General features: G+C 35.2%; 3 protein-coding genes across 3 annotated transcripts; all 3 read right to left on the bottom strand.

Annotated features, from left to right (window-relative positions):
* Positions 1–2,633: 2,633 nt before the first annotated feature.
* On the bottom strand, positions 2,634–4,118 carry LOC128557275 (cytochrome P450 2U1-like). Its single transcript, XM_053544488.1, has one exon. It carries the CDS (start codon positions 4,116–4,118, stop codon positions 2,634–2,636), a length of 1,485 nt encoding a protein of 494 aa, XP_053400463.1.
* A 6,421-nt stretch (positions 4,119–10,539) lies between these two features.
* LOC123553141 (myosin-2-like) lies at positions 10,540–19,775 on the bottom strand. Its single transcript, XM_053542956.1, has 6 exons — positions 19,364–19,775; positions 15,130–15,194; positions 13,696–13,833; positions 13,393–13,476; positions 12,931–13,005; positions 10,540–12,129 (listed from the first exon to the last, which is right to left on the bottom strand). The coding sequence occupies exons 1-6, from the start codon at positions 19,549–19,551 to the stop codon at positions 11,816–11,818; spliced, it is 864 nt and encodes a 287-aa protein (XP_053398931.1). The 5' UTR covers positions 19,552–19,775; the 3' UTR covers positions 10,540–11,815.
* Positions 19,776–32,588: 12,813 nt separating this feature from the next.
* LOC128557452 (E3 ubiquitin-protein ligase TRIM36-like) lies at positions 32,589–35,589 on the bottom strand. Its single transcript, XM_053544831.1, has one exon. The coding sequence runs from the start codon at positions 35,517–35,519 to the stop codon at positions 34,011–34,013; it is 1,509 nt and encodes a 502-aa protein (XP_053400806.1). The 5' UTR covers positions 35,520–35,589; the 3' UTR covers positions 32,589–34,010.
* Positions 35,590–57,124: the final 21,535 nt, after the last annotated feature.

The following is a 57,124-nucleotide window of genomic DNA, read 5'->3' on the forward strand; positions in this document are numbered from 1 at the left end:
TGGTGGGTGGGAAACACTAGTATGATGTTTTAATTTTACTGTAAAGATGATTTGGTGTTTATAATCCTTAACAAGTACATTTGTTTTTCTAAGTTTTCTAAACTGTCAAAATATAACTCTAAAAGTTAATCGGGTTAGCTCAATCGCCTGTTCAAGTTTCGGACAACTGGATCCAGTTGTTTGCAAATGTAAGGATCGTGCTGACATGTCTTTTCATAACAAGTGAACCTAAAAAGTTACAACTGTTGGAAACGTTTCAGTGAATGTGTGAATTACGTATTTACCCAGTTTGTTCTACACTACAAATAGGCATGGGTTTCTTGTAATTTAATTTGATTTTTACATGTATAGTTAGTTATTCCAGTCTTGTATTTCAGTCATGTGAACCCTTTTATTGATAGCCAATAACATGGGGTCATTTTTAAGATATTAATATTTGGACGTTGTCAACTGAATTTATCTCCAAGCACAGGCACCTGAAATTCTATCAATAATCAAGCCAACAAAAGTATGAATAAAAAATGTCCCTCTCTATATATATAAACTGTGTTTTTTATATAAGGGGGTCTTTTTTATTCAGACTTGTGTTCGCTTGATTATTGATAGAACATTTTTTTTTATATAGAGAGTGGGTCTTTTTTATTCAGACTTGTAGAGTCGCAAAAATGTCACAAATTAGCCAAGATTATAGTTTAAAGATTCATGGTAATAAGCGACTTGTCGCAAAAAGAAAGAAACAGAAACAACAACTGAAAATGCAGATATATAGTGACATTCATAGACATTGACTGACATACCTAGATATACTCAACAACATTCCTAACTCCATATTTGGTTTGCGTTTGTTATCTGTGTAAAACATTAGATATGTCAAACTGATAATAATTACACCAAAATCAAGTCATGAAATTTCATAATTTTATTCATTATAATACCTGAATGTCGCATACACAAATTGCATTGTTATGGTAAACTGAAGTCATTCTATACGTCTGCTGCATTTTTAAAAGTGATCTCTTTTTTAATCATTTTGGTATAAAATCGTACAAAATGATCATGCAAAGGTCAAAACTGTAACTGTAACTCATCTAAAGGTACTTTTGAAAGGAAGAATGAAATGAACATGTGTAATCATTTGACAAATATCTGGTATAACAGTATTTCACTTCTTAAGCTATCTTGTAATAACGGAGATACAAAGATATTCGCAATGGTGACTGAAAATGTATATACAAGATACAGCAATCCTTTTCACATATACGGAAATGCTTGCTTTTCTTTAAAGTTTTGATAGAACAATAGCGTTATTGTTCGTTTTATGGTATGATGTTTGTGTTAAGATGTAATGAACTTGTGATAAAAAATGAACATAATGTATTTTTGTGATTTTACAAGGAAATGGTCGTTGATTCAGTAAAATTATATGATGACTTAAAATCGTTTTATTGAAATTTTTCTTCGACATTTAAAATTTAATTGTCTAAAAGATGTCGCATTAGATAACGCCTAAACATTTGTCAAAAACTCAAGTATTGCGTTAGAAGATTTGTATAGCGTGCGTAATATCGTCAACACCTTTTTGCAATTAAATATCATCGCAAAGAAATCGCATCAAATCAAAGGTGAACAAGTTTCATCAAGCACTCTTCTGACACAGAGGTGAGAGCTAAATAAGATTGTAACAGGAGCCTGTTTACTTTTTTATTTTTGCAAATGATTTTTAAAATAACCTAACAAAACACACATGCATATATATACTGGATAACCATTTTTTCTTAAGAATCTGATAAAAAAATGTTCCTGTGTTTCATCAACTTTCTCTCATCAGAATTTCCAGCATGTAATTAGTCGTGCTTCAGTACTACATTTACACAGATCGGGAACATAATTAACATCAATAAACTGTGACTCTCATTCATGCACTAGCATTGCATAAACTGGGAGAACAAAACAGGGCAAAATGTTCAATTTCTATTGTATCTTGACCAACGTTAGGGGTTTGCAACCAACAAAGATCAAGATCGGTACACATACATACTGTTCGTTTGTCATTTTCAGCACTTGTATCCAACTGATATACGACTAATATGGATCCAGATCAGACTGCACGGACGGAAGCGCAGGCTGCTTTGGATCAATAATTGTCGCAAAGCAGCCTCTACAGCGACACTCACGTAGAAAACAGACACAATATGTTTCAAGTATCATTGAGAACATGCACTCGCCGGAACTTATGTCCATATCAAATGGATACGCAAACTTGTGCGGCTTTGAATGCCTAAAACATATAAGTAATCTAATAGGCAAAGTGTTAAAAAGCGGTTGATATAAAACGTTTATGTAACATTAAAAGAAACACAAATTAATCAGATTAAACATCTAATGTCAAATCTGGTCATCAATCTCATGCTTGGGTATCAAAACAAGCAAGTTATTTAGCAAAAGCATGTGTCGTAGGTATTGCCTGTAAATTTGATTAAGCTTTTAGGTAAATATTACAGGTAATATTCTGTTAATCAAAAATACAGTGAGTTCTCGTTTTAATGTTGATCTGTTTATATATTCAGCTAAGGGTTCTGTTAAAGTATCGTAATAAGCTAAGTATTTTCTAACCTTTTTTATTATTTGGCTCTTTACATTTTCGATCTCATACGAATATTTACTCTGAAATCTAGTGGGCGGCGAGTCAACCCAAACACTCCCTTTAACGACGGTAATTCACCATCATCTGGAGCTCGAAACTCTAGTTTCTGCACAAGTGTAGTTACATAAAGGAACAATTCCATGTGTGCAAGAGTTTCACCAAGGCATGACCTAGGCCCTAGTGAAAACGGGATTAGTTTCTCATTCCCAGTAATGGACGTCTCTGTCTCATTAAGGAATCGTTCAGGTTTGAATACATTGGGTTCTGGAAATATATCGGGATCAAAGTGTACGGAGGAAATGTTTGGTAAAATTGTAGCATGTCCCGGTATTTTATATCCTTTGAACATGGTATCATGTAAGACTGCGTGTGGTACCGAAAGGGGTACAACGCTTCCAAATCGGAGAGCTTCTAAGATTGTCGCCTCGACGTATGGTAGATTCACTTTGTCTGACACGGAAGGCGTCTTGTCCTTGTTAATAACTTCATCTACTTTTCTTTGTAGCTTTGACTGGATATTAGGATATTTAACTAAAGCTAGTATGACCCATTTCAATGTTGTTGCTGTTGTTTCACTCCCAGCAGCCATTAAATCGTTCAAAACAACCCATAGATTTTCTTTTTGAAAAATATCATTATTTTCCTTGGCTGCGATCCAAAAGTCAATGAAACAATCCTTATCATCTGGTTTATATTTTGCATAGTTCACGCGACATATTTCGTCATAATATTTGGCGAATTCTTCTATAGCCTTGTCCTTGAATTCTTCGCGGAGAAGGTCACCTGGTAAATAGCGGAGAAACGGGAAGCAAGCGTTCAATACTTGTGTTATGGCGTGATCCTTAAATGCTTCATCAATTTTTTCAAGATACCATTTGAATTTTGCATTATCGTATCCTATGCGTTGTCCATGTAAAATGTTATATAAAACATTTGCGAAACTTAGAGTAACAATATGCGATATATCTACGTCTTTGTTGTTAAAACTGATTAATTTTTCAGTAAAATAGGTCAGTTCTTCAGTTATTCGTCCCTCCAAAGTTTGTCCAGTTTTTCTAAAACAAAGATGATGAAAGGTATGCAAGATAAATTTTCTATGTTCCTTCCAAGATGCACCATTTCCGAATATAATTGCATGAGGTTGTTTACCTCGCTGCTGAAGTTTTGGACGTTTAGAGAAAACCGTTCCGTGCTTGACCAAAGCTTCATGAATTACTTCGTATCCGTTGAGAAAAATTGTCAGTTCCGATCCTATATATACACCATAGATATCACCATATTTTGACCGTAAATCAGCAAGTATATTTAGTGTATCTCTGCCAATCATAGATCCCAGATTTCCAACCACTGGCCATCGAATTGGTCCTGGTGGTACATCTTGCTCACGTCTAGTAAAAATATAGTAAATTATCAACACAACAAAAGCAACTAAAACTGTTCTCCAGTTTTCAAATCCACAATTTAAAAGATCCATCTTGTGCATCATTGGCTCTTTGCGAATTACTATATAAGCAGAGCGTGTACTTTACACAACAAAATTAGATATCAAAGTCGACAAATATAATTATCAGGCTGATAAAACAGTTATGTAACAATCTGTGTGGACCTCGCTCTTAGGTTTTGTATTTCAATCCGTTCATATCGAACTTTCTGTACTAAACGCGACTGTTGATAAGCCGGTAATCTTGTAGCTTTGATCGTTATCTTCCGTAAATTTACGTCCATCTCCGAAGTTTAGCAGGGGCCCATAAACCATGTTTTCAATAAAATCGATATTTAAATTGCCTTATAAGAAAAACTGTTTTTCTGTAATAGTCTCAATTTCATTTGTATAGTACCAGTAACACATCTGCATGAAAAATACCAAGTTTCAGCTTCATTAAATCAGTTTTCCAGGTTTTATGGCATTTTCAGTAACGCGGGTCCCTGCGCCAATTTTCCTTCAAAACTGATGTCGCGACATAATTTTTAACCAGTTCTTCTAGCCAGAGCTGGTTTTTGCCCTATTTCATAAATTTTCACCATAATTTGCAAGCAAATTACACATTAACACTTTGAAATATATCAAATGTCCCCTCTGAAAGGTATATATGGGCATAATTTAAAGTGCAAATTTGCATTTTTTTAAAAAAAATACCCCCAAAACAGTGAAAATGTGATTTTTTGGGTTTTTATCAATTTTTGCAGCAAAATTTCAATGAAATGCTCATTTTTAACCAAAATCTGACCAAACTAGTTCATTTATATCAATATCTGGACAAATCTTAATTTTTGCCCTCATTTTCTTATAGGTCACAATAGCCTAAATAGTTTTCCTTATATATTCTATATAAAACTGACCTTTTTCAAAGAGCTACCAAACATAGCTAGACCCATTTCAGAGAACAAATTCTTACCTCATTTTAAAGAGTTATGATAAAACTGATATAAAATGAAGAGAAAAGTAGGGGTCATATATCTTCTAAGAGAGATTTCTCTGGTCACATTTACTTACTGTAAACTGACATCAAAATCACACTGCTGTGACCTGGAAGTACTACTCATACTAAAATTGAGCTTGACTTCACCAAATACAACCTGCTCTCCCATTTTTCCTACCAAAATGTCAACAATACATCCACAATGAAATTTAAACAAAAACTAGCCTCAATTTAGAACTCTGTTGCCATGCCAAGTGAAAAATTAGTGTTCAAATACCTGGCAGCCATTACGCAGATGGCTCCCACGCTGGTTCCTTTAGTTTAGTTAGGCCTATGCTACATCTAATTAATGGCTCAATGGACAATCTTGTGTTTACTATTAAAAAACGTCGGTAAATATCATATTATAGCAAACATATCTATAATTAAGTAATATTTGTTCAATTTTAATTTGCGATTTAATTATTTTAATTCCAAAGCACATTATTTTATTTGTTTATATATTTTCATGTGTTTTCTGTAGGAAAAAAAACATTGTGTCTTACTGAAGCCACATTAATTCTTTAGCTAAAATCAAAATAACTAGATGTTAACATTTCTTCTTCATAATGATATTTAAAACACGTTATCTACCTCCCTCTTTTTTATATGTGTAAAACCCGCATTCTCTTCCATCAAAACTTAACTTGAATAATTCTTCGTTTTCTGTTTTAATTGATAAAAATAACAACATTTAAACTGTCCGCGATTTATCACGTTCTAGTTTTTTGATACAATAAAATAAGTATCTTCATTTATTTACTGGTTAAAACACACTTTCTTTTTCATGTTTAATTATTTTTTTTAAAAAAAACTATGAAAAGCAATATTTATATGCCGATAGATTTATTTTTCCTTCCATCTTTATTTCTATAACGTAATCAGCCACGCTGTAATTATGAGATAATCAAAATTGGCACTGACCTCAAGATCGTAGGACAACAAAAAAAGAGAAACTTTTTAGATATCAGAGATTTACTTTTTTTCCTAAGCGAATGATTATGTTATGGAAACACATAAGGTAGGCATAGGAAATAGAGATCAATATAATTGCACCTTTACTAATCCTACCAGGTGTTCTGTATTACAAAAGTGGATCTATTGTGACATTTTGATACAAGCAAAACTGTATTATCTGCACTATTATTTACCTACTTGTACTTCGTTTTATTATTGGCTTGTTAAAAGTTAATTTTTTACCATATGTAAGTTGACAGAATCATAGGAACCATGTCTTGAGGGGTAAATCAAACACAAATGAATAAATCCTTAATGATTTTGTTGGGCAAAAAAGTATGATATTGTGTCTGAAACAGTTTTCATTTTCCACTTAATTGTGTAATTGCAAGGGAAGTAAACTAATAGATCTCTACTTATAAGTACTAGCCCAAGGCAAGAGTTGTCATTCTTTGTGGATCACAACTTTAAATTAAAAATTAAAACTTCTGTTATTGATATTAACAAAAGTATCATAAACTTCACATTTGGAAAATCATTTTTGGTTATTTCAAGGACTTGGAAATTAATTTCTAGACTTTATTTAATGTAATACTATCATTGAAAATTATAGGGCCTATCTCTACATAAGGATACGTTGTTTTTACTATTTTTCTATTCAAAAGTAACGCGATACCGGAGGTAAACTGCCTTAATTATAAAGGTTTATATTTAACGATGTTTAGATACGTATGTAGGACCACATTCGTAACAGATCGCATTTGTAACAGGTGTTACAAATGCGATCGCATATGTAACAGGTGTTACGAATGAGATCGCATATGTAACAGAAATCTAGCACATTTGTAACAATTTTTGAGACAAATGTGATCGATGCCGATTTTTGATGTGACATCTGATCACATTTGTCACATGTCATTTTCAATCGGAAAAATGAATAAAAAGTGCATTTTTACATCTGAAACACATTTGTAACATGTTTTAGGTCACTTGTACGAAGTGACAAAGTAAGCTGTTGTGATCATCTTTTGTACGTCGTCCGTCGTCCGACCGTTCACATTTTTCTTGTGAATACGATAGAGACAACATTTATTATTTGATTTTGACAAAACTTGCACAAACTTATATACACCTATGATATCTCGGTTCCTTTCAAAAACCAACCATATCACCTTATTCGTCTTAGAGTTATAGTCCCAGAGATGGCAATAATTACTGATTTTAGCCTTGTGAACGCGATAGAGACCATATTTTTTGTTTATTTTGACTAAACTTGCACACAACTTATATATCTATAAGATCTCGGTTCCTTTCAAAAACAACCGCATTGCATCATTTGACTTGGAAATACGGCCCCCGAATTGGCAAAACAATACTGTTTTTATCCTTGTCAACACAATGGAGACTACATTTGTTATTTAATTTTTATTAAACCTATGAACGATCTCACTTCCTTTAATAACGGCCATATCGCGCCATTCGTCTCGGAGTTATGGCTGAAATGGCATAATTTGCTTATTTTAGTCTTATGAAGACAATAGAGAGAGACCATATTTATTATTTCATTTTGACCAAACTTGTATAGAAGTTATATATCTATAACATCTCGGTTCCTTGCGAAAACCAGCTATATAGCACCATTTGTCCTGGAGTTATGGCCCTTAAAATGACCAAATTTGCTGACTTTAGCATTGTAAACATGACAGAGATCACATTTTTATTTGATTTTGACCAAACTTGCATTGAAATAATATCTCATTAAAATCTTGCTTTTATTTCTCGAAGAGTAGCCACATACACTATTTGTCTTAGAGTTAGGGCCCCTGAAATGGCAAATATCGCAGATTTAATAACATGTATAATGTAGTATTACTCATGTGAGCGATAGTGGGTCATGACGACCCTCTTGTTGATTAGAGGGATATTTCCGGTCAGGTTAATATCTTGGTACTGGTTTGTTATCTGGCAATTAAACTTGGCAAGAATACAGTTATCATGACTGTCATGTAATCAGTTTGATTTGTTTATTACATTTTCAGAGAAATTCTTTCCGTATTTTACCTGTATTTTCTTACATAATGATAACTATGAAACAAGAGCTCATCAAACACGAAATGCCCCCCTTGATGCATTCAGTAACTGCACAAGGAACAGAAATTATATGCTCACTGTAAACAAAAGTTCTACCATTCTGGTTCAAATTTGAAGGCTGTAGCTTGAGAAATGTGAAAGTAGGTCTCTAGGTCAAAATCAAGGTCAAATTTTATTTCGGAACACAAAACTATGCAAGTGGTCCAAATTTGAAGCCTGTACCTTCATAAATTTGAAAGTAGATCACTAGGTCAATCTCAAGATCAAAGTTCATTTCAGTACACAAAACTATGCTTGTGGTTCAAATTTGAAGGCTGTAGCTTGAGAAATGTGAAAGTAGGTCACTAGGTCAAAATCAAGGTCAAATTTTATTTTTGAACAAAAAACTATGCATGTGGTCCAAATTTGAAGCTTGAACCTTCAAAAATGTGAAAGTAGGTCACTAGGTCAATAACAAGGTCAAAGTTTTTTTCGGTACACAAACCTATGCATGTGGTCCAAATTTGAATGCTGTAGCTACAGAAATGTGAAAGTAGGTCACTAGGTCAAGATCAAGGTCAACTCACGTCAACGTTCATCTTGTCATTCAAAACTATACATGTGGTCCAAATTTGAATGATGTAAGTTATGGACAGTTTTTCCCTATATAAGTCTATATGAACCATATGACCCCTGGTGCGGGGCCATATTTGACCCTAGAGGGATAATTTGAACAAACTTGGTAGAGAACCACTAAATGATGCTACATTACAAAATATCAAAGCCATAGTCTTTGTGGTTTGGACAAGAAGATTTTCAAAGTTTTTCCCTATATAAGTCTATGTAAACCATGTGACCCCCAGGGCGGGGCCATATTTGACCCTTTTGGGAATAATTTGAACAATCTTAGTAGAGGACGACTAGATGATGTCACATACAAAATATCAAAGCCCTAGGCCCTGTGGTTTTGGACAAGAGGTTTTTCAAAGTTTTTTCCTATATAAGTCTATATAAACCATGTGACCCCTGGGGTGGGGCCATATTTGACCCCAGGGAAATAATCTGAACAATCTTAGTAGAGGACCACTATATTTTGCTACATACCAAATATCAAAGCCCTAGGCCCTATGGTTTTGGACAAGAAGACCAGAAACCGTTTAACTGTTCCTGGCCAATGTGACCTTGACCTTTGACCTAATGACCTCAAAATCAATAGGGGTCATCTGCTGGTCATGGCCAACCTAACTCTCAATTTTCCTGACACTAGACCCAAGCGTTCTTGAGTTATTGCCTGGAAACCATTTTACTGTTCCTGGTCACTGTGACCTTGACCATTGACATACTGACCTCAAAATCAATAGGGGTCATCTGCTGGTCATGACCAACCTCCCTATCAACTTTCGGGACCCTAGGCCTAAGCGTTCTTGAGTTATCATCTGGAAACCGTTTTACTGTTCAGGGTCACTGTGACCTTGACCTTTAACATACTGACCTCAAAATCAATAGGGGTCATCTGCTGGTCATTACCAACCTCCCTATCAACTTTCATGATCCTAGGTCCAAGTGTTCTTGAGTTATCATCCGGAAACCATTTTACTATTCAGGGTCATTGTGACCTTGACCTTTGACATACAGACCTCATAATCAATAGGGGTCATCTGCTGGTGATGACCAACTTCCCTATCAACTTTCATGATCCTAGGCCCAAGCATTCTTGAGTCATCCGGAAACGGATTGGTCTACATTCCGACCGACCGACCGACCGACATCTGCAAAACAATATACCCCTCTTCTACGAAGGGGGGCATAATAAATTAATCATTTCATCATGGGTATGTAATAAAAAGGTTATTAACTTTGTATGTTGATTTATCCTGTCACTTGCAGTATTTTTGACCCGATACCTTGATATGCCTTCATTTGATCATGTGACCAGTGATATACAGTCAGTTGATCACGTGACCTTATGATCGATATTATTGTCATAAGAAATTTTGCAAAGAAACCATCATCATTGTGTTGGAAATGTCCAAACTAAGAAAATGAGTGGTCAAATAATGAGTTTTTATTCAAAAACGATGAAGCTACTGCGATTTTGCCGGTAATCATGTCATTATATAAGCGACGTCTTTACGAATATGACGTCATTAAAGCAGTTGTTGCACACTTAATTTTTGTAAAATAAATTGCCAAATATCGGAAAATGAAGTAATGAAAAGATAAATAGAATAATAGGTTAGTGCCTAAGATGGAGAAAGTTTATCTGGCTCGGCTCCGGAAGTTTTCAGGTTCGCCTTCAGATCGCCAGATAACCTCCTCCACCTCGCCAGATAAATTTCTCATCTATGGCACTAACCTATTATTCTCTATTTATGCACTTGTTCTTTCACAGATAATATTGTGCTCCTAAAGTTGCACAATATTATCGCTGCTGAACTCAGGCATATATCCAAGTACAAAGTTAATGACATGCAGACAATTAAGAGAGCAGTATGACGTCACAATGACAGATCAGGGTGTGTGGTGTTGAAAAGAGGGGGGGCATGATACCAGGTTTTGGAGGAGGGTACAACCTGCATGTTGATTAATATTCATTGAAAGCTTAAGATTTAAACAAAGACGGCATGAAGGCCTCTAGAGTGTTAACTAGCTACTCCTTTGATTTGACGCCATGACCTAGTTTTTGACCAGACTTGAACTTGACCTACAGATCATCAAGTTTAACATTCTGACTAAGTTTTATGAAGATACAGTCTTAAATGTGGCCTCTAAGAGTGTTAACAAGCTTTTCCTTTGATCTGACCTAGTGACCTAGTTTTTAACCTATAGATCATCAAGATTAACATTCTGACCAAGTTTCATTAAGATATGGTCATAAATGTAACCTCTAAAATTTTAACTAGCTTTTCCTTTGATTTGACCCGGTGCCCTAGTGTTTGACTCGACATGACCCAGTTTCAAACTTATCCTAAAGATCATTAAGTTTAACATACTGACTAAGTTTCATGAACATACAGCCATAAATATTGCCTCTAGAATGTTAACAAGCTTTTCCTGTGATTTGACCTGGTGACCTAGTTTTTGACCCCACCTGACCCAGATTAAACTTTAACTATAGATCATCAATATTAACATTCTAACAAAGTTTCATGAAGATACAGTCATAAATGTGGCCTCTACAGTGTTAACAAGCTTTTCCTTTGATTTGACCTGGTGAACTAGTTTTTGACACCAGATGACCCAATATCAAAATCATCCAAGATTTTATTCAGGGTAACATTCTGACCAAGTTTCATTAAGATTGGGCCAAAAATGTGACCTCTAGAGTGTTAACAAGCTTTTCCTTTGATTTGTGAAATAAAGGGAGGTAATTTGACATAAATTCAGTCCTTAGTTTTCTACCCTGATTGTCTCATTCCAACTTATGAAAAAATGAAATTTCAAATGAGTCCTTACTAAAAGTCTTACTGATAATAATCAATTTGTTTTCGAAAGGAACTGAGATTTTATGCCCATACAAGTTGAGTGCAAGTCTGATTATAATCAAATACAAAATGTGGTCTGTATCATGTTCACAAGGAAATTGTGGACGGACAGACGTTTTTTTCAAAATGTGGACATGTACCAATAACTTAACCAAGGTGTGACTCTGACATCGAGGCGAGTAGGATAGCTCTACTTATTCTTACTGCTCACCTAAAAGGCTGACAGCAAATGGTTCTTCTGCAGCCCTTGCAAGTGATAATTCTAGAACTGATCTTTTTAATTTTAAATTCCCAATTTCCAAATCCATTTTTTCTATCTCCTTTTCAAATTTTTTATTTTCATTTTGTATTTTTAATGTTTCTTTTTCTGTTTTCAGTGTTTCTTTTTCTATCTTCACAGTCTCCTTTTGAATCCTTTCAATGTCCAACTTTATCCGCTTGTTATCAAGTAAGAGATTCTCTCTCTCTAAATCTGGAATTTTCTTCTCTTTCCTCTTCAGTTTGCTTATACTGTCTGAAAACATACCAACTGATATAGATTTATATACATAGAGATATTTATTATACGATTTGAATCAAGATATATACTTTCAGGAACCAGTAGGAACTGTCAAGGTATTGAATTTTGATTCCGTTTTTTAAATAAAATTAAAAAATAATATATCTCATCTAGTGATTTGTCGTTGAATAATCATTGCTTGGAGTTCAAATGTGAAGGAATTATATCACGAGGGCGTAGCCCGAGTGATATAATAATACGCATCTGAACGACAAGCAATGATTTATTAAAGAGCAAATCACTAAATGAGATATATTATTTCGATTCTAACACGTTATAAAGGATTTTAAAGTACATCCTTGATGACATGCATTAAATATTTGCCCGTTTTAAATCGGTTTCTTTTCCAGCGAGCCGCTACGCTGCTTGACGCCATGACGTAATAACTGTGACGTCAGAACAGTGATTTGTTGTATGATAATTCACTGCTTTCTTTCTTCTTTGTTTAATAGGAAAATGAATCGGATCGTGTTAGAATATATATTACTACATAAATCTACATATATGTAGTTCGTAATATGTCATTTACAGCATGAGAGTCATCTTACACCCTGGGTTTGCGCATGACACACATGTGGTTAACATTCATGCCAAATATAAACAAGTTTGCTCCATGCATGTCAAAGTTATGGTTCGCACAAACAAATCCAGACAGACGCACACACACGCACACATGCACACAAATACATCGAACAGCCTTTTGGAAAACTATGTCTTCGCATCCGCAAGCGGGCCCGACAAAAGGTATACATTTACCTTTGACGTCTATCTTGTGTACTTCATGGTCCACATTACAAACTTCTTCACTCACATTTTTCTTCTCTGGACTGACTAAAATAAGACATTTCAGAACATCTTATATTTGGGAATTGCGGTATGCACAATGTTTTTAATGTTAGTTATCATAGTTAACTTTGTTGGGTTTTTTTACATTGCCAACAATGAGAAAACAATAATTTGTTTATATCTCAACTAATGCAAATTATTCTCCATTTATTGCACACTATCTAAAAGGTCAACTTGGGTGCCTATGACCTTGAACTTGTTTTGAAAAAGGCAGTGGACAACAACAATGGCTCTCTGTCAAATAATGCCTCTCCAGACTTTCTTACAAGGTATTGTTTTAAATTCAATCAAGATATTTGGGATTTACAATTGCAAAAACATCTGTATGAAGTAATTTGCATTGATTACAAGGAGGTATTAAAAATACATTACATGTCCTAGGTTCAAGTGTCTCAGACGCATCACCAAACAAACTACGGGAAGCCAGGGTTACAACAGCATCTGGCTCAATATCACCTGAAATATTAATGCAATTATATAACAAAAGTTAACTCCAATAATACAATGCAAATATTTATAAGTTTGAATAGCAAACCATAATAGTAACTGAGCATTTACACAGTCATATTTGCTTTTATGCATAAAATAATTAAGTATTAACTTTAGATACACAGTCAATTCTATTGTAACTTATCAATTACTGTAACAATTCTATCTTCATGCAATGCTTTGTACCTTCTGTATCAAGACTAACAGTCAGACCATGGACAGGTGCTTTTTTCGATGAAGATTCTATCCAGAGTTTTTCAGTATCAGTGAATTTGGAAAAACGACCACCCCCTGTTTTTTTGGTCTGGTCAAGCTTTTCATTAGCTGGAAAAAAATCAAATAAATCATTGATTAAATATCTTTGACTTATTTTTCAATTATTAATGAGTGTGCCATATACATGAAAACAGTACTGATTTTACTTGATTTATTTTATTTTTGATTTTGATCGAGTATAATAAAGCCATTACATAAAAAGGATACTTACACTAGTGTAATAAAGCTATGACTTTTAAAATTGATGAGACATTAGTCAAAATGGACTTGATTATATTATTTAAAGAAAGTAGAATGTATGACGTTTCGACAAGAAACAGAAACATGTGATCATTATAAAACTACATTTCTGATATTCAACTTGTATTCTTTAAACTTGTTGAAAAAGAACTGATTAAACTCAGCAAACCCTGGCAGTGTATTATTTATCTACTTCTTTCATAAATTCAGCATGAAAAGTAACTCATTTAATTTAAATCACCACAAGCTCTTTTTAGTAACAACCAGAATCATTACTGTGCAAATTTTGATTTAGAGATCATTAATTTTATATCCAGAAATATTTGCAAGTTCTGTGGCGGAAATTTTTATTATTCCGCAAAAGAACAAGAGCATATCTCTTGAAAGTGAACTGCACGGCTGGTCGCAAACCCACTATGCTGGTTTTCTCATGGCACGGCTCAGTCATAATGATCTTTTTTTTATATATGCATCTACACTCAAAACCATTATGTAAATGATTCATATTTATCATTAAGCCTGAGCTGAACTGGAAGTATTATCATTACAGAAGGTTATCATTGTGACAAAATTTCATGAAGATCAGTTGAAAAATACAGCTTTTATTGCATACACATGGTTTTTCTTTGATTTGACCTAGTGACCATGTTTTTGATCCCAGGTGACCCATTTTCAAACTTTGCCTAGATTTCATCAGTTATCATTCTGACAAAATTTTATGAAGATCAGTTTAAAAATACAGCCTCTACTGCATATACAAGCTAAATGTTGACAGACAGACAGACAGACGACGGACATTGAGCGATCACAAAACCTCACCTGAGCATTGCTCAGGGTGAGCTAAAAGTATTGACGTTTCAGGTTCCATTTAAAGTACTGGAGTTTTTAAATGAGTATAAAATAATATATAATAATTATATTATTTTGACTCACTTAATAATTGTAAAAAAAAATTATCTTCACTATTATCTTAGTTTTATGAATTTAAAGTACATGTACTGTAGTTGAACTTGACTGATATAATACAAACTACATCATGGGTGAAACTTGAAATGTATACTTTATATAATGTCTTTACATAATGTGTTATTTTAAAGTTCTCACCCCTTTGTCTGATGTTGTTAACTTGTTTCTTCACTTGTGAAACATTAACAGGGACATCAGATATGCTGAAAATATAAATACAATCATCAAAATAAGGTGAATTTAAAAATTATAAGAATGCTCAAATACAAATAAATTTAAAACACAGCTGTCTCAACTAATTAAAGTTTAACCTATTGATAACAGCTAAACTGAACGCTGTTAAAAAGTATGATGACCAATATGCTTACTGACAATATTGTGAATTTGATGTAGCTGAATCTTTTTTTTTCTAACCAAGAATTTTCTTGGGTTGGACAAGCTCTAGTTGTGACCATGAATGACCCATATTCTATACTGACCTAGATTTCAACAAGGCAATCATTCTCACCAAATCTAACGAAGATCAGTTATAAAAAGCACAGCCTATATCGCTTACACAAGCTAAATGTTGACAGACAACAGACAGAAGGCAGACATTGCTCAGGTGTGCATTGCTCAGGTCGGCTTAAAAAACACACATTAAATACTTAAGCTTGTATTAAATAATGTAAAAATTTTGAAGAAAAACAAGAGGGCCATGATGGCCCTATATCGCTCACCTGTTATCATTGCACTTGAGGACAAGAAGGTCCTCAGAAAAAATATCTAAGTCCAAAAGAAAGAAACAACAATGGGAAAAAATTTAACCAAAAAGAAAAAAATCTTACAAGGTATAGATATGTTAAATACACCTTAAAATTAGAGGTACCATCCATGTTGTACCACAGAAAACTGGTCTCTTGTTTTCCCTGTGGCCAATAATAAAACAGTTACTAAATATAAGCTATTTATAGTAACGTAAAAAGGAAGTAATTAAAAAAATATTGTAAGTGGACAAAAAAGGATCTGCCAAATAAATCTGTTGACATAAATGAAATTTCAGATCAGTATCTTCAGTAGTTATGGAGATTTATTTTATGTTTTTCGGTGGTTTATCGAAATATAACGGTGAATTATATCCTGATAAACTCACTGGCCACTCAGTGAAAATTATCAAATCTGATACCCGGATTAACGTCAAAAAGTTTACCGAGCGTACTGAAAGCCGGAAACAATATGACGATGACGTCGTTAAAATGACGTCATCTTTGCGATGCTTCCTGATAAAATTTCCCGCAAATTTCGAAATTTTATTGAAATAAACACAACAAAAGTAGAGTTTTAGACATAAAATAAACAGAAAAATTGTTGGTATCAATGTAATATCACGGTAATTTCACTCGTGAACACCAAAAATTGTTATAAATGAAGCTGCTATTGTGCAGACAAGGTCAAAATAGCTAAATTTGGCCCTTTCAGGGGCCATAACTGTGGAACCCATTAAGGAATCTTGCCTGTTCAAGAAAGGAACCGAGATCTTATGGTGACACAAGTTTTGTGCAAGTTTGATTAAATTCAAATCATAAATGAAGCTGCTATTGTGCAGACAAGGTCAAAATAGCTAATTCTGGCCCTTTCAGGGGCCATCACTCTGGAACCCATAATGGAATCTCGCCAGTTCAAGAACGGAACCGAGATCTTATGGTGATACAAGTTGTATGCCAGTTTGGTAAAAATCAAATCATAAATAAAGCTGCTATTGTGCAGACAAGGTCAAAATAACTAATTTTGGCCCTTTCAGGGGCCATAACTCTGGGACTCATAGTGGGATCTAGCCAGTTCAAGAAAAGGAACCGTGATCTTATGGTGATACAAGTTGTATGCAACTTTGGTTAAAATAAAATCATAAATGAAACCACTATCGTGCAGACAAGAAATTGTTGACGGACGGACGCAGGGTGATCACAAAAGCTCACCTTGTCACTATGTGACAGGTGAGCTAAATATGTAAAAGCTAAAGGAATACAACATGATGCTGTCAGAGAAACAAGCTTTAATATTCCTTGTTATATAGGGACATAATTAATACACAATGATATTAATCATATAATTTCAAATAGGTTCTGTTATTTTTTTTTTCGACATACTTGTCCTGGTACAATATGAGATATTGAGTTTATCGATTAAATAATTCTGTTATTGAAATTTTAATTATTTACTGGATAATACAAAGAATGTTGTATTTCAAACCTGCTATTAAAGTTTGGATTAAACGGTTTTATACTCGAACTTTTCTGAAGCATCATGATTTCCACCGGTAAAATAAGTGAGCTAGATTATGTGCATATCTGCACATTGATTGACAGTGACTATTAAGAGATCTTATAATGTATCAATAATTTACTGGAAACTTACCATTTTTTTAAATCTGATCTGTTGAAAATCTGAGTTGATAATTTGAGCTATGATTCAAAAAACATTACGTGGATTATCGTGATGGTTCATGTTATAATTCTATTATGTCACAATTGACTATCCAATTACATTGTCATAAATATTGTTTTTATTATGATAGAAATGAACTTCTTTTAATGTCATCTTCTTATAGCAGTCAAATAACAAGTCACAAAAATGTACAATTATCTGTTGATCAAAATATCAGGACTGACCAAGCAAATAGTGTACACCCCCGTGCCTTATTTCATTTCATTTTGCATTTCACAATATCACTTGTGGTTTATATTTGAGATGCGTCCCATTCCTGCTTGCAAGTGGCTGGAGTCCATTATCTGCTTGTAAGTGAATGGCGAAACTGCACTTATAATTAAATAAATCCAAACCATCCGATAAGGATCTTCCTTAGAGTTAGTCTGAATATCATTCCTTTGCAAATATTTCATGGAATCTTGTGAATCACATATTACACACTTTTGTCTACATTTTGTCATGGTTCCATCAGAAAATATCCACCAGCCAAGCCCCTGAAGAATCAGCAAAAAAATTCCCTCCTATAATATTTAACACCCAGCCGACCTCTCCAATCCCATCAAGCCCCTGCAAATACACTCCTCCCCTCTGTAAAATATCCATCTCTCCTTCTCAGACTACACAAAGAAAACACATCCCCTTTGTCTCTCTATATACCCCTTGTATCATAGCTCGGTGCTTTTTCTTAACAAATTTGGTGCAGGTAATTCGTATACACTGAGTACAGGGTGCGGTAACTAAAAGTGTGCAGGTATTTAATACCCGCACGCTTGTTACCGCACTGTTGGATAGGGAGGTATGCCAGCATGTCTGGAACAGTAGACAACGAAGTGTACTTTATTGATTTTCTGCTCTAGCATTGGTTTATTTTACCTGGGCTTTACACATTTGTAAAGCAAGGATTTTAAGTACTCATTGAACTGCTGTATATGGCAATGTGGAACGCCTACAACTACCATATATGGATGGGTATGATACAAAACAGAAAGAACATTAAAACTCTCGGGTAAACGATTTATACTCGGGGGGCTACGCCCCCTCGTACAAATCGTTTACCCTCGAGTTTCAATGCTCTTTCTATTACATGTTCCCTTTTATCTGTACATTGCTGCCCTGGCTGATATGGGACAGTGTGATATCTTAAGACTGTCGCTAGTTTCAATCTTTGCAACAGTAGGGACGATTGATTAGACATTTATCATATTTCTGCCAGATAAACTTCTATATATCGAAAAAAATATTTGCACACAGTTAGTTGGGCCATACTGCTGGCTTCCTCAGAGGGATAGAAAAATAAATATCAGATCATAAAATAGATCATCCTGACCTGATAAGCAAAAGGAGTAAGGGTATCCTACTGCACCCAACCCCTCCCACCACAACACAAACACCAAATGAAACTCCTGCCACCTGGGGTGGGGGATGATATTTTTCTGAATAGCCCATTTTTCTGCGACTTTGACTGCACTTTACAACTGTCAGTTGTGTATATCATATGTTTGGTTGTGTAACTTCTACGTACACAAACATTGAAACACAAACTGGGGTAATAAACAATAATGACGCCCCTATTTATAACGGGGCCGTTTATAACCAACAGGTAAGTAGATCTAGAAAAGAATCTTCAGTATCGCGGTTTATAAACATCAATATCACGATAAATGAAAACTAAAATCCAGTTTCATTTGGTTCATATTCCACGATTCCTTGATGTCTATTATCATCCATGTGATTGTCCCTGTTACGTATTTACATCTATGTTTTTAGTATCTATTTCGAAGGAATTTTATATTTTGTGCAGGAAAAACAACCGTCGTATCGGCTTTCGTACAAATGTTGTAATTCAGGCGTATACAAAAGGGGAATTAACTATGTATAAAGCTTGTGTGTAAGATCGGGAACTTACGCATTAATCGAGTCGGCGATAGCTTGCCAACACCTATCTTTCTCGTCCGCAGACACGCCTCCCGCACCGCACCCCTTGAACTTTCCATTTAAAACCTCCTGGTTCTCAATATATTTCTCCATGGCCAGAAGTTTGCATTTTTCTGGCCATGGAGCTCTACGGGCGGCTTTGGTGTCTGTTTCCTCCATTGCAGACGAATGACATCTGTACGGGAAAATTCACGCGAATAATGACGCAACTGTGCGCGACTCCTTGGAAGCTGAGAATTTGGCCGCTTATGTATTAAAAAAACTACGGCTCAGCTGAGAAAAATCTCAAGACTTGAGAAAAAGTTTAGTGAAAGCCAACTTGAGAAATTTCTCAGCTGAGACAATTCTCAGACACTTCTGAGACAATCTTGAGCTGAGAATTTTCTCACTTTGAGAACGTTAGTGAAAGCGGGGCCTGGTCTGTTCATAGTACCATGGTACTAAATGTACATATCACATAAATTTCCCATATCGGTTTTGGTTTGTAAGATTTCATTTTAAATTAATTTACTAAATGCATATGAATATGTATGATTAAAGGGTAAGATGCACACCACATGCAATCCCTGTTCAACTTTTATAATCGGTAAATCGCTGGTTGTATCGCTTCAACAACAAATAAAATGCACTAAAATCAAGATCAAGGCATTCTCAGCTAACCTAGAAGTCTTGTAAAAGCTTGTTTCCGTAGAACACCGGGTATATATACATTTATGTATACTTTAAAATAGTGACTAGCTTGACTATTCTTAGACTGCTCATGGCTATTGTTCTGATCCTGATGTCGTCGGCGTCCGCGGGTTCGCTGCAAGATAGGTTTTTCGTTTTCGTTTTGTTTATCTTTGTCAATTCGCATTGCTTTAAAAATAAAAAAAAAACTTAAACTGACGACAATTGATACATCAAATGAAATATGTCCCATTTAAAACCCTGACGTGAACTCTATTGGATTATATTTAATAAGAGAGTTTTCTTGCCAGGCCTGGTGTCTGCATTCGGGCCGGAATTTCCAGAGATATTGTGTTTCTCATCCACCCAGTTAAGCTTTACGTGTATCGGTGCGTTGTGCCAGACCCGTAAACGAACGTACGAGTGTAAACTCGTATATGAGCCAGGGTATAATTTCAATTGAAATTAATGGGAAGAACTAACCATCGGCTAGAGTGTCAAGGGACGAACGTTCGAGACCGGGTGAAAGCTACTCGTATCAGTTGCGATTTTCGCCTATCGGTGCTGTTTCAAGCTGGGAAGTTGTCTGTTACTAACAAAGATACTGTTGTACTGATTTTAATATTATAGACATTTTTATTATCATTATCATCATCATCATCTTCATAATCATCATCATCATCTTGAACTGGTCCGTTGTAGGATCAATGGTAAGATTATAACTGCCCTAAACTGTATTACCTAAATACTGTTGAAACAGGCGCTCTGAATCCAACAAACAAACATAATATTCATCAAAACCATTCTACAGGGTGCCAAACTTTGAGACGTTTGCAGTAATAAGTGTAATATGATCACTACAGATTGTCACTAAATGGTGGTTATTTGTACCAAAGTATTTGGAAATCTGACTAAAGCGAGTTATGATCTGGACACAAACGTATATATTACAACAAAATAACAAAACAAATCTTAGTTCAAAGCTGTGACCTTGATCTTGGATATAGCAACATGGATCATGATCGCAACAAACCTTCTATCCATGTTGATCATTTGTACCAAATAATTTGAAATCTAATTACGCATGGGCAAGTTATACCAAGGACAAGAACCTATATATAACTGCACGAACGAACTCCGCTTTTTCACGGCGGGATTATAATAAAAGAAGGCCTGTTACCTCTGAGGCGGGCTCAGTGGGGTGAGGGTAATAAAAAATAAAGTGTAATTTCTTAAAGTCTCATAGACATTAGTCCGCAGCTCAAGATCGGCCCCTAGTCTTAAGGCAAACGACTCCGTCCATGACAAGTTATATATAATTTGTCCCACGACATAGCAACTTCCTGTTTGTCACCCAACTTGCAACAGCTCTGGATAACGAAAGATAGCTACACATGTTGACGACACCGGGTTCGAACCAGTGACCTGAGCCTGTAGGTCTATAAGTCAGCTAGTCGAGGTAACAGTAGAAGTAGCTGAAGTTGTAATCATATTATAGTGGTAGTGGCAGTGGCAGTGGATGCAGAAATGATAATAAGAATTGAGCCACGTCACGGGAAAATTGGCATTCGGACATTTTCGTGAATTTCCGGAAAGTCTATATTCAGGCTGACCTGTGCATTTATGCATCTGAGTTAGGGTCAGAAAATTCCATATTCAGGTAGAATAAGCCTTCTTTGAAATAACAGCGAACGGTGTGTTCCCGTGATCAGACTGCGTGGATGTGCAGGCTGATCTGGGCCTGATTTGGGCCCACAATGGTTGCAAAGCCTCGAAGATTCCCGAAGGCCCATTTTCTCATGATGCGGCTCAAATAATTTATGACGTCGATGACGACGAACTTGTGATGGTGCTTATGGCAGTCATTTAATGATGTTGCGATGGCAACCGACTGATTGAACATTTGCAGTATAAAACTCAACATGATACATATGTGCTTCTCATGTCAACCACCATGTTGGACAAACTCATTCGTAACACAATTTACCTAATACGAATGCGATCGCATACGTACGAAATCTGTTACAAATGTGATCTGTTACGAATGTGGTCCTACATACGTATATCGCTCAAGCTCGCAAGATAATGTTGTCGCGGCGGTTCGATTCCCGACTTTAATGTTTTACACAATTAACTAAATAGTACTGAAACTTACACACTGGGTAATTCTGTTATCAACAATTGATCACTGATTACATCATTGAAGTAGCCTGTTTGAAAGTTCGTATAGATGACCAGTAAATTAAATTTCCTACAATGTACTGGATTCAAAAATTACATAAACAAACATATAAAGCTCGTTTTATCGCTAATTCAAGCTCTTGTACCACTACTAATATTTCCAAGTTACTAACACCATGCGTTACTACTGTAACTTTCAAATACAGTTACAAAAAAACTTTTATTTGATGAAGTCTGCACTGCAAAATCATAATGCTACAGGTGCTCAGATCAAATGCGTTTTTACCACATGAATTATCAGAGGTTACAGACAAATGTCGTTATATCAAATAGTCACGGAGAACATACGGCCCTTCCGAGAATCGAACTCACGACCCGCGATCCGTAGACCGACGCTCTACCTACTGAGCTAAGCGGGTGGGTTACGAGCCTTTTAAGCGTATCAAAGGTTCATATATATATTAAGGTGATTAACAAAATACAGTTTAGATGCCACTTGAATAGAATCAAAAATATTTAACTACAACATGCTATTCCTTCAGCTTTGTATGTAAAACACTTTCAAAGCAAATACCATACTCTTTTCATGCCTCTTAATTTTACTTAAACACGTTTAAACATTTCAGATGATGAAAGGAAATCTGGCACGAAAGGTAGACTGATTCCTGCGAGAAAAGATTTGTACATAACGACACAACAAACATTTGAATATATTAGGACTGGTTGAGTGAGTTATTGACTGCTCGATAGTGAAACCAGAAGAAACATTGAACGCAGAAATGCAGTACATTACGTTGCTTTTTTATTGGAAGGCTTTGATTGTCTGTCAGTTTTAAGTTAACTTTATTGTGTCATTTACCATGTGAAGAAAATATCTTTAATTTATTTTCAGAACTGTGCTTAGATGTAATATATATAGTTCGTAATTATACTTATGCATGCAAGTATTCAATCTAATAGATGATGATATTTAAACCGTATATTAATATCAATCTTATGATCTTGTAATGCTATCTGTAGTATGTTCTATTTATGTGTAAGTCATACAACTACATTCATAATTATTATGGTAGAAAAAGTTACATTACTGTATTCATTCTATGGTATTCGTATCCTACGTATTCGAGTGTAAATTGACTTGACAAAACGTATTCGGAGATTGGAAAGGCACAATATTCACAACGGTCTATGTTGTTGTAACAACGTTCAACACTGCTTAGGCTAGCTTTTGTAGTTGTTTATGCAAAACTTTCCAGTGAGAGTAAATACGCAAAAGTATTAAAATATATTACCTCCACTTGAACCTTTTGTTAGACCATAGCGTATCATCGCCCAGGATTAGTTTAGCTTTCTTTGCTTTCGCTGTTTCGATGTATGTATTGAAATTTTCTTTTTGTGTGGGCATCCACAGCGTACTTAGCCGTTGTTTCTCCATGATGCTACTGCAACTTTTTATCAAGTATCTAATCATTTGTTCTTTTTTCCTTGTAAATCAAATTCTTGCATACCGGACTGGCATTTCCGGTTTTACCCATGCCGGCAAAACCCACCTGGCCCCTATGCCAGATGACTCTCGTGCTGTTAATGACAACTACTGGTTCATGCACTAATAATATACTGGTTGAGAGCAATTTTCAGGACAGGACCAGTTTCCGGACACATGTAATATCCGCTTTATGTCGTTGTTATTCCTGTTATTGTTTCATCTAGATCAATTAGGTGTTTCTTCTTCATGTCTACAACAAACCACTGTATTACAAAACTGTTTTATGTTAGTTTTTATGATGATAACTCACCTGTGTTTACAAAACAACTTTCTGTCTATCTATCTATCTCTCTATAAATACTGCATGACACCCTTGCGAGTATTTTATGCAGGTGCGCGTCAGTGCATAAGAGTTTAAAAGCAGGAATGTACAGGAGAATTAAAGTAATACATAAAGTATTTGTGAGAATTTGAGAAAAAGCTGATAGTGCTAATAAAAAGGCGAAATGTACAGTAAAAGGATTAAAAACAGCCTGGTCACTCAGAAGTCCTGGCCCAGTTTGGTTACCCCTTGCTGTCTTAACGGGGCATGAAGATGGCATTGCGAATACGCTGTAGTTCACACTTGCCGAGGTATCAAGTAGGGAAGATATAATTAAACTTCATATTGATTGTCTGCTGATAACATGTGCTACTTATAATTTCACGGTCATAGTTACATAAAATGCAGGGCTGTCGATTTTTGCACTAATTTTATTCTGTATCTATTGGAATAATCAAGAATTCGCGTTAGACGAAATTCGAGATTTTTATTGTCAACTTCGGCTTGATTTCGTAGCTGCTATTGAACTTCAGGTTATGTTTCATGTGCATTTTTGAAGAGATGAATGATAAAGAAATGTGTAAAAATAGTTTAATTACTTAATTCGATATCAAATTAACAGCAAAATACCGGCAAAATATTTGTCCGGATACTGGTTTACCTTACGTGGAAAATAACTTCTTTTAGTGAGCCCATTTGAGGCCCCATAGAACCCACGTTTTACGTCACAACGCGACGCTGATTACAACATCGAATGCGGAAGGATGTGAAGTTTGTGCAGTGTGGTCTTCATTTATGTCAAATATTTTTTTAGGGAATAATTGAGCCAAAATATGAAAATGTGTCCGGAAAATGGTTCCCAACCAGTATTGTTTATGTAAAATACGAAAAAAAACAGGTACCTTGATAGTTTCTCTCCGTTCCTTATAGTATATTCTCGATTCAAAATACGTTAGTTTACCATAAAAACATAACGTTACGCTACAAACGACAAAACTAAAGTGGAACTTTGTTATTATGCGTAACGCAAACCATCATGACGTCACTTCTGCTTACGGACGTTAATTTCCCGCGCTTTGTGTTCATTCTCCACTATGAGAAAGAGTGCTAAAAGGAAACTATTTCTACTTTTTGTAAAATACGGTAAGCATGAAAAAAGTCTGCCAGAATTAAAAGCTAACATGTATACGATATGCAAGAAAAATATCAGTCATGTGTTTACAAATCGAATGGCAAGCCTCATTACCGCTCAATGCGCAGGTGCCCTCAGGACGGATATTTCTATCCGATTCGTAAACACATGACAGATATTATTATTATTGATTCTACTAACAGAGACCATAACGTATGAAAATGCAGATAACGCACTTTTCCACTACTGTGGCATTTTTTAGTAAAGCTAAATTATTAGGACAAAAACGTAAGCCACAGTGTAAAGAACCGTAACAGATGGTATTTGGGAAAAAAAATCACAGAGTTTTGATCCGTAATTATTTTAAATCAATAATTATCGGATTTCACGGATATAGTTTGACTTATCAAAATTTTGTTCTCTGAATCTAATATTATCAGATTTCGACTTATGCAGGAAATTGAAAAATCTATTTAAGTTATACTGGAATGTCAAACGATTCTCCTTTGAAATAAGTGCCATTTTTGTAATTAATTGATTTTTTATGATAAATTGATTTTATTACGTAATTTTAGGTACATGTAACCGACTTAATAACTCCATATCGTAATATCATGATAAAAAAAGAAATTAAGCAAATGTTTTTGGAGTTATTTCTTTCAAGCTCGTAATGTAATTAATATAACTACATGTCAAAGTGAGCACACTCGTTGTAGAGAATATGAAAAACGGTGGCCGTTCTATGCAAATAGGGCATGGTTTTCAGGGAAGACATTTTTCCTACAGTTTAATTACGTTGCAGATGTGCTATGTGTATAGCCATTGGTTCTTCAGAGATCGATTTTTCCATACGTTTCACTACGCTAGTACATTCGAAAGGATATAAAATTACTGCTACTCAGATCAGAGTACGTATAGTTGTTTATGCAACATTCTACTTGTTTATTACATTATGAGATAAAGTTTTCCTTGAACTGCATTATCAGTTAATAATGTTTAGATAGTATTAAATCTACAACTTGTCTGACCCCGATTTTTAACGTGAATGACAGCAGTCTCGTTCAACACGTGGAAACAGAGTAATGAACAGTATGGTGGAGCATTCGAGGACACATTTTAATTGGCATAAAAGTGAAGATAATTGTATTTCTGTCGAGTGTTGATCATTGACATTACTGCTGTGTAGTACTAAGTTTTGTGAATGAAATCTGAAAGTTATTTTGCACGTATCCACATTGATTCGACCTCTCAAATATATTTTAAAGATTTTTAAGAAAATACAGTTTCAAAAGTACGTTGAATGTGTTTCGATGTATAAGTGCATTGTATTTTGTGAATACTAAGTTGAAAAAATAATAATGGAATCATTTCTACGCCCATATTGCAAGCAACTCGACTTCTGTAACCATAATCATTTAATGTATTAACGAGAATAAACTGTTTTAGTTTTGGAATGTGTTCTTCATTGACTACCCTATAATTTCATATGCACTACTTTGTAAACAATCTAATAACTAAATACTGTGATTTAGCTTATGGTATGCTAAATGAAAATAAAAATAATGAACTTATTTCATCTTTTCCTTTAAATTAGTATTTGTAGGATATTGATAAATGCTTAGACAAGGTAAAGTGCTATTATTTTCACACAAAATAATATTAATTTTTTAATGTTCACAATGAGCCGTATTAATTCAACAATAAGTTTTTTGTTTCAGTTGTTTTTTTTCATCTTTATTTTTGACCATCCTTTGAGTATTAATAACAATTGAAACAGTATCAATATCATGTACCGAAACCTTGTATTTTTTGCAGATAAATTTGATCAAACCCCACCCACTTGTTTATTTCAAAGTCTGCGTCCCATTAATAGAGAATTTGAGATTTCAACCTTAGCCTGCCCTTTCAACGTCTCTCATATATATTTGGGGTAACATGTCACCGATATGCGTGTATGTTATTTATATCAGACATTGCTACTAAAGTTTTCCATGTAATATCAAGTAAGCCTAAGACCTCTTTATTACTATGTGAAATAAAAAGCTTTGTTTCAGCATTTCTGCTTGTTAAGTTATTCGATTATCCATATGTATAATTAGACTAAATTTGATGCGAAACACTATCAATAAGTATTAGAATGATGAAGTTTTGTATGGCTAATAATTTTAAACAAATACATTGAATTGAACCTGGAAGTATTTGTTATCAACTGATGTTGAGAAGCATCGAGATTTTGTTCAGACTTTAACTTCTACGGCATATTTGTGTCCCCAGGCGGTATCGATTATACTTGATGGGCCTTTTTGTCGTAAGAAGTGAAGTTTTGAACGTCCGAAGATGGGATATTACGAAAGTCAAAACTTCAGTCTTTTTTCATCTACCCTGTCCTCATACTCGGCATCAAAGACTGAAATCTGGATGGAGGTACATGGCAGGACAGTCATTTTACATGAAAAATAAATAATTACGCGCGATTATCATTTGGTAGAACATTTTATTTTCACTTCCAGATAAAAACAATACGTTTCTGTCTGACACATTACACGACAGTTGCGTTTTAATTATAAACATAAAATGGTACTAGTAAGACGGAAAATTCTTCTGAACTATCAGACAATTTCAGATCTATGATATCCTGATGCGAGAAGTTTCCTGTTAGCCGTATGGGATAACTCCATTCTTTTCATGCACGGACCCAGAGCCTGGCAGAGGGGCATTGTGGGTCAATCCCCCCTTTGATTCTTACATTTTACAAAGAAAATCGGTCTTGAAACTTGGTGTGACCCCACCGCCACCCCCCCCCCCCCACTCTCCCCCCCGCTGAAATGGGTGACCCCTCAACGAAACAACGAAATGCCTGGATCTGCACATGCTTTACTTATAAAATAGTATATTCAAACAAATACATGTATATGCCCATATGTTATTTTGTGCGACAATTTCCGTCTCCACCTAACATTTCTTGACTGTTTCACAAGATAACATTGTGCTGTCTAGAGAGTTTAGCATTATACAGAGTGTCATGATGCCGAAACGTATGATATCACGAGAGTATCTTACATCTGTTTCAATTCGCTTGTTAAATGTAACTTGTGTATATTGACTCGTGTTATCAACATATCTTTTACTAGGTTAAATTTTCATCAGGTACATTGTTTGAGTGTCTACAAGTAAAACGCGTCTTTTAAGGAATTCAAAGTGAAAAAAACTTTAAGAAAAACTATGAAATACTAGTCCACAGCATGACGGATGAATCTGTCCTTTATATTTTATGGTCATCCTTTTGTGTTTGCTTTATCGCATATATTTAACTTAATTTCAAAGTATTTCGACAAACGCATTTGTAATAGTTGGTGTTTTATGTTTTTGTTTGAAAAATATTAACTGCATCATCTTTCAAGAACACCATCAACAATGAAATATGTTGATATGATTATCATTTTTATAATGCACGAAAAAATAAAAACGATCTTAATTACGGATAAATTGAAAGGACGGATTAAATGAAGTAAGGTTCATTCCAAAGTTTGAAGTCTCAAAGAAATTTAATCTAACTTCAGCTTCATACGTTAACTTCGCAAGAGACACTGAAGGGGAAGGCGAAGGTTGAAATCTCAAACTCTCTATAACTGGACACGAACTTAATTCATTATATATGATCAATACAAATAAAAGTGTCTAATTTTTATTTAAGTTCTATTTGTTTTAACTGTATACTGTAAGGTATGGCGTAATTCAGAATACAGAGATTTTCTTCTTATAAAAACAAACTAGCAATAGTTCTAATTATAATTAGCGGTTTATTCCTGGTTGCCACAAAGATATCATACTGTTGAGTTGTTACAATTTGGTAGTATTTTACTGGTATATACGGCTTGTCGTAAGTCAATGTATTAATGGATCACGATAGTTTTATTTTAACAGTACTTGGTAAAATCAGAAAACTGGTAAAGCCGGTGTATTATCCGATAAGTGGTGTTTGTTTTCTTAACTCTAGTACGATGCATTATTCCATAACTGTTCTACTGCAATGTCAGTCTTCCGAAACCGCTTCTGTGCCTCTCTTGTATGCCAGCAGCAGCTCTCCCAAATAGTTTTACCTGTATTCCTTCTCTATGTAAAAACAAGCTGGAAAAATAAAAAGGTAGCTCGTCCTGTATTCGAACCAGCACCGTAAGCTTACAAATCATACGTGTTAGCCACTAGACCAAGCCGCTACTTACATTGGATTTGCGATATAAGATATTTGTTATATAATGTGTCCATCTGATTCCCTAAATCATTGTTATGGGTTGATCCGATAATAGTAAATATGATTGCACAGGAAAATATTTAGTAAAACATGATACGCATCCGCATTTGTTTTTATTTACGTTGAAATCGATCAAATGTAGCATAAACTTAACGATACAGATCTCTGAAACAAAACATTCGTCAACTCACGGCCGCTGTAGGAACAGCAAACGTCGCGTCATAACGTTTACTTCCCATGGGTAAAGTCCGGTAAAGTGCATGTTTTTCATATGACATTGTGATGAATAAACACTATTTGTAGCCAATCGAGTGTTGTCGGCTCTGAAATGTTCTGTCTTTACATGTTGTCATAGCCATGTAAGTTTATTTGAAAATGTAAAAACAATGGTCATTTCATTTATTGTTGTGAAACACAGAGGCCACATAAAGATGTTTTTAAAAGATCACTCATGTAGTCTAAAATATGAAGAAATGACTTCTTTTCTCTAACTATTCTAACACGTTAGCTTGGCAATAGAAATGTGATGCAGAAAAAGTAATTTAACTTTAGATTATATCAAAATCATCATAAGTTTTTCCCTGAAATAAACATCTTTACCTAAGTTATGATAAGAAATCATAGAGGATTAATTTACTTTCCAAATATGATTCCAGTGATGAGGGTAACCCATGTGACTTTTTGGTATCGTACACACGAGGAAAATGGCTCGATTATGTAACATTTTTGTTTGTAATATACTTGTTACTTCAAATAAAAAGCGTCGAAGACAGAAAACGAGTGCCTTGCTCGCATAAAATGTCTACCACTTTTGCATGGAGGATTGTTGCGCGACCTACTCCAACAGTTTCATATTTTCTCCTACATCCTACAAAAACGGACGTAGGGTATGTTGCAGTTAGCTTAGTCGTGCCCTTAAAAGTTTGACTCTTGGTGCTCTGACTTCAGACAAGTTGTTGATGTATTATGTATACCTCAGACAGACCTTATATTATATGTTTCATTTTATACGATCTAGTATTTTGTCACTGATGTTAGAACCTGTCTCTGCGCGGAGTTAATTTGTTTACACTCTTACATGTTGGAAATAGAGCAAGTGCCAGGTTGGCATGTCTAAAACGCTTTAAACCCCGTTTCCTTTACATATGTTACCGACTGTTCCAAGGCGATGCCCCTTTTTTTTCAACTTGTTTTTGTTCATTTCTTATTTTATGTTATGCATATTTTCTTGTTTTGCGATGACTCTACCTTCCTCCAACCCATGCCCCCTATTTTTATATCCACCGCTGATTTTACTCTGAGTGAGGTAAGGTACCACTATATACTGTCTGAAGTGTGTGTGAGTGTATGTTGGTCTGTTGCTCCACAATATTTGCACTGCTGTGGTTTACGGTTTTCGGAGACTGCGACTTTTGGCTTTCCCTGTTGAGTATTCATCTTTGCTTTTTTCGACTTGCGCCAACACCTCCATCTATTTCTCTATCTCATACATTTTTTGTTGTACTTGTTGTTAACTTTTCAACGACAGTTTCTATTTGTTACTGACCTACTTTGCGATGTATGGCTCAAGCCGTGTCTGCTGTGCTCTGTGCTCCCTGGAAATCTATCTTTATTTTTTTCTTTTAGGGTAACGAAACGATGAATTTGTTTGTTTTGTTTGTTTTGGTTTAACGCCGTTATTAACAGTATTTCATACATGTAACGGCGGGCAGTTAACCTAACCAGTGTTCCTGGATTCTGTACCAGTACAAACCTGTTCTCCACTAGTAACTGCCAACTTCACCACATGAGTTATCAGAGGTAAAGGACGAATGATCAGACACAATATAAAGTCGTCACGGAGAACATACGCTCCGCCCGGGGATCGAACTCGCGCCCCCGCGATCTGTAGACCAACGCTCTCCCTACTGAGCTAAAAAAAAGATTAAAGGACATTGTAAAGATAATACATAATCATGTTTGCAGTATTAGACAAGTGGCTACAAGTCAAAATGATATACCGATTAACTTGTTGAAAACATTTTGAGAAAGGAAATACAAATAACGAAGAGGAAAATGAGACTAAAGGAATTTGCAAGATGTGTTTACAGCTCTTTGATTTCTAGAACAGCAAACCGCCCACTTCATACCACTCCGAACTGCTTTGTGTCCGCTAGCATGTGATTTTTTTTAAATGACAGCAATTCATGACATAGAAGTAGGAAAAAATCAGATTATAGAAAGTATGATATATTTAAATTTTATTAAAATCTCTCATGCGCTTCTTTTTCTAAGTTAGTGGTTTCAGTTTCAAATCTTTCGAGACAATCCTAACTCATAGATGACAGTATTGTACGTCGGAACGCCTGGTAGCGCTGTCATTTAGGAAGTAAGAAATAAGACATTAAGGTATTATACAACACTTCTCACTTGAATGTATTTGATCAATTTTCTATGTCTTCAGATACTTTATTCAAATTTATAAGGGAAATGATAAATGTTGGGACATAACGTTCAATCTATATTTCTGTTTAAATAACAAATGATTGTCCTTTTCCAATCTTTATCCCAAAGAGTAAAGTATTAATATTTCTAATTTCACGAAAATAGACTTTGATATTGAAACATCAGATCAAAGGGCTTTTTAATCAGGTAGACAGCGATAATTTGGGTCGGCTATTGTCGGATATGCATCTACCAAATCTGCTAAGATTTGAGGCCGATCTGCTATGATATCTATTGTATCAAAGTGTTAATAATTAAATGAAAATACGATTAGGAAAATAAGAATGGCTAGTTCAATAAATATAAATAGTGAAAAGTATTGTTTTGGGACCTGACCTAAAGCACTAGCTGCTTATGTTATATTTTTATCATAATATTATAAACAGCCGCCTGCGTCTGTTTGATGTCGAAAACGCACTCACATGACACACTCATAAGGCAATATGCAAGAAAAGGGTCATTGTTCTTGACCTCCTCACTCACTTTCTAATGATAAAATGTGTACAATATTTCAAAGTTATAATATGCGAGACAAGCAGACATACAAATGGTACTAGTATTTAATCACGACATACCAAACTTCAAAGTCTACAAGGGCGATAATTTTGACAAAATACAGTAAAAGTTATCATTTTAGTTTACTGGCATCTGATAATATACAAATGTACAAAGTCTCAAAGCTATATCTTATAGTATTCAAGAAAACTGGACCTGAACAAATACATTTCAACCAAGAAATTCCAATTTTCGAAGTCCAACAGAACCATAATTCCGACAAAATGCATGTGAGAGCTACGAGTTCTTGATTAACGTAATAACCTGATGATGTTAAGCAGTTTTACGAAACACCAGAAAACTGACCCCCTCCCCCGCCAAAAATCCATTTTTTAAGTATAAAAAGGGCAGTTTATTACAAAATGCATATCAGAATTATGATATTGCGTCTATTTACTCAACTAATAATGCTAAGCAAATGTACAAAGTCCAAAGCTAAGCATTCACAAATATTAAGAAAACTGGAACATAAAGAAAACTCTCGGCCAAAGCCGACTCTAACACTAACCATCCAGTGTCTACAATATATTTGAGTTTTATTTTTTCATCATGCGAGCTTAAAGTTACATATATGTGTCAGGAAAATATAAATTATTTTCATCCAGCAAAATTCAAGTTGTTGCCTATTCATGATCGAGACAACTTACTTTAGAAAACCAGCTAAACAAGACAGTAAGCAATACATTTTATGAAAGTTTATTTTAAGATTAACACGGACAAAATAAATGTTTATAGATGTCTTGTAACTTGTTATGATACAAAACAATCACAATGTTTTGTTTTTAAATGCGAGCCTGCTTATTTTACCGAAATCTGTCGTCAATCAGCCAGCCATAGTAGTGACACCACCTGGTCGCTGAAGGCAGATGCCTGCTGAAGACGAGAAATAACAATAAAATGTTCATTGGGAGGTTTATAAATTTTATATTAAACTCTATAGATGTGTTTGTTTGTGAAACATACCAAACACAACGATGTTAACACAACAATGATTTAAAAATTAAAAAAATAAATTGACAGTGACATTGGAAAAAAGAAACATTTGTTCCTGTGGGGTTAAATTGGATATCTTAATATGACCTTAAAATTTGTCAGGAAATCTTTCTACCGGTATATACATAATCTTTTAGTCTATAGTTCAGTTAGTGAGATGCGGAGATCACATGTGCAACATTTGACATAAAACAACCCACTATCAATCTTTTTCTTTCGTAACCGATTGCAACACATAGTGGGTTCCGTATTTTCGAAACGTTTGGTTGGGGCAGTCCCTGGATATTCGATATATGCTGTTTCCAGCTGGCGAACAAATGTATATATTTCCGTCTTTGTCAGCGGAAATATATCGCGTGACCTCGGTGTTATCATCCAGATTAAACTGCCACTTCGTAATGCAGCCTTCTGATCTTCTTGGTATTAGACACTGAACTCCAATACTTCTACTAACAACAACGAGTCCGTCTTGCATGTAGCAAATTCCAAATTCCCCTCGATCTGAACCATCCAAGATACTGTCTAAACTAATATCTTGAATCACCTATCCGCTAAATTCTCGAATTTGTATGAAACCTCTCAGTGTGTAGTTTGTTATACAAACTAGTGCTAATCGTTTAGATGTGCATCTGGCAGTAATCTGGCGGTTGTCATACTTTGTCGGAATTTCACGAATGGTCAATAACTTGTTTTCTTTCCACTCAAAAAATCTTATCCGTTTTAGCACTTTGTAGACTACTGCTAATTTATACTCCTCAGTTACACATATATCCGATGGTGGTTCCGGATTCACTTCTCCATATATGAACTTGTAGGATGTGTCAAATACTTTAATTGATCGGTTTTCTCCATCGATAATAACAATTGTACCATCATCTAGAACAACACAACCTGAAATAGAGCAGTCATAGAATTCATTTCCTACTTTTATAGAAAACACTTCATCTTTTTTCGATTCGTCATCAGTTATTTTAAATTGTTCCACTGCAAGCGTAGGTATCTCTTTGGCAGACTGAGTATTATCTTTTGCTACGTCTGATTCTGTTATTTTTTCACAAACATTTCCTCCATCATTTGTTGACTTCTTACATTTAAGTTCAAACGTCCCGAGGTTTTGTAAAGCAGACATGTGTTTGTTTCTTATATAGAATAAATGTATTTCTTCTCTGTTTTGTTGTTTTTCAATTTCTTGCTCCGTGAGTTCAAGTTTTTCTTGTATAACTGTCAACAGCATGTTGGTCTCTGTCTTCGTTCCATACTGTTCGACCGTTTCAACTACTTCACGAAATAAGTTATATTCATCTTCGAAACTTGTGCATTTTGCTGCATCATCTTTCAGTGATTTTAGGTGTTCTTCAGTCATCATGTCAGCCTCATTTACTAGCTTGTTTTTCATCTCTAACAAATCTGATGTAAAGCTGGAAACAGTCTCTATTATATCTTTCTTTTCCGTCGTTAAGTCAAGAATATTCGAATTTTGAGTAACAGATATTCTATGATTCTTTTCTTTAAGTTCGTTGATTTTCATTTGAACATCTGAAGCTCTTTTTTCTGAATGGGTATATGACTCCGACAATTCAACAACTGTTTCGCATTTTCTGTGAATACCAGCTGTACAAAGTACACAAACATATATGTTGTGATCTTCACATCTGTGTGTCACTTCCGTTTCTTCGTGGACTGAACACATCATGATCTTTCTAATATATTTGAATATTCTAGGATCAGCTGGAATAGTATCCTTTAATACTTTATGACCTCTCGTTGCCTTGTATTTCTTATGTTCCCTGTAACAACTTTCGCATAAATATTCAACACATACTATGCAAAATGCACATGCTCTATTCTCCGATTCGTCAATAACACACGGATCACACATGTGTGCTTTATTGCCGGGTACATAATTTTCCGATATGACTCCTTTCACAATTGCGGTATGATCTAAGACTTCTACTTCCGTAGTGTGTTCAGCATCAGCATTATCAGAAGACACAATTCCTTGCGATTTCAAAACACTATCTGTTTCAACATCAGTATTCATCATGTCGGACATTATAGTTGTAGGCTGAGAATCGTTCAAAGTCGTGTTAATATCCGATATTTTGTTTTCTATGACTAGCCAAGATTCAATATAGTCCGAGAGCTCACGGACTTTTATTGCAACAATTGAGGCCAAAAGAAGTTTATACATTTTTGGAAACAATATTTCATTTCCTCCATGAAAACCCATTTCTTAAGTGTCAAAGCCGTGCCTATCTATATTTTGTTCACTTATGTTTGTGATAGGGGAGGTAAAACTCACTTGTAAGAATATTAGGGGGTAGGGTAAAGTTTACGTCTACAAGTTTTTTCACTGATTAATTACAGTAATTATCTGATTGTCAGTAAATGTATATATGTCCAACAATGACAGCAATAAGAAATTCATCAAAAAGGACTGAAGGGCAAACTGGATATTCAAGGTCAAAGGTCAGATTTATGTTAAAATCACAAAATTGGGCACATTTGAAATTTATTTTTATTCTTAAAAAATAGTTTGTTTTCATAAGTCACTCATCTTTATTTATGTAACGTGTATATATCAGCCAAAATCAGAAATGCAAATTTTATTGCAAAAAGTCAAGGTCAACCCTGATAATTGAAGGTCAAAGTTCATTTTCATGCAAAAATGTGAAAATTATTGCCTTAACTTTTTCTAATCAGTTTAATATGTTTTCACATTATTAGTCAATGAAGTTAATTCGTTTTAATGTTTGTATGTTAGGCAAAGCCACCAGTGCAGATGTAACCCCCAAAATGCCAAGAATAAAGCTTATATCAAGGGTCAAAGGTCACATTTGTGTGAAAAATGGCATGAATAGCTTCCTGTTTGAAATATAACAGATATGTTTTCATCATTATAAGTAACTGCTCGTGATTTATTTTAATGTATATATGTCTCACAATGCCAGTAATAAAGATATCGTCTAAAATCAGACAAGTTCAAATGCAATATTAAGGGTCAAAGGTCATTTTCAAGTAAAAGAATGAAAAAAAAGCTCTTTAACTTTTCTCTTTGTTAACAATATCTTGTCGATATTAGTCCATGATATCAGTTCATTTTAATATGTAAATGTTAGGCGATGTCTGGTATGCACAAATAATTTCCAAACATTCAAGTTTAACCATAATATGAAAGGTCAAAGGTCAAAAAGTGAGTAAAATGTTGCAAAAATATCACCTATTTGTAATAATTTTTATTGTTTAAAAGTATTTGTTTTGTCATTTCAGTAACTGATCGTTGTTCATTTTACTGTATATATGTCAGACGATGTCATGGAAGAGAAAGTATGTCAAGGTCAAACCTGGTATTAAAGGTCAGGGGTCATTTTTATGTAAAAGATCAAAATGTAGCATACTTACTCATTTCTTTGTTTAAAAATAGCTTCTTGTTATAATTCACTTTTAGCAATTTATTTTAATGTATACATTTCAAGCAAGGACAGCTATGTAGGTTTTCCCTAATAAGTCAAAGCCAACTCTTTTATCAAAGGTTAAAGGTCAAATTTGTGTGAAAATTCGCAAAAACAGCATGTTTGTAATGATTTTTCTTTATTGTTTTAGGGTATTTTTGTCAACACTAGTAACTGATCATTATTCATTTTAAAGTATATATAACAGGTGATAACAATCTTCCTTGATTATGAAAAATTAGTCAAGGTCAAACCTGACATTAAAGGTCAAGGGAGAGGTTCTTCAAGAAACTCGCCATTATGAAAAAAGGCTTGAACAAGTTGGTCCAGCAAATGAAAAAATCCTACGGTAAGTCTACACAGGCATCGTACGGCCCATAGCATAGCACGCATCCACCTCATGGGTAACTGCTTCCAAAACCAGTAAAGATAAACTGGACAAGGTGCAAAATTTAGGCCTGAGGATAAACAACTCCAATAAAAGAAATGGAAAAGACAGCCAACCTTGAGCCATTAGAGATCAGACGAGAGTACAAAGCCCTTATGCAGGCAGAGAAGGCAGAGAGACTACCATCACACCCACTCCACTCAAAACTCGAGAGAAGAACCAAGAACAGACTGAAACGACATAGTCTCAACCATATTGTCCAAGGACTGCAGAAAGGAAAAGCAGCAGCACTAGATGCAGAGGCAGAGCCGCTTGTGCCCGATGAATGGGTTCCTAGACAATCTGCTCCAAAGATCAAATTGGTGGTGCCAGGAGTAGAAGAAAAGGGAAAACAACACCAGGCTCACCAACAATCTCTTACGCTAGAAATGATCAATGACCGCTATCCAGCACACTCTTGGATCCAAGCATATACAGATGGATCAGTGAAAAAATCAGTTCAGAATGCTGGGAGTGGTGCCTACATCAAATTTCCAGAACAAAATATAGATAGGCATGGCTTTGACACTAGATGCGGCAGTGAACTGCACCGGTTCTGCAGGTTGCTGGCATTTCCCCACAGCTTGGTCTCATATGGGATGTCTATTGGCCAAACTTTCTGGCGTACTTCTTCCAGATAGAAACCGCTCTGCAGGATGTGGAATGGTATTTGTTCCTCTGATACGCACTGGCGTTTTGGTGTCTTTGCAAAACCCCGCTTCTTCATATGTTTTCTCAGGCCACAGTGTCCAGTGCCCTTACGGAGGATAGTTGTTTGGCTTTCTCTGATTAGCTTGTGTAGACCGTTATTATTGGGCAGGTAGCCTCCATCACTTATGTTCTTCTAGTCTGACGCAAATCGATTCTGAGATTCTCTGTACGAAGCTTCCTTTGCAAAGTTCGTCCGCAGCTTCATTTTCGGCTATGCCCACATTTCCAGCAGCTTCCTCGTTAAGATGTCTGATGGACCTGCTGAGAGAGCCTGAAGAGCTCACTTGGAGTCTGTTAGGAAAACAATATTTTGTCCCTTTTCTCCTCGCTCATACAGCTGGGGTGTGGCCGAAATGGGGGCTTGCGTCTCGGCTCTAAAGTTGGAGAATCTCTTGCCGACTGGATGACAGAGTGTGAGAGAATTTGATGTAAGCACCACTCCCAGCATTCTGAACTGCTTTTTCCACTGATCTATCGGTATATGCTTGGATCCAAGAGTATGCTGGATAGGGTCATTGATCATTTCTAGCGTAAAAGATTGTTGATGAACCTGATGTTGTTTTCCCTTTTCTTCTACTCATGGCATCTCCAATCTGATCTTTGGAGCACATTGTCTAGGAACCCATTCACCGGGCACAAGCGGCTCTGCCTCTATGTCCAGTGCTTCTGTTTTTCCTTTCTGCAGTCCTTTGACGATATGGTTGAGACTCTGTCGTTTCAATCTGTTCTTTGTTCTGCTCTCGAGTTTTGAATAGAGTGGGTGTGATGGTAGTCTCTTTGCCTTCTCTGCCTGCCCAAGGGCTTTGTACTCTCGTCTTGTCTCTAATGGCTCAAGGTTGGATGTCTTTTTCATTTCTTTTATTGGAGTTGTTTACATTGCTCAAAGACTTATCCTCAGGCCTGAATTTTGAACGTTGTCCAGTTTATCTTTACTGGTTATTGAAGCAGTTACCCATGAGGTGGATGCTTACTTTGCTATGGGCCGTTCGGTGCCTGTGTAGACTTGCCGTAGGATGTTTTCATTTGCTCCCCAACTTGTTCAAGCCATTTTTCATAATGGCAAGTTTCTTGAAGACGCTCTCCTTTAATGTCAGGTGTGACAATGACTAATTTTTTTTTAATTAAGGAAGATTGTTATCACCTGTTATATATACTTTAAAATGAATAAAGATCATGTACTAGTGTTGACAAAAATACCCTAAAACAATAAAGAAAAATCCTTGCAAAAGTGCTGTTTTTCTGAATTTTCACACAAATTTGACCTTTGACCTTTGATAAAAAGGACTGGCTTCGACTTATTAGGACAAAACCTACATAGCTGACCTTGCTTGACATGTATACATTAAAATAAATTTCTAATAGTGAATTATAACAAAAAGCTATTTTTGAACAAAGTAATGAGTAAGTATGCTACATTTTGATCTTTTACACAAAAATGACACCTGACCTTTAATACCAGGTTTGACCTTGACTTATTTTCTCTTCCATGTCATCGTCTAACATATATACAGTAAAATGAACAACGATCAGTTACTGAAATGACAAAACAAATACATTTAAACAATAAAAATTATTACAAATAGGTGATATTTTTGCAACATTTTACTCACTTTTTGACCTTTGACCTTTCATATTATGGTTGAACTTGAATGTTTGGAAATTATATGTGCATACCAGAGATCGCCTAACATTTATACATTAAAACGAACAGATATCATTGACTAGATCGACAGGATATTGTCAACAAAGAGAAAAGTAAAAGAGCTATGTTTTCATTCTCTTACTTGAAAATGACCTTTGACCCTTAATATTACATTTGAACTTGTCTGACTTTAGACGATATCTTCTTTATTGACATTGTGAGACATATATACATTAAAATAAATCACGAGCAATTACTTATAATGATGAAAACATATCTGTTATATTTCAAACAGGAAGCTATTCGTGCAATTTTTCACACAAATTTGACCTTTGGCCTATGATAATAACTTAACTCTTGGCAGTTTCGGGGTTACATCTGTACTGGTGGCTTTGCCTGACATACAAACATTAAAACGAATTAACTTCAGTGACTAATAATGTGAAGACATATTAAACAGATTAAAAAAAGTTAAGATAATAATGTTCACATTTTTGCATGAAAATGAACTTTGACCTTCAATTATCAGGGTTGACCTTGACATTTTGCAATAAAATTTGCATTTCTGATTTTGGCTGATAAATACACGTTACATAAATAAAGATGAGTGACTTATGATAACAAACTATTTTTTAAGAATAAAAATAAATTTCAAATGTGCCAATTTTTGTGATTTTAACATAAATCTGACCTTTGACCTTGAATATCCAGTTTGCCCTTCAGTCCTTTTTGATGAATTTCTTATTGCTGTCATTGTTTGACAATTATACATTTACTGACAATAAGATAGTTACTGTAATTAAACAGTGAAGCAACTTGTAGACGTAAACTTTACCCTACCCCCTAATATTTTTACAAGTGAGTTTTACCTCCCCTATCACAAACATAAGTGAACAAAATATAGATAGGCACGGCTTTGACACTTAAGAAACGGGTTTTCATGGAGGATGTGAAATACTGTTTCCAAAAAAGTATAAACTTCTTTTGGCCTCAGTTGTTGCAATAAAAGTCCGTGAGCTCTCGGACCAATATCAGTTAACTCAAGTTTCAAACCGTTTTGCCATGTCGTTATCTCTATACAAACATACATTCATCGTATCAATTCAAGCATTTCATAAACTGTATGTATACATGGTATTGATTACGACCTGAGTGTGTAAATGTATACGACAGTCAATAGGATTTCGCTATATAAGGATTGTAAACCTTTTTTTCAACCTAATAAAATTCAATTTGCTTGTAATAACTTCGGTGAATAGGAAAATAGCTAAATTATCCTTAAGAGAAATAAACCGCACTAGTGTCCTCACAAACTATAATAGAAATAATGTAGCTACTGTTCAAGTTGATCTGCGTAACGTTTGTGATTGAATTTACAAAAGAATAATCAGCGTACTATAGACATATCTCTCATTTTAATTTCCATATGGAATTGTTTGCATACTTTCAATTACGATTAAATTTTAAATGATTGTGCGAACGCGGATAATGTAAAGTCTGACAAGCGATGAATGGTCCGACCAAACAGACACACTAGATTATAGAGAGAAGAAGTCGCACAATTTATTTTTAAAGCATATCAAATTATAAGAAGGGACAGTATAAAATAATGTATTTAGTTGAAGACTATAAGGATTATGCCCCATACTAGACAGCATAGTAAACAAAAATACATATTCACGCTGGTCATTATATTTATAATGGGCAGATGGTTCCAACCTTATTTGAGCGTTGACTTTTGTGCAGAAAGAGTGGATCAAAATTGATGAAATGTCATTGAAAGTATGATTAATCGGCATTTGTTTACCGAATTGAATGAAAACAATTGAAAATGCAAAATATGTGAAAAGATCCCCTGGTAGCATGGAATGCAACCAAAGAAGAATAATAGCAGACTCGGTTTGATTGAGTCTGTTCAGGCATAAGTAATACTAATTTTAGTTAAATATAGCATTAACTAAAATAAGTATAACACATGCCTGGGTTTGCATTCTGGGCATATATATCTATTGGCAGCTTTTTAAATAACTATCATATAAATCATTTGATTTTAACATAATTTAGTTCTAAATTAGTTGAAAAATTAATGAAAAAAACAATGTGCTGTATTTAATCATGGCAAAGAGAAGGAACTATATGGACTGGCCTTGACCTTTGAGATAGGGTCGGGGTATCGTACTAGATAAATTCCCTTGTCATGGTGAATATTTCTGAAAAGCTATTTGAATACACATTCATGCATTAAAAATACAGGCTGGACGAAAAATTGTCTATGACCTTCGAGTTCTGGGTTTTATATGTGACATTTCATTTTGTTATGATGACTGTTTGTGCAAATTTACTTGACTATCCATCCCTGCAAAGTAAAGGTATATAGACCGGATAAAACATGACCTATTATCTTTAATGACCTTTTACTGTGACATTTTCTTTTGAGATAGTGACACGGGTCTCGTACATGAAATGTCGTCTCATTATGGGGATGACTTTTGCTCAGTGATTTTGAAATCTCTTGAAGAATGGCAGAGTTATTGACTGGACACAAACGGATCCTCATGTCTCATTTTGAGGAATAACTGTACCGAGTAATTTCAAAATAACTTTATTGATGGCAGGATTATTGACCAGACACGAAGTGTGGCGGAGGACATACGGACGTATGCAACCCATTTCTTCGAATCAAAATATTTTGAAGCTTGAAACTCTAGTATCTGTGCAAGTGTAGTTACCTACAGAAACAACTCCATGCGTGCAAGACTTTCACCAAGGCACGATCTAGTACCTAGTGAAAACGGGATGCGTTTTTCAGTCCCAGTTATTGACGTCTCGTTCTCATTTAAGAATCTCTTTGGTTTGAATGCATCTGGTGCTTGAAATATGTCGGGATCAAAGTGTACGGAGGAAATATATAGTAAAATTGTACCTTCTTTTGGGATTTTATAACCTTTGAATATGATATCATGTAACACTGTTTGTGGTACTGCAACCGGTGCTTCTAAGACTGTCGCCCCGACGTATGGTAGATTCATTTTTTTCTGACACCGAAGGCGTCTTGTCTTTGTCAATAACTTTATCAACTTTTATCTGATAACAGGATATATTACTAGAGCTGTTATGACCCATTGCAATTTCACTCCCAGCAGCCATCAATTCGTGCAAAGCAATCAATAGATTTCTTTACGGAATAGTTCATTATTTTCCTCGGCTGCGATCCAGAAGTCTATGAAACAATTATCATTACCCGGTTTATAGTTTTCATAGTTTGTGCGAAATATTTCGTTACAGTATGAGGAGACTTCTTTTATAATCTTTCACTCAGTAGGTCTCCTTGCAGATAACGAAGAAACATGCGTTAAGTGTTTGTGTTCTGGCATGAATTTCAAAAGCTTCATCCAGCAGTTCTATATACCATTTAAATTTTGCATTATCGTTTCCTGCTCATCATCTGTGTAAAATGCTGTAGATTACATTTGCGAAACTTAAGGTAATATCTGTTATTAAAACTGAATAGTTTCGCGATGAAGTAGTTAATCTCTTCAGTTATTCTTTCCTCTAATGCGTATTCAGTCTTTTTAAAATACAGATCATGACATACATACAAGGTAAACTTTCTAAGTTCCTTAACAAATGCACAATTTCCAAACACAAGTGCAATAGGGTCAGGTCCTCGCTGCTGAAGTTTCGGACGTTTCGAGAAAACCGTTCCGCGTTTGACCAAAGGTTCATGAATTATACATCGTAACCATTGAGAAATATTGTCTGTTCTGATCCTTACTAGACACTATATATATCTCTATAATTTGATCGTTAATTAGCAAGTAGATCTATACTCAGAGTATCTCTACAAATCATAGATCCCAGATTTGCAACAACATGTCATCTGTTAAGTACATATTGCTCACGTCTTGATTTCCAACGCTGCAACAGTCACTAAGATTGTTCTCCAGTTTTCAAGAGCTAGATCTAATAAAATCCAATTTTAAACTCTTCCAGTGTTTAGTCATTCAATATTCGTCCTCACTAAATGCTTAAGCTTAACGTGAAATAGACCGTAAATGTCTTTAATATCAAGTTACAGAAACTACATTCAAGTATTCAAGTGTTATGTGCATTTTACTATATTTCTATTAGATCTTTGAGATGATATTTAACACATACAACGAAGACTGAACATTAATATTGCTGGACACAATTGATTCTCCGTTTGCGAACAGGATAAATCTTGATCAGCCTGTACATACGTGCAGTCTGATTAAGATCTGCACTGTTCTCTATTCATTGAGTTTCTTTTGGTAAGACCCCCTGTTTACAGTTACTGGTACTGTCCAAATTGAAAGACGGACATATTACTTGTAGAAATTTAGTAGGGCAGTAAGGTACAATGCAGACATAATTCAAATATTTCCATTTAACAGATAAATCATTACAAAATAAACTTCTGTATGTTTTTTCTTATAATCAATATCAACGTTAACGGGAAATGTTGAATATTCTCTTCGTCGATTATCGATTGTGTTAAAGAAATTCCCCTTGATTGAATTGTCTCTCTTACATAACCTAAGCCGAGGAGAAACTTGCCTGTCATTCGTAGCCCATTAATTTTGTATTTCTGTGAATTCAGTTGAAGCTCACATATAACGACAATAATTACCCCGCTGAAGCAACATACTTAAACCTCTATTCTTCTGCATTTGTGTTTGAAAGTGTTATATACTGGCCATCTTTTATTAGGTTTTCGTAATGAAACATATTGATAGAAATGTTATTTTTGTTTTAATAAAAACATTAGCGCTTACACATGCTTTCATGGAATAGAAAATGAACTGTAAGATTAACTTTTTTCCTTTTATTTTGAAACTTTACTCCATAAAACTTGCCAGCATACATCCCACTGTTTATGAAAATACCATGTAAAGTAATTTTCCTTGTAAAAAGCGATACAGATATTTAGACATTTCTATTTTATTTGAATGCTCTCCAGTTTCAATATAGCAGATTTCTTTCTACTGTATACATAATTTGCACATTAAAACATGACAAAATGGAATGTGATCAAAATATGATAAGGTAATCAAGTTGAACGGTCTTTTTGAGTAAAGACATTATTTAGATATTGATATCAACCTTATGAAAATGATAAGATATTAAGCAAACTTAGTAACATGTTTGTACATAGCTTCCATGTTGAACATTTGTATTCTAAGCATAAAATATACAAATACAAATTCTTATAATGATTTCAACATCATTTCCTTCAATGATGTTTGAAGCATACCCGTGTTCCTGTTATCAATAGTAAGTGACATTTAAAAGAATACACAGGTAAAATTGTGGTCGAAAAAATCCTTTAAATCATTATAGGAACAATTTTTTCAAATTTCACTGACATGCTTAATTAAATTACACATTTTTTCTTACTTTGACGATGTAGGTGCACAATTTTCATGCTTTTGATTACCTGCCATATGTATGCCAGATAAGGCTACACCTGAAAAGTGCTGTACCATGTAGCATTCTACTTTTCGATTTTGATGTTACTCATTTTTACAACGGACAAGGTTAGATGATTTGAGTTAGAAAATGTCATTGAGATTCAAAAGATATTTCTGATTGGCCCGGTTTTAGCTAGACCATTCGACGAATAGGTATAGCTATGGAACTCACCCATTTGCCGACGTCAGCGTCCGCTTCTCGATTAGGTTAATTTTTTATAATATGTAAGCTTGTATCTCGGCAACCACTTGTGAAATACTTAGATCGAAGCTTCACACACGTATTCACTTAGGCAGTGGAACTAAAAATATAAAAATACCTATAGTAGAATCTAGATGTATGTGTAGTTAACTGCATCAAAGTGCACAGTCTGAAAAAAGTATTATTTTCTGCAAAAGAATTATTTGAGCGGAAACAATCTCGGTATTTGGAAAAAATGGAGGTAATTCCGCTAAATCTTTATTGTAGGCTTATGTGACTATTGACCAGTCTTACGTGCACATCCGGACATGAGAATTTGGATGTTTCTACTTTAAGCGCTGTCAGCAATGATTTATCGTTCTATTATTATTTTATTCCTGGGGACGTTGTGGTGTAACAAAATACTCCGGCGGAATATTAGACATTTGCGAATTAATCCGATGCCGAATCCGAATCTGACTTCGAGTATTATCTAGGGATTTTCTCAAAACATTCAGTGGTTAAAATGATAAAAAGATTGTTGTCTAACATTTTAACTTTGGGCTGGTTTGTCGATTGGCTACATATTTTACTGAACTGACTACCATACAAACCAAGTTGTCGTCCATTAAATGATCACTTTGTACTGGTCATACTGATCATTAAACATCGCATTGCTGGCAATATATGAGCCGCGCCATGAGAAAACCAACATAGTGGCTTTGCGACCAGCATGGATCCAGACCAGCCTGCGCATCCGCGCAGTCTGGTCAGGATCCATGCTGTTCGCTAACGGTTTCTCAAATGCAATAGGCTTTGAAAGCGAACAGCATGGATCCTGACCAGACTGCGCGGATGTGCAGGTTGGTCTGGATTCATGCTGGTCGCAAAGCCACTATGTTGGTTTTCTCATGGCGCGGCTCATATCTAAATTGTCATCGGAATACATCAACACTTTACAAGTTTTAGTTTCTTTAGTTTCTTTAGGTTAATGGTTCCGTAGCTCCACATATGATAAATATGCATATCATATATATTCTTGTCGTGTTGTGCATTGCATATGTAACTCAAGCTGTCACAACATTGAAATGCTACGTAGTGTAAAGACCGCTTGTGATTTTGGTAAGACCTATCTACAATATAAATAGCAAAATTCCCTTGCAATGAAGAAATTCGACGATAAATAAGATAAAGGAAGCGAAGTCAATTAATAGATTAACGTGTTGAATTCATCCAGTATTCTACTTCTTGATACGATACAAAAATATGCATATTTTGAAGCAATTGATTGAAGAGAACAGATATCGTCCAATATAGTTAGAAATATTCTGACGAAAGAATAGGTACGATGTGTTTAAAGTTTTCAGTATGATCTGGAGACCATAACAGTGCTTACCAGTTTCTTCACTTACGCTTGCCGAGCTCATAACTTCAAAAGCTCTTTACTATATCAACATATATAAAACAATACATAGACATCAGGAGATTTGAAATACATGATGTAAGAAATTAGCAAAATGCAAATCTTACTATGTCTGAATCACTTTCCCAGATCGCATATATATTCTCTTAATTTCTAATCTTGTATGTTACCTAGCAGGAAAATACATGAAAACATTTATTACTCTGTTTCATATTTTTGTTTATATATTAAAAGATAAAATAATGTCTAATTTTTTTTAACTTATTTACCTTATACAAAAATATCTACTCAACAAAATCGCCACTTCTCCACATTTCTCACAGCCCAAGCAGGTAAGAAGTTTGAAAGAGACACATTTCTGCCAAATGACTCTGAAAACTGGACAGTAGATTCAGAGTAGAAGATGTTTTGGCGTTCTGCTTCTGACAAAGAAGACTTCAAAATTCTATGCTATAGTTGTATGAGAAAAACCGGCTCCGCCTCTGGCGGTTTACATCCTTTTATTAACGTACCTAATGATCTGAAGGAATCTGGCAGAGGCTTACCAAAGATACATTTCCGTGGAATTATATTGAAATCAGCCTAGCAGTTCCTGAAAAGACGATTCTCAAAAGTTCCGTTATCGCTATAGACTATATGGAATATCCTCAAGTGCCCAAACTGCGCCCCTTTAAGCTTTATCTGTGAAAGGCAACATAAATACAAGTTATAAGATAAAAGTAACACAACTACCAAAGATGTACGTCAATTTTCATCAATCCTAAGAGAAATCAATTCTCATTAAAGAATTTATCCTCCAAAATTTCACTGAAATCCAAAACCTGTCAAAAATCTACCGCCATTTTGTTTGGACCTAACTCCGCCCCCAGCATGACGTCATAATATTCTCGTGAATTTCACAATAATTAAGGCATAACTTATTAATATTATTGGTTTCTGAACAATGTAACTTAAAAAAGGAACTGTTTAAACTATTTTAACTGTTATTTTTCACAATTTTAATCTTCTTTTTCACAATGGGGGCACAAAACTGTTGTCACCCCTCCTTATAACTCTGATAGGGGAGCAATACATTAAAATGACCCATTGCAAACATAAGTGGCGTGGGGTACATTAAATAACTATGCAGCTGTCTTTACAGGCATATTGTTCTCTACAATTTCCTGGTATGCTTGGACCAATGGTTCATGGGAATACCTTCTATTTGTACGCCTGATCTTTATAGGGTTAGGCTGAAAATAGTGAGAAAAAGCAAATAAATCACTTACCAAGCATAATAGTACACCAGACCAAAAGCTATCAATAAAATTATGCTTAGCCTTAATATACAACTGAAGTCACGTGACTTTCATTCATGAAGATGTAAACAGTGCAGCCACAGCGTCCAAGATATTTCATGTTTGTATTTTGTGTTTAAAAGGGGGATTTTGCAGGGATTTATTTTGCATTAAGGAAAAACACATAAAAACAGTAAGTAGAGATAAAAGTTGCAATATCTGCCTGTTTATACCGCATTTGTGCTGGAAAATATATCCGAGAGTATGTACTATGACGTAGTAAAAAAATTCCCGCGATCAATCTCTCGCGCGCTAAAATCTCGCGAGACTACAAGCAAAACAAAAAAGATGGCGCAGTTTGGGCAGGGGCGCAGTTAGGACCTCCGACGATACCTTCTTTGCCCACTGGTCACCATGTTTAACATAGCAAAATGATCTAAAGGATTTTGGCTGAGGGTCTCTGCACAAAAACCATATCTAATAAGAAAATTCTGGAAGATTCTACCATTCCATACAAGTAACTTGCTGTCAGGGGAAGGTTACCCAAGGGACATTTCTGTGAAATAGTTTTGAAAACGAGTCCGTGAGGATAAGAACTGGAACTCTGCACAGACGACTTAGATGTTTATGAATCGAAAAGAGCACCTAAAAGAATTGTTCCTGTGAAGTTAGGCACAAAACTGACTCTATGGTTAAGGAGAAGATGCTCATGGCAAGTAGTACCTGGGCTGATGTCGGACGTACTACGGACATCCTAGTATGATCGTAAACACACCACAAGCACGTCATGCTTAGGTTAGCCAAATTTGCACAATATCATTTATAAAAGAAATAAGAAAAAACTACAACACGTATTCCTGTTATGCAAAGGTCTTCACTCAACCTTTTAAGAAAGTTATTCTTAAATCTTAACTGCTTTAATGACGTAAAATCCGCAAGGATCTCTGATTTTGCAACTCCAGACGACTAAGGTAGTAGGATAATATGCAGCCACAAGTTCAAGCTCCACAAATAACTAAGTGGATAACGTACAACATAATGCCAGACAGAGGACGGATGATGTACACTGTCCTCCCTTTGTGATTTCTCGGACAATAGACCAGAGCGTCTGAGACAGAAACCCCGCCTTGTGTGGCACTATAGGTTAGAGAACACCAATTGTTTCACCATAGACGTCCATTATAACATTATGGCGTGTACGGCCATCCATAAAACGAAACATGTATATCCAATCACATTTTTTTCAAGAACTATCTTAGTTCCACCAAAATATCGGACGAAAAACATATGAATAGTGATACTTTATTTAAGCAATTTTCGTGTGAATGAGATGACCCCCAGTTTACATCGTTGTCATGGCGGGAGAAATTCATTTGATGAAACTTTTTTTCAATACACATACAACATAGCAAATTTTGTTAAAATGTATAATGAAATACTGTAAATGCAGTAAAAATATTCCATTTTGAAAAAGATAATCACTTCTTGGGTTTGTTTACATGACTGACCAATCAGAACGCACAGACGCTACCTTATTCCCAGGTATACACTTACCTCATTCCCAGTAAGTTCCCTGTACTTTTTGGAATTGGTGGTCTCTGACCTATAGATGAATGTTCCCATTTTACAGTTTTATTGTTAAGCACGATCCAATACCAATTATTTTACAAAAAAATAGAGAAAAGTGAAAACTTCACAGGTCGCTCAACACGACAAAAGTGAAAATGTTGCAGACTCGGTTTGATTGAGCCTGTACATGGACGGTAGTGGAAATGCATGCTACCGTCCACGCCCTCTAGCCCCGGGTTGAGCAGAACTCAACATTTAAAGATGCTAAAAGTACAAAAAAGTTTCATCAAGAAATGTTCAGTTTTAAGAAAGATAAAGACAGTTTACTAAGGTCACCACATGTCGATTTACAGGCCCAGATTCAGACCCTGTCGTCATTTTATTGCAATTTTTCGCGAATATTTAAATTATCGCAAAGGATTTTGTTTGGAAGCTGAAATATGATTCATTCCGTTAGAAATAGAAATAAAGTCTATAAATTTTGATCATTCTCTGACAATACAGAGATAGAAATGAGCCTTTTTGGTCTAAAAGCTCAGATGAAAATGGCCACACCTGTCAAACAAAGAGGCCAGAATTTAAAAAATATTAAAAATTCACGCTTATTTTTGTACGAAAACGTCTTTCTGCATCATCTGCAACAGATTTATGACCATTAACATTACCTGTGATGTCTTTCGACAAAAGTCACGTTTTAGCTCTATTATAGGTTAGAGAACACCAGTTGTTTCCCAATAGACTTACATTATAACATTATGGCGTGTACGGCCATCCATAAAACGAAACATGTATATCCAATCACATTTTTTTCAAGAACTATCTTAGTTCCACCAAAATATCGGACGAAAAACATACGAATAGTGATACTTTATTTAAGTAATTTTCGTGTGAATGAGGTGACCCCCAGTTTACATCGTTGTCATGGCGGGAGAAATTCATTTGATGAAACTTTTTTTCAATACACATAAAACGTAGCAAATTTTGTTAAATTGTATAATGAAATACGGTAAATGCAGTAAAAATATTTCATTTTGAAAAAAATAATCACTTCTTGGGTTTGTTTACATGACTGACCAATCAGAACACCCAGACGCTACCTTATTCCCAGGTATACTCTTACCTCATTCCCAGTAAGTTCCCTGTACTTTTTTGAATTGGTGGTCTCTGACCTATAGATGAAAGTTCCCATTTTACAGTTTTATTGTTAAGCACGATCCAATACCAATTATTTTACAAAGTTTCATCAAGAAATGTTCAGTTTTAAGAAAGATATAGACAGTTTACTAAGGTCACCACATGTCGATTTACAGGCCCAGATTCAGACCCTGTCGTCATTTTATTGCAATTTTTCGCGAATATTTAAATTATCGGCAAAGGATTTTGCTTGGAAGCTGAAATATGATTCATTCCGTTAGAAATAGAAATAAAGTCTATAAATTTTGATCATTCTCTGACAATACAGAGATAGAAATGAGCCTTTTTGGTCCAAAAACTCAGATGAAAATGGGCACACCTGTCAAACAAAGAGGCCAGAATTTAAAAAATATTAAAATTTCACGCTTATTTTTGTACGAAAACGTCTTTCTGCATCATCTGCAACAGGGTTGTGACCATTAACATTACCTGTGATGGCTCTCGACAAAAGTCACGTTTAAGCTCTATTATAGGTTAGAGAACACAGTTGTTTCCCAATAGACTTCCATTATAACATTATGGCGTGTACGGCCATCCATAAAACGAAACATGTATATCCAATCACATTTTTTTCAAGAACTATCTTAGTTCCACCAAAATATCGGACGAAAAACATACGAATAGTGATACTTTATTTAAGTAATTTTCGTGTGAATGAGGTGACCCCCAGTTTACATCGTTGTCATGGCGGGAGAAATTCATTTGATGAAACTTTTTTTCAATACACATAAAACGTAGCAAATTTTGTTAAGTTGTATAATGAAATACTGTAAATGCAGTAAAAATATTCCATTTTGAAAAAAATAATCACTTCTTGGGTTTGTTTACATGACTGACCAATCAGAACGCCCAGGCGCTACCTTATTCCCAGGTATACTCTTACCTCATTCCCAGTAACTTTTTTGAATTGGTGGTCTCTGACCTTTAATGATAATAATTAACAGAATAGTACTAACAGAATTTCATCTATAGCGATAACGTATATTACAGTAGTGGCCAAAAATACTGACCCCCAAAACAAAGGGGCGATCTTCTGACCACTGACAATCAACCTAGGAAGTTTGACGAGTGTAGGCCAAAGCAATCTTCAATTATTGATTGGAAACCGTTTTTCAGCTCAAGGTCACCGCGACCTTGACTTTTACGCAACCGACCTCAAAGTCAATAAGGGTCGGCTGCCGGTCACGACCAACCTGCTTACCAAGTTTGAGGTTTGACATTCCTATGGTAAACCATTCTTAAGTTATTAATTGTAATCCAAGGGGACGAACAGAGAGACGAACAGTTCACCCTGTTCCACAGGGAGCTTCGGAGTGGGGAGCGGGCATAAAAAGTTTCTAGGGTAGATGTATCTGATACAGTTCAAAGCAAATAACAAATTTTATGTACATGTCACATGGCGGTAAGACGCTTTGCTGAATGTATTAACCGGTTTATGGTGTGCGACGAAGGCTAAGCTAATACTTTGCAAATATACGCCCAAGGTTGTGTTATCCTGTATAGCAGGTAACATTGATTCACTGCGATGAACTAGGTTTCATAACTCTTTTTTAGCTCGACCTGTCGAAGAAAAAGTAGAGCTATTGCACTCGCCCCGGCGTCGGCGTTACCCTCGCCGTTGGGAAAAGCTTTTTGATAAAGTCAAATATCTCTGTTACTATCAAAGCTATCGACTTGAAACTTAAAATAATTATTTACTATCACAGTCTACATCAAGACAAACAATCCACATAACCGATTTGAATTTTTACAGATTTTTGCCCCTTTTTAACTTAGAATATTTTGGTTAAAGTTTTTGATAAAGTCAAATATCTCTGCTACTATCGAAGCTTTTGACTTGAAACTTAAAATAATTATTTACTATCAAAGTCTACACCAGGAGAAACAATCCCCATAACTCTGTTTGAATTTTGACAGAGTTATGCCCCTTTTTAACTTAGAATTTTTTGGTTAAAAATTTATAAACGTTTTACTGGCAATGCTCTAATTCAGAGTCAAGTACTGAGAAAAGTCGAGCGTGCTGTCACAGCTCTTGTTTTTGATGTTTTACAAAATTATGCCCCTCTTTCGACATACGTTTTTGTGTATCAGAGTACCCGCTTATATGGATTGAAACTTCTCACATTCTTCACTGTGGTGAATCTGACAAGCAATGCATAGGTTCGAAAACGCCATTTTGCATTTTTACAAATCTATGTTCCTTTTTGGCTTTTGTATTCATTCAATTCACTTTCTTTAGTGAAAGACTGTCGAGTAGGCAATCATTACTCTTCTCAAACAGTCCTTGTTTGAAATGCAATAAACCCATAATTTATTTAATAGCCTTTCGTGGTTTGATAAACACACGCATTTATCCCTGAATTCGTATTGTATTAACAATCATATACACAAATCAAAAATGCTGCTCTTATAATTGATTGTACTCAATCCTAAGATACATCATTAACCTGCGCTTCCGGAGACAAACCCGTTAGAAAATTTAGGTCTAGACAATCCTGCTGTAAAAACTCATTGAAACCATGTTTTTCTTCACGTTGTCTGTGTATGTTTCTATTATCATTTTCCGTTTTGTTCGTTCAACCTTGGTTTTTCTAGCAAAAATAGACATGGCATTTCACGCCCTTTTCTTTCTCTCTTCTCTGTCAAGTTGTTGAATTCTTAAACTGTATTGTGTAATAATATCTTATATTTATAAATACATGAACCCCCACCCTTCCCCACATACCAGCTTTCACTGTTCGTCTGAAGTACAAATCAGATATCGAATGCTGTTTTTTTCGACAATTCATTTCTCTTATCAAATGTTTTATTAGTACAGATATATGAGGGAGGAAATTGACAAATGTAGTGATTCTATTATATGTTTGATATAAGTGATAGTGATACTTTTTAACAAAAGAAAACCAAGGATAAATATCAAACAGGGAATGCCACGCTCCAAAAATGCAGCCTCCCCAAAACGAAACTCTAAGCACTCAGATGTGCACATTAACAACACACACACTCACAAAACGAACAAACAAAGGAACACAGTGAAGCAGTGAACCTTGAAGCAAAGATGTTCAGTTAGAATAACGATTTTACATACTCGTAAATATAAAACTGGATGTATTGGTGTATACTGTTGTAACTCGTAAAATATTTAGAAATTAGATTAACGATTAAAGATGTTCTTCTTTACAACCTGTTGCGCAAACGTTTGCCAATCGGAAAACCAATATTCGTTATCGTGTTATTTTCAAGGGGATTGGAGACATTTCTACTATGAGCGTATTGTTAGCTGGGTATGTGAAATCCTTTCTGACGCACTTTTATAGTTCTCGACTCTATATAAACTAATCTAGTTGATTCTGCTATATTCACTTGAAAATTGTTTTCAATGAAATAAGGTAATGTAAATGGATAGCCACCTAGTAAATTGCGGTTTTTAACCGGATAATTACTAAAAGCGGTATAATTTACAACTCTAGGGCGCTTGATATATCCAACATGTACTAGCATGTCTAATTTCAGTTCATAACAGTAACATACCAGTACAATCTTCTTGGCCATAACAACATCGAAATGTTAAATCAGGCGTTTTTTGTGTCCACTCAACGTTGCATTGATCATTTTGTAGTAATTAAGAAAAGTACGTTATGTAAATACAAAATTCCCGCCAAAATGTTGTGATGCACATGGTTGTTCCTTAACCGCAGAATAAATGTTAATATTAAGCATTTACAAGACTCATACATAGCCATTTCCGATCGTTGTTATTACATTTTCCAAACGTTTTATTCGAACAGGCTAAGGCCATACTGTTAGAGACATACTGCAAACCTTTACTTTTTGTCAAAAAGCTTTCCTTTTCGATCATTGGATTAGAGGACTGGAAGTGGGTTTAATGACCATTCACTTTTAAATCCCTCTGAATGAAAGGAATGATTTAGAAATTGCCCACTCTCATGCTTCACCTTGACTTTTAGTATATCTGTAACTTATGTCAGGGATTCACCCGGCACGGAAAAATCATTTAGACTGTCTTGCGATAAACGAACATGGCACCAATTAACTAGATTGAACTACCAAGTGATTGATTTACTATTTACAGGTTCTAAGGTGGTGCCCTGATGTTTTCCTTCTCTGTGTATATATATGTCTGTTTGTTACTTCGTGTATTTTCTCTTTTTTGTTTTTTAAGGTTTTTACGCCAATAAATTTAAATGTTCCTGCTTTTGGTGGCGGAAGATCCGAGGTGCTCCTCCGAGCATTGTTTCAGGCATGGTCGGGCGCCTGGGTAGAACCAGCAACCTTCAGTAAGCTATTTGGCAGACTACAATCAAACCGAGCCTGCAACATTTTCGTTTTTTCGTGTTGAGCGACCTGTGAAGTTTTCACTTTTTCTTTTTCATCTCATGAAGAATTATACACTACAAACGAGGTTTCGAGCCCTTGTCGATAATGGGCAAAGCGACCCGAAGGTAGCGATCTTAACCACTCGGTCGAAGAGGCCCTTGTGTTTTTATTATTGCAATCAGCCGGTGACTGTTATTGTGTATACACATGGAGGCCTTCGTGGCCGAGCGGTTAAGGACGTTGACTTCAAATCACTTCCCCCTAACCAATGTAGGTCCGAGCCTCACTGGGGGCGTTGAATTCTTCATGTGAGAAAACCATAAAGCTGGCTTACGGACGGTTGGTTCTAACCAGGTATCCGCCCGTGATGAAATAATGCACAGAGGGGCAACTGGGGCCATCAAAGCTGGAAAGTCACCATATGACCTACAATTGTGTCGGTGCGACGTTAAACCCAACAAAAACATTAACTCATACCTCTATCTCCAAGGTGAGTGCCGTATTGGCAGCTGTATTTTGGTGGTTTCTTTTGTCCTGATAGTCAAGTGTTGAAATACTTATCATGGAGTTCATTTTATATATTTGTATAATAAAAGTCTGCCTATGCCTATGAAAGGGGTAATGACAGGCCAGAAACATATTCAATCAAAATAAGCCTTCGATGTGTTTGTTGTGTAGCATTCTTTTTCTTCCAAAGAACATTTTAATAGATTAAATTAGTCTGTTCAATTCATCATTCTATGCTTCCAAATTCTAATAAATATAATAAGTATATTCCTGCTGTATTTGCTGCGTATCATACGCAGCAAATACAGCAGGAATATACTTATTATATTTAAAAAAAAAAGTTTTTGTTGTAAATGTATTTTTTATAATGTGTATTTCTCTGTCTTAAGTACTCTCTGTCTTACCTGAAAAATCAATATTACCCGCGGGCGTTTCCGTTCATTATACACAATACACAGCGTGTCACCAAGCGAGGGATTAGCGATTCGGAATCAATTACACAAGCTGCCACGTACCTATCGATCTTTGACTTTAATTTAAACATGCGATAAACCAATGACAGCTTTGGATGTAGAACGCGTGACGTATTTCATCGGCAAAATTATTAAGCTCCGCCTTTACATATGTTATCGTTGATTGAAGTAATATGGCGCGGTAGTAAACAAATGAAAGTCATGTTTCACGGACTGAATTAAAAGACACTGATAGCTGATTTATACATGTTTTAACAAGCGGAATCACGAAAGTAGTGTCAAAGTAGCCATTTCTAAGTCATATTTATTAGCAAAACTTCGGAATGAACGACTGACGGGACATCCGCGATAAATTCCAATAATTTTTAAATCATGATCGTAGATTGATTTTGGCAAAGTCCAATGAAAAACTGCGATAAACAAGCAGAAATCAATGGTAAAAATTAACTCTGGCCATAGAAAATAAGTTATAAATTTTCATTTTATAAATAATGCTAGTCTTGATTGCCTTTTTTTCGTTTGTCACACATTTTCGCGACCCCAATTTCCGATTAATTTTGGTCATTCAGAGAAGACCTACCTATGGAAATGTATTTTTTAATTTTTGCTGAGGTACCCTGCTATTTTGGCAAAAGAATAATAATAATATTTTCTCAAAATATAGACCAAGAAACACACCAGAGGCCACCATTCCATACCTGTATTTTATAATTTTTCCAGGGGGAAAACCCTCTGACCCTACCCCCCCCCCCCCCCCACACACACACTCATAAAGAGGGTACTAACCCCTCCTTTACCTAAAAATTTTGGACCTTAAAATGCACCAGAGGCCACCATTTCATGCCTGTAATTCAAAATGTCCCAGGGGGAAAGCCCCTGACCCCCTCCCCCCTCCCCCATCAAAAGGGTACTAACCTCTCCATTATCTCAAAATTTTTAACATAAAAATGCACCAGAGGCCTTCATTTCATG

This window comes from Mercenaria mercenaria, chromosome 5, assembly GCF_021730395.1.
Source record: "Mercenaria mercenaria strain notata chromosome 5, MADL_Memer_1, whole genome shotgun sequence".
NCBI lineage: Eukaryota > Metazoa > Mollusca > Bivalvia > Venerida > Veneridae > Mercenaria > Mercenaria mercenaria.

Excerpts from the sequence above, each read along its gene's own strand:
- LOC128557275 (XM_053544488.1), bottom strand. The coding sequence starts at position 4,118 with ATGGATCTTTTAAATTGTGGATTTGAAAACTGGAGAACAGTTTTAGTT.
- LOC123553141 (XM_053542956.1), bottom strand. The coding sequence starts at position 19,551 with ATGGAGGAAACAGACACCAAAGCCGCCCGTAGAGCTCCATGGCCAGAA. Across the intron at positions 13,834-15,129 it reads TAACAACATCAGACAAAGGG|CTAATGAAAAGCTTGACCAG; the intron begins GTGAGAACTTTA and ends ATTTTTTTCCAG. Across the intron at positions 13,477-13,695 it reads TGTTAGTCTTGATACAGAAG|GTGATATTGAGCCAGATGCT; the intron begins GTACAAAGCATT and ends TTAATATTTCAG.
- LOC128557452 (XM_053544831.1), bottom strand. The coding sequence starts at position 35,519 with ATGTCCGACATGATGAATACTGATGTTGAAACAGATAGTGTTTTGAAA.